Genomic DNA, 72,089 nt, shown 5'->3' with positions numbered 1-72,089 from the left:
TGCTGTGAGATGGTAGTACATACTGTACTCACACCAAGGTGTATATAATGTGCTGTGATATGGTAGTACATACTGTACTCACAGTGTATATAATGTACTGTGATGTGGTAGTGCATACTGTACTCACACCAAGGTGTATATAACATGCTGTGAGATGTTAGTACATACTGTACTCACACCAAGATGTATATAGTGTGCTGTGAGATGGTAGTACATACTGTACTCACACCAAGGTGTATATAAAGTGCTGTGAGATGTTAGTACATACTGTATTCACACCAAGAAGTATATAATGTGCTGTGAGGTGGTAATACATACTGTACTCACACCAAGGTGGATATAATTTGCTGTGAGATTGTAGTACATACTGTATTCATGGTGTATATTGTAACAGGAACGCCCGTACTTCAGTTTATCGGAGAGCATGAGGAACGACAAGGCGTGTACGGCCCATGCTAAGAGAGTAAGAGAGAAGGGTAGTGAAAGAAAAATTCATGATTAAGTGGATCCTTCAGTTTATTCAATAAATAGGCAAATAATTATGTCACCTTTTATAGCTGAATTGTAGATTTGTCCCTGAGGGCGTGAAGAGGACGTTGTCCCGCGGCGGCTGCGTCGGCGTTGTCTTCTGTCGTTGGTGTTTGTATTAGTGTTGATGACTCGAACCAGAGGCAGGAACGGGGAAATGTGGAGCTTCCACATTTGACGTCATGGGGTACTGGTGTGACACTTCCCTATGGCGAAGCACGCCGAAATAGTTCCCACAGCAGCAAGGATAAAGTTAGAGTCACAGTTCGTATTTGGAATAATACGCAAATGAAACAATCTAGAACCTTCCGAGGTGCGGTGATCAAGCACTTCATAAAGAAAATTAAATTTAACGAGTACAGTCTCTGCACTGTACTCCACCAGCATAATACATTTGTTGAAATAAATGACAGTCCAAATTCCCGTACGTCGTGATTTTCAGATTAACACTGGCACTTAAGATCATAATGCAACACAGTTCAACGGACAGACATAGCCTTTAAATGAAATTGAGGCTGGCTAGAAATACTACCGCTGCTTTCACACAGTCTTTGAACGAAATCAATGCTGGCACAGTTAATGCAAGAACACAGCCTTTAAATGAAATAAAGCTGACACAATTAATGCGAGAACACAGTTTTAAACGAATTCAAAGCCGGCACCGTTTATGTGAGAACACAGTCTTTAAATGAATTCAAGCTGGCGAGAACACAGTCTTTAAACGAATTCGAAGCTGGCACAGTTTATGTGAGAACACAGTCTTTAAATGAATTCAAGCTGGCGAGAACACAGTCTTTAAACGAATTCAAAGCTGACACAATTAATGCAAGAACACAGTCTTTAAACGAATTCAAAGCTGGCACAGTTTATGTGAGAACACAGTCTTTAAATGAATTCAAGCTGGCGAGAACACAGTCTTTAAACGAATTCGAAGCTGGCACAGTTTATGTGAGAACACAGTCTTTAAATGAATTCAAGCTGGCGAGAACACAGTCTTTAAACGAATTCAAAGCTGACACAATTAATGCAAGAACACAGTCTTTAAACGAATTCAAAGCTGGCACAGTTTATGTGAGAACACAGTCTTTAAATGAATTCAAGCTGGCGAGAACACAGTCTTTAAACGAATTCAAAGCTGACACAATTAATGCAAGAACACAGTCTTTAAACGAATTCAAATATACAGCCGGACCGAGAGACGAATTATGTCGCGACGTGCTTACTTGCACACACTCGCTGACTCACGGCTTACTGCCGACTCACTCCACTCTCTGCCTTCAGCACACTGCCGTCGCATACCGCACACTCTCTCTGCTTTACTGCAGGCTCTCTGCTTACATTCTGCCTTACCCCAGGCTGGCGACTCGCTTATATTTCGTTCATGCAGCAATGGAACACGAAGGAACCTTCTGCGTGACGTCGCTTGTCCTTGGCCGGTGTTCTGGAACGTCGCGAACTTGCTCGCAGTTCCCATTATGCCTGTGCGCTCGGCGCAAGTTTTAAAGGCTTACGGCCGGGTGTTAGCGAGCTTCTCTTAATAAAAGAATGAAACGTGAATGCTCGTAGGGTGTTACCGTTTCATCTCCCCCCCGGCTCGGGAAAAAGAAAATTGCTGGGCGATTTTCTTTTCGCTCATCTCTTTTAAAGTATTTCTTGAGATTGGCCGAGTTGAAGATTCCCTCAACGTCGCTATCTGCCCTTCCTACTTCGTAGGCACCATTATCTAGTGCGGTAAGTATCCTGAAGGGTCCTATGAACAAGGGACAAAATTTGGCGTAAATTCCCTGGTCAGGGTGTGAAACTGCAGGCTTGCGTATTAATACTAGGTCATCCACTTGTAAGGGTTGTCGAAACTTGTGATGTCGTAACTTCTTTTCTCGGATTTGAGCAGCATGTCGTAATTGCCGAAGTGCCTTAGTAATGCGAGCTTGTTGGCTCACTGCTGCGTCAGGTTGATCAGGCAAAACTCGATCCCAAGGTCTGTCAGGGGTGAGGCCTTTATGTACACTCAAAGGGATGTCCTGAATAGACTCATGCATGGTGGTATTGACGATCCTTTGCATAATGGGCAGAACTTCAACCCACTTCCAATGCTGTTGTCCACAATACAATCTACAGAATCTGGCAATTTCGCGCATAACCCGTTCGGCTGGGTTGGCTTCCGGGTGTCGGATGGAGTTCATGATATGCCTTATCCCAAGTTCTTCCAGTGCAACTTGGAATTCCATGGAGGTAAACTGACTTCCATGGTCTGTTAAGAGAAATTCCGGCTTGCCCATCTCGGGAATGATGTTTCGACGAATCCTGCGGAGAATGTTCCCGGTATTTGCCTTCTGAATTGGAAGCAACATAGTGTATTTAGAAAATGCATCTATGGTGACAACAATGTATCTGTTGGCACGTAACGCCTTGGGCAAAGGTCCACATAGGTCCATTGCGAAGATCTGGCCAGGTTTTTCAGGTATTAGAGGTCGTGGATATTCCCGGAGGAGCCTGTTATTGGGCTTGATCCTTTGACAAATATCACAAGTCCTAATGGTGTTACGGATGTCACGGCGTAAGTATTCCCAGGTAAACCTTTCTCTAATCAGGTTTAGGACCTTGTCCGTACCGGCGTGTCCAGAAATGGAATGGCAATGCCATATAATAGCAGTCCTTATTTGAGGAGGGGCATAAATACGATCTGTTGTTCTAGCGAGGTCGACGTACTTGTGAAGTAGGCCATCATGGTAGCAAAAATTTTGAGCTATCCTAGATATACGAGGATACTCGTCGTCGTCTTGAGGGATAAATCCTTTAAAAAAACCAATCAGCTCATGGTGTAGAGGATCTCTTCCTTGAGCTTGCGCTAGATACTTTAGTCGTCGCAAGAACTCTTCGTCTTCCTCATTCATGACTTCAATCGCATGGATCGAAACCTCATCTGTCGGATTCCGACTTAATGCGTCGGCTAGGATATTTTTCCTTCCGGGCCTGTGAACAACAGTGATATCAAATTGCTGTACAAACAGCGCCCATCGGGTTATCCGTTCGCTTGTAATGTCTGACTTGAGAATAAACGTCAGAGCTTGACGATCTGTGCAAATAATCACCGGATATCCAAAGATTATTTTCTTCCAGTAAACGAGAGAATGTACTGCGGCAAGGGCTTCTAACTCTGTTATCGTATAAGTCTTTTCATGGGGTCTCAACTTGCGGCTCATGAACGAGAGAAAGATGCGAACTTCAGGTTCCCTTGGATCAATTTGGAAAAGAGCTGCACCGATCCCTACGTGGCTGGCGTCACATTCAATATAAAAGGGTAGCTCGTAATTAGGATAGGCGAGTTGAACATTGTCTTTCAACATCTGTTTTGTCGCCACAAATGCTTTATCGCAGACATCAGTCCACTTCCACCTGTTGTTCTTCCTCAACAACTGCTGCAGGGGTGCTACCGTTTCAGTAAAATTAGGGCAATGCTGTGCGAAGAACTGGCAGAGGCCTAAGAATTGCCTGATGTGTTTCATTCTTGTGGGTTTAGGAAATTCTAGAATACATTGAATCTTAGCCGGATTGGGCTTGATCCCATTCCCTCCAATAAGATGGCCTAAAAACAAAACTTCAGTTTTGAAAAACTGGCTTTTCTTGGCGTTAATTTTAAAGTTCTTGGTCTGTAATTCCTCCAACACCTTATGAACATCTCGTACATGTTGTTCCAGGGACTCGGACGCGATGATGATATCGTCTACATAAATGGTGGTGATTGCCTTTACTTCATCGGAGAGTTGTTCCTCTAAGGCTCTGATAAGAACTGCACCAGAGTTCTTAATGCCAAAAGGGAGTCTATTAAAGGCATAAGTGACATTATCAAAGATGAATCCGGTAAATTTCCGACTATCTTCATCCAATAAAATGTGAAAATATGAAGAAGCCATGTCCATAGCAGAAAATACTTTCATGTTATGAAATCTCCTAATTACATCCCGGAGTAGGGGAGGGTGGTCATATTCTAACACAAGCCTATCGTTCAAAGCCCTCGCATCGAGGCATATGCGCAGATTACCATTTGGTTTTCTTACTATAGCCAGAGGATTAATGTAAGGTGTGACGCATTTTGATATGATTCCATCATTCTCCATCTGTTTAATGATGACCCGTGCTTCTTCCAAGTACTTCATGGGTATCGGATAAGGCCGTTTCTTATAAGGTGATGTGTCAGTAACATCTAAGTGGTGCTTGAAACCCTTAATGACTCCAGGTTTCTCAGAAAATACATCTGGAAACTTCTTAAAAAGCTCTTGGATTGCCTTTATTACTTTATCATCATCGTAATCTGGGCTTTCAGCTACATTGGCGTACAGCGTGAAGTTGTAGTGGTCCTCGTTAAACTCATCATCGATAATGGACGCCATCTGGTCCTCTACGGGTCCCACTTCCTCGGGTCGCCCCTCTTCGTGGACGCTTTCTTCGACAGGCGGAGCCTCGCTCATCTTGCCTTCTACTATGCCCACCGGGGTCTCACATTCCGGATTCTTCACGTCATTATAAGTAACCAACTGTAGCCCTACAGATTCGACGTGGAAAAATTTAATCACATTAGCGGGATAATCAATGATTCCCCCATGTTGAATGAGAAAGTCTGATCCAAGAATTAAGTCAAATTTCATTTGCGTCAAGATCAAAAATAGATGTTGGAACTTAACACCACCAATTTCTAACTCAAGAAACGCCTGGAATTTGCATTTAATAGCTTTGTCAGGAACTATGCCTTTAACCTTAACTTGAGCAACCGGCAAGATGGAGATGTAGGTCGTCTCCTGCGCCACATCTATTAATTTCTGCGAAATTAGTGAGGCTTGCGATCCCGAGTCTACTAGAGAGTGGACAATCATATTGCCTAACTTAATGATAATGATCGGTAAGCCGCGTTGTATCTGAGGCTGTCGTGGTGTTGAATCCTCATATAGTAAATCTGCATCCTCTAAATACCAATGGTTAATGAGTGCGCTACATACTACTTCTCCTCCCTCCGGGTTTTCAGGCAGTCTCTTTATTGCTTCGACAAAGTTTTTTTTTGTACCCGTAGCTCTTGGATCTATTTCCGTTCTCTCATTTCTTCTCTGTATCTCTGCCTGGTATTCCAAAGAAGCTGCTCCAGGTAAGCCCTCTTCCCTGTTCTTATTCCTTACATATTCCGTAGTCTCTCTCCAACGTTTCTCTAATTCTTCCCGCTGGGAGTTCCTATTATCATTGGGTTGATTAGCTGCCTGCCTCCATGAAGGTCCAGATTGAAACTTAGCCCTCCCTTCGTAGGGGCGATTCCTAGATCTTCTATGCCGAAACGGAATATCTCGGCGAGTTTCTCTTTCTTCTCGCGGTTCTGGATTTACTTGAACCGGAGTTTTCATTTCCGTAAAGTTGGTTGTAGTTTCTTTGGTTCGACCTGCTTTTGCTGCGCTCTGAGTGTGCGCAGTATCGAGTTTCCTCAGGACATCATCGAGCTGCTCCAAGTCCTGGACGTTTGCTGCCACCAATATTTCCTGAACATTTGGTGGAAATTGCAGCGTTATGACCTGAATAAGTTCTTGCTCCGGTAAAGGAGGGTCGAAAAACTGCATCTTTTTGAGCTGAGATATGAGATAATCTGAATATCGCGAGGAATTGACGGACGTGTTATACTTTCTAGAGTATAATTGAAGTTTTATCAGGTGCTGAGCCTCAGCACTCCAAAATCGTCTAAGTAAGGCTTCCTTAAATTCTTCGTAAGTGTTAATACTGAATTTAAAAGCGGTAAACCACATTAACGCCTTGCCTTCTAACAATCGAGATGCTATTCGTAAACGACGGTCGGTCTTAACGTGATTTTCTTGAAAGAATTCTTCGAGGTTGAGGAGAAACTCCTTAGCAGTATACACCTCTTTCCCCGAAAATTTGGCTGGTTTTTCCTCAGTTATTTTAAAAATTGTGGAAACATTCATGGATTCTCCACTAGTGTTGTGAAGGCTAGATGATGAAACATCCTGTTCGATTTGCGATACTTTGCTGTTGAGAGCTTCTATACCCCCTTGGAGTTCAAGTTTTAGGGTTTTAATTTTCCCCTGTACGGAATTCTCAATTTCCTTGACCTCCTTCTCTATGTCGGTCTTGACTTCTGCTACATCGCGACAGATACGAGTAATCTGCGTGTGAGCATTATCTAACTGAGTCTTGACACGTTTATCGGCCTCCTCTTGCTGACTTTTCAGAAGAGTAATTTCGTTTCCCAACTTCATGAAATTATTTTTAACAGATTCATGAAGTTTGTCTTGAATAGACGCGATTTTAGTTTGCGCAAGAGATAATTGAGCATAGGACTCTTGAAATTCTTCCTTTAAGCTTTCTACTTCTCTAAGGACTTCCTGAGAAGAAGACGGGAAAGCAAGTTTTAAGTCCTCCGCCACTTGTGATTTTATATCTTGCTTAATGGTTTCTAAGTCACGAGTTAATCTTTCATTTATTTCCGTAAACTTAGAATCCATTCTTTTGTTAGATTCTTTAAATCTTTTTTCAATTTCGGCACCTGCACTATTGAGCCTACGTTCCAAATTATTATTAACTTCCGCAAATTTTTGATCAACAGATTCTGTCAATTTTACAATGTTGGCATCATTAGCTTCCCTTAGTTGAGTGATACTACGATTAGTTGCTTCATTAGCCTCCCTAAGTTGACCTATACTAGCCTTAGTGGCTTCCAGGGTCGCGTTAGATTCTTTAAGTTGAGCTCCTAAAGTATTGTTAGATTCTTTAAGTTGAGCTCCTAAAGTGTTATTAGATTCAGCAATCCTACGCCCGAGATTAGTGTTACTTTCCGTAATCCTGTCATTTAGACTGATTTTTAAAGCCTCGATGGCAGCTAGTATATTTTCCATATTAATGTCGTTATTTTCACAAAATGCAGAAAATACAATCATTCACCTCATACGTAAAATCACCATTATTGTCCAATGGTAAAGTTCAAAATTTCACCAACACAAAATATCAAACACTTGTGCATAAAATTAAATATCACCATTATTGTCCAATGGTAAACTTCAAAATTTCACCAACATAAATATCAAAATTTATATAAGCCTGTGCATGAATATTATGCCTGAAATGTTTTACATAGCAAGAGAAAGAGAAAAATAATCACTTGTGCCATAAACTTGATCAGAGTTCTGTGCCAAAAGTTTAAAATTTCGTCAAAGTCATTGAATTGAACTTCGTAAAATTTTAACACATTCACTGAACTGGAATTAACGTACGTACTATGCACTTTTATTTGAATTGGTAAGTTAAGATATCACTGATTTCAAAGTTAATTTTTATCACTTTACTCTCTTTAATCTGGCCCCAACATCACGGGTGCCACTATTCACTACCTTCTCTCTGTAACAGGAACGCCCGTACTTCAGTTTATCGGAGAGCATGAGGAACGACAAGGCGTGTACGGCCCATGCTAAGAGGGTAAGAGAGAAGGGTAGTGAAAGAAAAATTCATGATTAAGTGGATCCTTCAGTTTATTCAATAAATAGGCAAATAATTATGTCACCTTTTATAGCTGAATTGTAGATTTGTCCCTGAGGGCGTGAAGAGGACGTTGTCCCGCGGCGGCTGCGTCGGCGTTGTCTTCTGTCGTTGGTGTTTGTATTAGTGTTGATGACTCGAACCAGAGGCAGGAACGGGGAAATGTGGAGCTTCCACATTTGACGTCATGGGGTACTGGTGTGACACTTCCCTATGGCGAAGCACGCCGAAATAGTTCCCACAGCAGCAAGGATAAAGTTAGAGTCACAGTTCGTATTTGGAATAATACGCAAATGAAACAATCTAGAACCTTCCGAGGTGCGGTGATCAAGCACTTCATAAAGAAAATTAAATTTAACGAGTACAGTCTCTCTACTGTACTCCACCAGCATAATACATTTGTTGAAATAAATGACAGTCCAAATTCCCGTACGTCGTGATTTTCAGATTAACACTGGCACTTAAGATCATAATGCAACACAGTTCAACGGACAGACATAGCCTTTAAATGAAATTGAGGCTGGCTAGAAATACTACCGCTGCTTTCACACAGTCTTTGAACGAAATCAATGCTGGCACAGTTAATGCAAGAACACAGTCTTTAAATGAAATAAAGCTGACACAATTAATGCGAGAACACAGTTTTAAACGAATTCAAAGCCGGCACCGTTTATGTGAGAACACAGTCTTTAAATGAATTCAAGCTGGCGAGAACACAGTCTTTAAACGAATTCGAAGCTGGCACAGTTTATGTGAGAACACAGTCTTTAAATGAATTCAAGCTGGCGAGAACACAGTCTTTAAACGAATTCAAAGCTGACACAATTAATGCAAGAACACAGTCTTTAAACGAATTCAAAGCTGGCACAGTTTATGTGAGAACACAGTCTTTAAATGAATTCAAGCTGGCGAGAACACAGTCTTTAAACGAATTCGAAGCTGGCACAGTTTATGTGAGAACACAGTCTTTAAATGAATTCAAGCTGGCGAGAACACAGTCTTTAAACGAATTCAAAGCTGACACAATTAATGCAAGAACACAGTCTTTAAACGAATTCAAAGCTGGCACAGTTTATGTGAGAACACAGTCTTTAAATGAATTCAAGCTGGCGAGAACACAGTCTTTAAACGAATTCAAAGCTGACACAATTAATGCAAGAACACAGTCTTTAAACGAATTCAAATATACAGCCGGACCGAGAGACGAATTATGTCGCGACGTGCTTACTTGCACACACTCGCTGACTCACGGCTTACTGCCGACTTACTCCACTCTCTGCCTTCAGCACACTGCCGTCGCATACCGCACACTCTCTCTGCTTTACTGCAGGCTCTCTGCTTACATTCTGCCTTACCCCAGGCTGGCGACTCGCTTATATTTCGTTCATGCAGCAATGGAACACGAAGGAACCTTCTGCGTGACGTCGCTTGTCCTTGGCCGGTGTTCTGGAACGTCGCGAACTTGCTCGCAGTTCCCATTATGCCTGTGCGCTCGGCGCAAGTTTTAAAGGCTTACGGCCGGGTGTTAGCGAGCTTCTCTTAATAAAAGAATGAAACGTGAATGCTCGTAGGGTGTTACCGTTTCAATATATTGTACTGTGAGATGGTAGTACATACTGTACTCATGGTGTATATGATGTACTGTGAGGTGGTAGTACATACTGTACACACAGTGTATATAATGTGCTGTGAGGTGGTAGTACATACTGTACACACAGTGTATATAGTGTGCTGTGAGATGGTAGTACATACTGTACTCACACCAAGGTGTATATAAAGTGCTGTGCGATGTTAGTACATACTGTATTCACACCAAGAAGTATATAATGTGCTGTGAGGTGGTAATACATACTGTACTCACACCAAGGTGGATATAATTTGCTGTGAGATTGTAGTACATACTGTATTCATGGTGTATATATTGTACTGTGAGATGGGAGTACATACTGTACTCATGGTGTATATGATGTACTGTGAGATGGGAGTACATACTGTACTCATGGTGTATATGATGTACTGTGAGGTGGTAGTACATACTGTACACACAGTGTATATAATGTACTGTGAGATGGTAATACATACTGTACTCACACCAAGATGTATATAGTGTGCTGTGAGATGGTAGTACATACTGTACTCACACCAAGGTGTATATAATGTGCTGTGAGATGGTAGTACATACTGTACTCACAGTGTATATAATGTACTGTGATATGGAATTGCATACTGTACTCACAGTGTATATAATGTGCTGTGAGCTGGTAGTACATAATGTACTCACAGTGTATATAATGTACTGTGATGTGGTAGTAAATATTTTACTCACAGGGTATATAATGTACAGTGAGGTGGTAGTACATACTGTACTCACAGTGTATATAATGTGGTGAGGTGGTGGTACATACTGTATTCACAGTGTATATAATGTGGTGAGGTGGTAGTGCATATTGTATTCACAGGGTATATAATGTGTGAGGTGGTAGTACATACTGTACTCACAGTGTATATAATGTGGTGAGGTGGTAGTACATACTGTACTCACAGTGTATATAATGTGGTGAGGTGGTAGTACATACTGTACTCATGGTGTATATAATGTGCTGTGAGGTGGTAGTACATACTGTACTCACAGTGTATATAATGTGCTGTGAGGTGGTAGTACATACTGTATTCACAGTGTATATAATGTACTGTGAGGTGGTAGTACATACTGTACTCATGGTGTATATAATGTACTCTAAGGTGGTAGTACATACTGTACTCACAGTGTATATAATGTGCTGTGAGGTGGTAGTACATACTGTACTCATGGTGTATATAATGTACTCTAAGGTGGTAGTACATACTGTACTCACAGTGTATATAATGTGCTGTGAGGTGGTAGTACATACTGTACTCACAGTGTATATAATGTACAGTGAGGTGGTAGTACATACTGTATTCACAGTGTATATAATACACTGTGAGATGGTAGTACATACTGTTTTCACACCAAGGTGTATATAATGTGCTGTGAGATTGTAGTACATACTGTATTCACAGTGTATATAATATACTGTGAGGTGGTAGTACATACTGTACTCACAGTGTATATCATGTGGTGAGGTGGTAGTACATACTGTACTCACAGTGTATGTAATGTGTTGAGGTGGTAGTATATACTGTACTCACAGTGTATATAATGTAATGAGGTGGTAATACATACTGTACTCACAGTGTATGTAATGTGTTGAGGTGGTAGTATATACTGTACTCAGAGTGTATATAATGTGGTGAGGTGGTACAATATATACTGTACTCACAGTGTATATAATATGGTGAGGTGGTAGTATATACTGTACTCACAGTGTATATAATGTGGTGAGGTGGTGGTATATACTGTACTCACAGTGTATATCATGTGTTGAGGTGGTAGTATATACTGTACTCACAGTGTATATAATGTGGTGAGGTGGTAGTACATACTGCATTCACACGAAGGTGTATATAATATACTGCGAGGTCGTAGTATATACTGTACTCACACCAAGGTGTATATAATGTACTGTGAGATTGTAGTACATACTGTATTCACGCCAGGGTGTATATAGTATACTGTGAGATGGTAGTACATACTGTATTCACACCAATGTGTATATAATGTGCTGTGAGATTGCAGTACATACTGTACACACACCAAGGTGTATATAATGTACTGTGAGATGGTAGTACATACTGTATTCACACCAAGGTGTATGCAATGAACTGTGAGATGGTAGTACATACTCTATTCACACCAAGGTGTATATAATGTGCTGTGAGATTGTAGTACATACTGTACTCACACGAAGGTGTATATACTTTGCTGTGAGATGGTAGAACATACTGTACTCACAGTGTATATAATGTGGCGAGATGGTTGTACATACTGTATTCATGGTGTATATAATGTGCTGTGAGTTTGTAGTGCATAGTGTGTTTACAGTGTATATAATATACTGTGAGGTGGTAGTACATACTGTCTTCACACCAGGGTGTATATAATGTGCTGTGAGTAGTTAGTACATACTGTATTCACACCACTGTGTATATAATGTGCTGTGAGATTGTAGTACATACTGTATTCATACCAAGGTGTGTGCAATGAACTGTGAGATGGTAGTATATGCTGTATTCACACCAAGGTGTATGCAATGAACTGTGAGATTGTAGTACATGCTGTATTCACACCAAGGTGTGTGCAATGTGCAGTGAGATTGTAGTGCATACTGTATTCATGTTGTATATAATGTGCTGTGAGATTGTAGTACATACTGTAATCATGGTGTATAATATGTGGTGTGAGATTGTAGTACATACTGTATTCACAGTATATATAATATACTGTGAGGTAGTAGTACATACTGTCTTCACACCAAGGTGTATGTAATGTGCTGTGAGATTGTTGTACTTACTGTACTCACACCAAGGTGTATATCATGTGCTGTGAAATGGTAGTACATACTGTATTCACACCAATGTGTATATAATATGCTGTGAGATTGTAGTACATACTGTATTCACACCAAGGTGTATGCAATGAACTGAGAGATGGTCGTACATACTGTATTCACACCAAGGTGTATATAATGTGCTGGAGATTGTAGTACACACTGTTTTCACACCAAGGTGTATATAATGTGCTGTGAGATGGTAGTACATACTGTATTCACACCAATGTGTATATAATGTGCTGTGAGATTGTGGTACATACTGTATTCACACCAAGATGTATATAATGTGCTGTAAGATTGTAGTACATACTGTATTCATGGTGCATATAATGTGCTGTGAGATTGTAGTACATACTGTATTCACAGTGTATATAATATACTGTGAGGTGGTAGTACATACTGTACTCACATTGTATATAATGTGCTGTGAGGAGGTAGTACATACTGTATTCACACCAAGGTTGATATAGTGTACTGTGAGATGGTAGTAGGTACTGTATTCACACCAATGTGTATATAATGTGCTGTGAGATTGTAGTACATACTGTATTCACACCAAGGTGTATATAATGTGCTGTGATGAGGTAGTACATACTGTATTCACACCAAGGTGTATATAATGTACTGTGAGATGGTAGTACATACTGTATTCACACCAAGAAGTATATAATGTGCTGTGAGGTGGTAATACATACTGTACTCACACCAAGGTGTATATAATGTGCTGTGAGATTGTAGTACATACTGTATTCACACCAAGGTGTATGCAATGAACTGTGAGATGGTAGTACATACTGTATTCACACCAAGGTGTATATAATGTGCTGTGAGATTGTAGTACATACTGTATTCATGGTGTATATAATGTGCTGTGAGATTGTAGTGCATACTGTATTCACAGTGTATGTAATATACTGTGAGGTGGTAGTACATACTGTACTCACAGTGTATGTAATGTGCTGTGACAAGGTAGTACATACTGTATTCACCGCAATGTGTATATAATGTGCTGTGAGATTGTAGTACATACTGTATTCACACCAAGGTGTATATAATGTACTGTGAGATGGTAGTACGTACTGTACGCATGGTGTATATAATGTGCTGTGTGATTGTAGTACATACTGTATTCTCAGTGTATATAATATACTGTGAGGTGGTAGTATATACTGTACTCACAGTGTATATGATGTGCTGTGAGGAGGTAGTACATACTGTATTCACTCCAAGGTGTATATAGTGTACTGTGAGGTGGTAGTACATACTGTATTCACACCAATGTGTATATAATGTGCTGTGAGATTGTAATACATACTGTATTCACACCAAGGTGTATATAATGTACTGTAAGATGGTAGTACATACTGAATTCACTCCAAGGTGTATGTAATGTACTGTGAGATGGTAGTACATACTGTATTCACCCCAAGGTGTATATAGTGTACTGTGAAATGGTAGTACATACTGTTTTCACGCCAAGGTGTGTATAGTGTACTGTGAGATGGTAGTACGTACTGTATTCACACAAGGTGTATATAGTGTAGTGTGAGGTGGTAGTACATACTGTATTCACGCCAAGGTGTATTTAGTGTACTGTGAGATGGTAGTACATACTGTATTCACGCCAAGGTGTATATAGTGTATTGTGAGATGGTAGTACATACTGTATTCACGCCAAGGTGTATATAGTATACTGTGAGATGGTAGTACATACTGTATTCACACCAAGGTGTATATATTGTACTTTGAAATGGTAGTACATACTGTATTCACGCCAAGGTGTATATAATGTACTGTGAGATGGTCGTACATACTGTACACGCCAATGTATATATAGTGTACTGTGAGATAGTAGTATATACTGTATTCACGCCAACGTTATATAGTGTACTGTGAGATGGTAGTACATACTGTATTCACGCCAATATGTATATAGTGTACTGTGAGATGGTAGTACATACTGTATGCACGCCAATGTGTATATAGTGTACTGTGAGATGGTAGTACATACTGTATTCACGCGAATGTGTGTATAGTGTACTGTGAGATGGTAGTACATATTGTGTTCACGCCAAGGTGTATATAATGTACTGTTAGATCGTAGTACATTCTGTATTCACGCCAAGGTGTATATAGTGTACTGTGAGGTGGTAGTACGTACTGTATTCACGCCAAAGTGTATTTAATGTACTGTGAGATGGTAGTACATACTGTATTCACGCAAGCGTGTATATCATTAGCCCGTACTGTTAGATACGCCGGCTTTAGTTCGCACTGTATGTATTCACTGTGTTAACGTAAGTTGAACTCTCTACTTGTGAATCAAAATGACCAGTTTCGAGTGAAACGTTCTGAGGATGAATGCAAATGAATCGGTTCACGGGATTCGATAGTTTATGAATGTATTTAGCTTGTCATGTTGAACTCATTTCATCGACCCTCGCTACCTTTTAACAAGTAGCTTGTTCCGAATTATCACGCCAATTCTTCTAACTTAGTCTTACTGGTCAGAGAAGTAGAATACTTTCAAACAGGATGTTAATATTTCCTAACGGTAAATAGGATTCAAATGTGCCGAAATCGAACGAAGGTGCTATCTTGAAGTGCGGCTGTCTGATAGTTTGGCGGTCGTCTGTGTGACGTAAAGAGTCATAGGTTATCGACGAGCCTTGGTACCTCATGCGCTTATCATGTAATTTTGAACTTCGTATCTGTTTGTTATTCCACGGCAGGAGAGTTCAACATTATCAGTAATGCATTCTGAAACAAAGAAGAAAGGAGAAGTGAGCTTGCATTCGGGAGATAGTGGGTTCGAACCCCACTGTTGGTAGTCCGAAGATGGTTTTACGCTGTTTCCTATTTTCGCACCCGGTAAATGTTCCTTAATTTAGGCGACGTCTGCTTCTTTTCCACTCCTATGGTTTTCCTATCCCGTCGGCACCATATGACATATCTGTGTCGGTGCGACATAAAAGAGTAAATAAAGGACACGCGGGCAGAACATGAGAAAGGATGTGCACTTGAAAATATACATATAGGGCCTTTAGAACCTATTCCCAAAAATTTCATGCCTTAAATTATTAGTTAACTAGCTGATGTACCCGTGCTACGCTACGGAATTCTACATTGTATACAGAATTCTAGGCTAGGTAGTGTACACGTTGTGAGCATAGCTCTTAACGTTACCCTAGAAACACGACGGGAGGTCACCAAACATCTTTTCTCATATGAAGCCTGAATGAATTTTCACTGTACCGCTAGACCCAATTTCATACCATCAGTCACAATTAGCTTGGGATGTTTTCATTATAATGCCTTTTTGTATTCTCAGAAAGACTGTCTTAGTGGTTTTCCCAACTGAAATGAACATACAATGACGCCAATAGGAATGGCGCGATTAAAAGCAATGCTTTCATATTACGAAATAGTCGTTCAAATGAAACACAACACATGTTGTCACTTATAACGAACAGGACTAAGCTGCCTATCTAACAGTCCTAAGTTCCAGACCTGGAATGACCAAACCGCAGACAGCCGTGATCCTTGAACACTCTTGGGGTTCCTTCGGCAGGGAGAGGGTCGAAAAATGGAGACTCCCAGGGCAAAAACTATGCCCTATTACTATTCTGTTTCCTAAGAGTACCCGATGAGTCGGAAAATATCAATTCACTACAATGGCAGCGGAAAAATCTATCTGACTTGAAGGCAAATTTTTCCTCCAAGCCAGAAGAGAAACCCCCTCTTCATGCTAGTTTGGAATAAATTGAATGTAGAATTTAATAACAGTGAAGAGAAAGAAGCTTTCCAAGAAACGGCTCTTTTCAGAGTTGAATTTTGAGTTATTTAGTGAATAGTGTAGTGCTATAATTTGGAAAAGGCCTAAATTGTTATTCTAGACCAGGCCATACTACTACTACTACTACTACTACTACTACTACTACTACTACTACTACTACTACTACTACTACTACTACACCACTAAGTGAGGCTCTGCCTTAAGTGCGCACACTTCTCATTCAAAACAGCGCGTCAGAGTAGGGATCGAATAGCTGAAATACTATGATGAACCAGTGTGTGTTACGTACCAGTTGTATCAGAAAATGTATGAACCAGAGCAATGGCATGCTAAAGAAGAAAGTTTTCTAACTCCCCGGCTATGTCCCGCCAATATTCAGTCAGGCTGTTATACTCGGTACGCAGCAGTAATCCTATCTATTGGAGTTGAGAGGGCAATGTAATGTTATTGTTGATCAATATTATGCACATTCGATATTACAGGCCTTCATATTTCGTTTTCTTCCGACTCTGAAATGCCACTCTTATCATAGTCGGTACGATCAAACTGAATAAAAGAAAAATGATCGGAAATTGTATTCTCTATAACTTTTTAATATAGTACTTGTCAATAGGACCAATAACATTGGTATTTAAAAATTACATTTTAGGCACCTTCCCCTAAACTACAATTTCATCCAGGATGAATAAAATTGTTTATAGCTTAGACTGTAGTTTCTTATTCCCCGACTCTATATACCGATCTTCATTAAATTCTGTTAACCCATTTTTCTCGTGGCTCGGCGTTGATATGGACTTAGCAAAAAAAATACAAATTCATGAATATCTGTGTTATCATAGCCGGTACGGTAAAAATGTATGACATAAATAGTCCGAAATTTAATTCTGTATAACTTCGGTTATGTAGTATTTATCGATACGACAACTAATAATATAAATATTTGAGAATTACATTTAGGCCTTCCCCTAAACGACCATTTCACTCAGCGTAAATAAAATTACTTATAGCTCAAATAATAGTGGCTCATTCTCCGACGTTGCGTACCAATTTTCAATGAAATAGGAGCACTAATAACGTAAATATTTAAAAATTAAATTTTAGGCCTTCCCCTAAACTACCATTTCACTTAGCGTGAATAAAATTATTCATAGGCTAGATTGTAGCGACATATTCCTCGACTTTGCATACCAATTTTTATTAAGATAGGACTACTAAAAACATGAATATTTGAAAATTAAATTTTAGGCCTTCCCCTAAACTACTCTTTCTATCAGCGTGAATACAATTATTTATGGCCTATATTGTAGCGACTTATTCTCCGACTTTGCATACCGAATTTCATTAAATTCTCTTTGGCCGTTTTCTAGTGATGCGTGTACAGACAGACAGACAGACAGACAGACAGACAGACAGACAGACAGACAGACAGACAGACAGACAGACAGACAGACAGACAGACAGACAGACAGACAGACAGACAGACAGACAGACAGACAGACAGACAGACAGACAGACAGACAGACAGACAGACAGACAGACAGACAGACAGACATTACGGAAATGTAAAAAGTGCATTTCCTGGTAACTGTGGACATGACCGATACCATTCTTTTCAAATTCTGAGCAATGTACAGACAAAACTCTTATTTTTTATATATATAGATTAATTAATCAATATAAAATTGATGATCTTGGAGAAGCCAGTTGTGTTAAGTATGTTCAGTAATGAGACAGGTGATCTGTATCTAGCAGGCTGTAGATACAGATGATCTGGTATGTACCATATTGTAGAATGTTCTGTAATGGGACTGATGATCTGGTATGTACCATATTGTAGAATGTACAGTAATGAGACTGATGATCTGGTATGTACCATATTGTAGAATGTTCTGTAATGGGACTGATGATCTGGTATCTAGCAGGCTGTAGATACAGATGATCTGGTATGTACCATATTGTAGAATGTCCCGTAATGAGACTGATGATCAGGTATGTACCATATTGTAGAATGTACAGTAATGAGACTGATGATCTGGTATGTAGCAGACTCTCTGTCGGTATTTCCGCGCTTCGCTTTTAGGACACACTATATACGGACATTTTTTGCACTTTCAACGCCACCAAGCAGCAACTGTCTGAACTTTGCACCTCCCTCACCAACAGCAGAGCTTACACGTTTCTTGCCCAGCACAGGACCACTTGGAAATTCATTGTTCGCGGGCAGCGTGTTGGGGAGGACTGTCGGAGAAAATGATTGGTACAGTTAAACGATGCTTAAGAAAAGTATTGGGAAAGTCAAAAGGCCTGGACACCACCTTGGTAGCAGTAGAGGCCACTAATACAGGGTGAACGTTGACGCCAGCTCACTTCATCACTGGGAAGAAGTTGACGACGATTCTAGGTGGACCAGAACCTATCCAGTTTGACAAAGGAGTTGCGAACGCGGCAGAAACTAGCGGATGACTTCTGGAGGCCATGGGATTGAAAGAACGCTGCGAACTTTCCACGAAGTCAGGCGACAGCTGAGGACTGGAGATGTAGCATTCCTACTGGAGGATGTTCGTCCACGTCACGCATGATAGGCCAGGTTGGGGAGGATGTCGGGGATCATCACGACTGCATGTGTTGTTGTGTAGACAGTAGGCCTGATGGCTGCAAGTATGTATACAATATCTGTGTTCGGTTATATCACGTATTTCCTCATAAACGTAACAATTCGATGGGTTATTTCTAAAGGTAAATATTTAGGGAAAGGTTTGGGCCCAACCAACGTGTACGTACCTTCAAGCGCTTAACTAGAGGTTCATTGTGACGTATTTAGGTGGATGGAATAATGGACAGGAATGTAAGCATTACGGGAGACTTTAACACTCCAGCAGTAATTAATGACCACAATGATTTAAACTCAACGAGACAAACCCGAGAACTAAAAATTTTCCTCCATTTACACGACTTGAATGTCTATAATTTCGTTCCTATGGGGAACTTTGGATTTAGTATTCACTAGACAGACAATAACGAATGCCACAGGTAAAAGGAACACTGATCCGCTTTTACCGGAGGACTCCCATCACCCCGCCCTAGAAGCAGAAGTGCAGGGTACTCTAAACCGTAGAAACTGCAAAAGAGAAGCTCAAAATACTTATCATTTAAAAAAAGCTAGTTTTAAACACTTGTACACAGAACTAAGAGATCTTACTTGCAAAGATCTGTACGAATGCACTGATGTAGACAAAGCAGTGGCCTGTCTTTATTCTAAAATTTACGCGGCACTACATGAGACTGTTTCTAAAAGCGGCTCGTAGAAAGGCATGACGTAAAACAAAAACTGAAAGAGGGAGAATATTACCGAAAACGGAAGCATCTTTCAGAATGGGCAATTTAAAACGTTAAGATCCGAAACTAATTGCTCACATAACGATTATGTGAAAACTGTAGAGCAGGATATCACTGATAACACCAAAACCTTTTGGACGTGGGTGAAGAATAAAAGAAAATCAACAATAATCGTAATAGCTAGGAATACGACTCTAAAGTACTAGAGAATGGCAGGAACAATACGGAAGGGCTTGCAACGTACTTTCAATCTCTATATTCCCAAGATAGAGCTCAATATAACATTCCAAACGTTCCATCGGGAACCACCGGCAATATCCATATTGGCAGCATAACTGCAGAGGATGTTGAACTAGCGTTAAGAAAACTGAAGCCAAAGTCTTCCGCGGGACCAGATCAGATGTTATAAAAGGTTGCAAAGATGTACTGAAATATCCTCTCCTCTTCATTTCTAACTTAATTCTCAAAACATCTGTATTTCCTTCAGTATGGAAACTGTCTCGAGTATGTCCTGTGTTTAAATCGAGTAATCCAATGTTAATGAAAAACTACCTATAGCTATAGCTAAGGTTTCTGAATTTATATTATATCATAGACTCGGTGTTTATACAAGACTTTCATTATCAGAACAGCAACATGGATTTATTTTAGGACGATCTACAGTAACAAATCTTGTAAATTTTACGCAATCAATATCCGCAGAAGTTGATAGAGGTGGTCAGATCGATTTACTGATTTCGGAAATGCCTTTGACAAAATTGACCATGGCATATTCCTAAAATAATAAAATATGCTTGGATTATCTTATCCACTACTATGTCTTTTCATCTCCTACCTAAGATAGCAAGCAGTATGAAATTTATCAAAGAAACTCAGTCACAGAATACCCTGTAAATTCAGGAATAGTCCAGGGATCTAATATGGGGCTAGTAGAGGAGCAATAGCGGTCCCACACCCAAGCGTCAGCATTTTTTGCTGAGTCAGTAGCAGAGGTCTAGTAGTGTAGCTATGCGGGTTCTGACCCGAGGTCATTGACCCCTAGCCCTCGAACCGGTAGTTGAAATAGCTCTAACCGGTGGGTGTGCACCACACTTTTGCAGTGCCTGATGTATGTCACTCTGACAGATGTATTATTCACAGAATATGCACATATAATATACCGAAACATTCAGCATGAACTGGACTACTTGAAATTGGTTTGCATTTACCCTCAATGTAATATTTTAAAATTTGCGCCCCTTTAAATGCCCCCTCAAAAAATTAATTACACATCAAATATAAATGGCTAATGGGTCCCAGGAATCAACCTGTGAAGAGTCCTTGTGATTCTGGGCAAATGGTAGTGAAATGCGTCCTGCAACAAAAATATATTGCGTTCTGCAAGAGAACCCAACTAGCCTCTTTCACTACAACTCCAGCACGTAACCTACACGAGGTTCCCCCTGTTAAGCTGAGCAACCCAGTGGAAGGTTGGGTAACCAATACCACCGGGAAGCTGGGTCAGTGAACCGATCAGTGCTGGGGGCTTCAAGGCTTACAACCTTGATTAGTTAAACAACACGTTATCTTCGGATAACCCCACTAAACGTTTTCGTAACTCTGGAAACATGGAGCAAACAACTAATTGGAAATGTACCCCAGGTGGTAACAAATCCACCCCCACTCACAGTGGGGAAAGCAGGCCATCGGATTCTGGGGAGCCTGCATCTTCATGTAAGAGGAAGAAACACATCAACTATCTGGCAACAATAAACATTAATTCTCTCCTACAAACGGGAAAACTGAAACATACATTGGACGTCCTAACGAAACACAACATCCTTATAACGGCTTTACAGGAGACAAGATTTACGGACGAAGGACCTTTTGAGTCACAAGGCTTCAGAATCTACAAGGGACAGCCAGATCAGAGAGCGATGAAGAATATGCCTCACCTTGGTACAGGCTTCATAGTCAACAACAAAATGATCAACTCTATTATCTCTTTCTCATCACCAAATGGGAGAATGTCCACTATAGCCTTCAGGAGTCTCAACAAAGCCTACACGATTGTTAACTTCCATGCATCTACCAATTATACTAATAAGAGTGATATTGAAAGTGTTGAATACTTTTAAGAAGAACGGGAAGAGACAATCGATAAGATTCCAGAACATCACGTGATCATCTTGATGGGGGAGCGGTAAGCAGCGCAGGTTTAAGAACATAGTCGGAGAATACCCGGCCCACAAGAGAACCAATTGTAATGGTGAGAGGCTGATCAATCTGTGTAAAAATCACAATCTTGTTCTTAAATCTACAGCAATCAGACACCTCCTCTGAAAAGCCAAGACCTGGAGATGTCCCAATCCCTTGCTATGAGAGTACCAGTTAGGTCATGTTGCCATCAGTAGAAGGATTAGCAAGGAAATAATGAACGTCAAGGTATTGAGAAGTGCCAATATTGATTCAGACCACTACCTACCTTTGGTCAAAGCAAATTTCATTCCACTCACGAAGTGCAGAGGTAACAATTACACCAGGTCCAGAATCCCAAAGTTTAATTCAGCCCAGTTGAAAGAGAACAACAACTTTACTAAGGTCCTAAGCAATAATCAGAATAAAACGGATTGGCCTAATCTACAGAAGGCACTGATAGATACAGCAACAGAAACCATCCTTGCAACCAGAAGGAGTAAACACCCATGGTAGACACCAACATGTGATAAGGCAATAGAGGAGAGAAGACAGGCATGGGCGAAATGGGACTGCAACAAAAACACGAAAAATCATACAGCTTTCCTAACAGTCAGAAAGAACACGGCCAAGACCATTAGAAATGCTAAGAGGCAATGTAACAACGACATCATAGATCAGACAGAGAACGACTTTCAAAGGAACAACACCAGTAACTTGTACAAAACTCTAAAATCTCAGACAAACGTTTACTCAGCCCTTACACTCCACCTTCGAGGACCAGACGGAGAAATGAAAATGAACAATGAAGATTGTACTTCCGCCCTTGCAAAATATTTTGATAGCCTCCTCAATGCAGAAGAACCAGAGGAAAAACTACAATTTCAACCTAAGAATGTTATTAAACCTGACTCCCTTCCTCCTAACAAAGAAGAAATCAAACAGATCATCTCTGAACTGAAATCTAACAGAGCACCAGGCGAAAATGGCATCATTGCAGAATTATGGAAACATGCAGACGAAGAGTCAATTGACAGTATCTACAGAATCATAACTGACATCTGGACAACAGAAACACTACCAAGGAATTGGTCTTCAGCTATCATCCACCCGCTGCACAAGAAAGGAGACAAGTTAGACCCTAACAACTATAGAGGAGTTTCTCTCCTATCAGTGACTTACAAAATCTTCTCCAAAGCATTGCTTAAAAGAGTGGAGGCACAATTAGATTCCTGCATAGGAGAGTACCAAACTGGATTTAGGAAGTCCAAATCATGCACAGAGCAGATTCTGAACCTCAAAACTATCTTTACCTACAAAAACCTCATCACCTCACCCTATGTAGCAATTTTCGTTGACTTCCAGAAGGCTTACGACTCGGTAGACAGACAGTCCCTCTTTGAGACGTTGGCTGAAATGGGACTAGATAAGAAGACTTTGAATCTTGTGAAGGCTACTCTCACGAACACCATGTCCAAAGTCAAATTCAGAGGGGTATTATCAAAAAGCTTCGATATCAAAGCAAGTGTTAGACAAAGAGATGGTTTGTCCCCTATCCTGTTTAACTGTCTGCTGGAGAAGTTCATTCGGGAATGGACGAACACACTCGCTGACAACTCTAGATTAAAAATCGGCTACAAAAAAGACAAGTTAACAGTTACTTGCTCAGCCTTCGCAGATGATCTCACACTCTTAGCTTCAAGTTTGGAAGAAGTTACGTACCAGCTATCCTCCCTAGAACGCATAGCAGCTAAACTAGAGCTAAAGATCGCTGTCAATAAAACAGAATTTCTGACCAACATCAGAGAAGCACCCAACTTCATTTCTTTGGGGGACAAAATAATACACAAGGCCAACTCATTCAAATATCTTGGAGAATGGATAACCCCAAATGTTAATGAGGACCTTGCAACGAAGAGTAGATGCACTAAATTAGAAAGAGCTTATCATCTTCGTAAGAACATATACAGGTCTAAATCCCTCTCCTTGAATCTTAAACTTACACACTACAACACCGTAGTAAGACCATCTGTACTGTACGCCTCAGAATGCCTAAACATGACCCGGAAAGGACAACTGAGAAAACTGGAACTGAAAGAGCGAAAGATCCTCAGAAGGATTATGGGTCCCATTAAAGAAGGAGATGGCTACAGAATCAGGTACAACAAGGAACTGTACAGTAAAATATAGAGTATTACAACAGCTATGAGGATGATAAAACTAATGTTGTATGGTCACGTAGTCGGGATGGACAGCCAGAGACTCACTTCAAGGATCTTCAACACTGTATCTAGAGGGAAAGCAACAAATGCCAAATGGACGAATTTAGTGCGGAAAGACCTACAGTACCTAAACATTGATCACATTGACATTTACAACCGAGATAAGTTCAGAAAGTTAGTCAAGACATCTGACTCTCTCCAGTCACTAACAACTAAACCACTGCGTCCAGGAGTAGGAGTGAAATGGACTCAAGAAAGAAAATACATCCATAGCGCTAGAATGAAAGAATACTGGGCTAAGAGGAAGAAAAGAGCTCACCAGAGTTAAGAACCACGTGGTCCATCGTAGGCCTAAACGAAGCAGAAGAAGAATTGGTTAATCAGTTTTTCTGAAAATTTTAAAAATTATTTTTTGTAGAGAAATTAATTATGATGATAGGCATGTAAATTTTAAGTGAATAGTGTTAATACTTTAGGAATTAATCAATAAAAAGTACGTTACTTGATAGAGCTCTAACCGGTGAGTGTTCATAACCTACCTCAAGTGGCACAACACTTATCCATTATGCTGCAGCAGGCCTTGAATTTACAGATGCATCAAATTATATTACAATATCTTCATCATTTAAATCCGAAAATGTAGCCATCGTGTGTGTGTAACACATAGCAAACAATGAAAGCAAGTCACAACAAAATCAACACGTGTCTCAAAGCTGTACGAATTGCGACCTTCATTTGTTTGAAAGATATCACACATCAGTGGATGTATTTAACACCGAAACATTCCATATTCTAAGGAGAAAACATGCGTGATGGATGCTGCCATCTAACGTAAATATTCGCAAATTCTTTTAGCTGTATTTACAGGTAAAGTAGACTTGACGAGTTATTGTCAGCGGCGGTTGAGATAGCGCCACATCAGCTACCGGTTCGAGGGCTAGTATAGTAGCTGTACAATGTCGATTTTGCGGATTTGCATAAGAGGGCAAGCCTAACCTCACAGACACCATCTGGGGTCTAACCTCAGTTTTACGGCTAGATGCCCATCCCAACGTGAATGGCACAAGATGGCGGCTATACACAGGCTCTTATGACACTAACACCTACAACCTGGTTCAGAGGTTACTGTGCAAGATGGCGGCTATACATAGGCTCTTATCAGACGGCCTAAGGGAACTTGCGCAAGATGGCAGCTATGCACGGGTCTAATGAAGTAAGCTCGCCCAGGGGCTACTGCAAAAGACGGCGGCTATACATAGACTCTTATGTAAAAAGCTGGTCTAGAGGAAACAAAGGATTTAAGGTGATGGCCTAGGGGCGATTGCGCAAGATGGCGGCTATAGACAGGCTCTTATGGAGAAAGCTAGCCTAGAGGCTACTGCGCAAGATGGGGCTATAGATAGACTCTTATGAAGAAAGCTGGTCTAGAGGAGACATTAGACTTAAGGAGACGGCCTAAGGGCGCTTGCGCAAGATGGCAGCTATACATAGACTCTTATGGAGAAAGCTGTTCTAGAAGAGACATAGGATTTAAGGAGACGGCCTAAGGGCGCTTGCGCAAGATGGCGGCTATACACAGACTCTTATGGAGAAAGGTGGTCTAGAAGAGACATAGGATTTAAGGAGACGGTGTTGGAGCGATTGCGCAAGATGGCGGCTATACACAGGCTCTTATGAAGAAAGTTAGCCCAGTGGCTACTGCGAAAGATGGCGGTTATACATAAGCTCTTATGGAGAAAGCTAGCTCAGGGGAGACATAGGATTTCAGGAGACGGCCTCGGGGCGATTGCGCAAGATGGCGGCTGCGTACAACTTCCTAGTGCTAAGGCCCCCGAGGCAAGATGGATGCTGTACATTAAAGAGATACAGCAGGAGCTAATGGCGATACATTGTTCATGTTACGGAGTTTCCGTGATACAGAGAGAGGTAAAAGAAGGTGCGGGCTGGAATGGGTCTATCTACGAGAGACAAAGATTAATTTAAAATTTTAAAATAAAGGTATATTTCTTTTCAGAAAATAACCAAATTCTTCACTTAGTAAAAGAACAGGATATCAGGTACAAGACTAGAAAACCCAAGGATAGGTAATTTACAAGTTTCCAAAGTCGCTACTTTTGCTACATCTCCCAAGACACAATTTTCCAGAGCACTTTGCTCCAACAGTAACAATTTACGACCTTCCAAAGGCACCACTCAATATTACACAAATACCAGAAAAGAGCTTACCTGCACTCCGAATTCAATCAAGGAGACTTACAGCCTACTGAAGGCAACTTGACAATCTCTGGCCTCTTTAGTACCATACTACTGGGCCTTCGTGAAATTACTGGCCCAAACTCAAAAATGTATGGAGGCGTACACTTGCGCTCCTTGAAAACCAAGTTTTAAAACTCTACTTGGGCTTATGGCCCGATGATGCAGAGGCTAATCCTACACTACTGAGTGGACTAGAAAGAAAAGTTAACTATGCATTGTAGGAAGAGAAACAGTTACAAAATCGTAGTCACCTCAAGATAAATTGAAGGGGAAGTCGAGAGGGTAACGCAATCTCTATCCCCGAATTACAGTTCAAGTCTTTATGAAATTTTACATGAGGCAGAAGTTTACATTTTAAACGGTTACATAGTGAAAGATCAGAACCTTACCCTCGGGTCAGTTTGCGGAGAAAGCTACAGAGATAGAAAACTGATGGCTATTACCTGGGCTGATGTTTTGCCCGCCTCCTGTCTTAACACACACTTTCAGAAATTCGACGATCAATAAGACAAGGTAACTTGAAAAAGACGCAGCTTTTATACCGGAGAGGAGGGTTCGAGAAGACTCTGGACTGAATCCGGACACACCCTCTTAGTTTTATTGGCAGATAAAATAGGTACAAGGTGCGTTTTATTGTCAGGAAAATAAATACAGAAAATTTCTGATTGGCCAGACTCCAAAGCTGGCTGGATGAGCAGGAAGTGTTGCAAACCTTGAAGTATCAAAATAAATTAAAGACAATTCAGTTGAGGAAACCTATAAACACAAAACTTCTTTAAATCACTAATTATTCCACCTTGCACCAGAGTGCATGACCACAGTGTTTCTAGAGACATCTATGGAGTAAAGTGCAAACTTCTTGATGTACACCAAAACAAAACAGAGAAATCCAGTCAGTTTATGAAACTTCAAAATAACATATTACTCAGTTATTCAGTAGTGACATCTTGTGATCAATGTCCGAACTTTATGCATTAGATAGTGTTCCTTAAGGCGCTTCTTTTAAACGTGTGGCGTTGAGGTGTATCTCCCAGTACAATTCTTATAGGCCTATCTCTACAGAGCTGCCGCAGGGGCTTACAATTTGTAACTTATGACCTATTAGTTTTATTACCTAACTTTTGTGAACTGAGGCAGACAATGCATAATCAGAACCATGAGATGTAGATAAACATATAATGTTGTTATAACCTAATTTTGTTGTCTGTTAGATGTGATAAAGTTCATTCAATGTAGGATTGGAAAATGCTGAACCGAAAAAATTCGTGCTACTCACACATGATAGGGAAAGGAACCCATGGGTCACGTCTTATCAGAAGGGCAAATGGACGAAAGAACTCTTCCTCCTCCTCCTCACCGCGTCCTCCTCCTTGGGATCAAGGGCTAATGGGCTAAAGGGCTAAAGGGCTAATGGCCTAATGGACTAATGGGTTAAAGGGATAAAGGGCTAAGGGGCAATGGGCTTAAGGTCTAATGGGCTAAAGCGCAAAAGGGCTTACATTTTTGTAGTATTTCGGGTGCATCTCCTCTCTTTATTCGGGCTTGAGACCGGCTCTACATCTAGAGGCGGAGTTAACACCCTAAGGAAGGGAGAATGTTGGAAAATAACCTGCACCAATATAGCTACTCAATCCACTATATACACATAAGGATGACTTGGGTGAGGGTGAGGGCTGGGAATGTAGGAAGGTGTTTAGGCTGTTGTACTGTCGAGTGAGAGCCTACAGGTAAGGTCTTCACTTTGAAGAGCTATTACTCAATAATATCTACACGACGTAATTCTTGCTCTATTTCAAAAATATCTGCTTTATGCTCTGTGTAACCAGCATCTTGATAGGCTCGTAGGAGTTGCAAACGTTTAACGAGTACGTTGGAGTCTTTACAGTATCTTACGTCTACATAGGGTAACGTAGGCTTGTTGTGAACTTTGAGCCTATATGCAGACAGTTGATGTGTAGGAACTTGTTTTCATGTAACACGTGCCTCTGCAGTAGCGTTTCCAGGTACAAACGTAACTTGTTTCGATAGCCAAGAAGCGTTGAAATCTTCTACTTCATCTTGCATCTCTTCTTGAGATGTTTGCGCTGCGACAGGACGTGTAGTAGGCTTAGAAAATGAAGTAAAATCATAAAGCTCTAATGGCAAAGAAATAATGAGCTCTTCCTTTTCTTCTTCTTCTCCTTTTCATTTATTATTATCACTATTATTATCAGCATCCTGATCATCATCATTATTATTATTATTATTATTATTATTATTATGAACATCATCATCTTGCTCCTCTTTATCTGGAAATGTGTGCTTAGTAACAGAACTTCCAGCAGGCCTAGACAACAAGGGAAAATTAAAAATCTTTCGCAGGGATGTACTTTCTAAAAATAAATCAGTGTTTGCTTGACTACGGTTGAGCTCTTTGTATTTTCTTCTCGATGAATCTACATTACTCGCGGCTTCTTGACGTTCAGCGTTTTCTTGAACACTTTTCTACAATGTTTGCATTGAAAAATTGTCCTACAAGATATGTCATGACGTCTCTTGTGATGGCATCGGGAAAATGTTTTTCCACACTCTTTGCAAATATGGCTAGAAATGGGGCTGTTCCATGACGGACTTTATCTTCTGCTAACAGATTCTTCTTTAAAAGATACAAGTTAAATCTACTAGACACTTGCTACTCTCTACTTCCACGATATGAACAACTCAACGATTAACAGTAAACTAACACGAAAGCGTATAACGTATCTTATACATCTTATGCAAGGTAGGTGTGGAGATTAGACGGGATATTGAAGAAGAGGGATGGAAGCGGCCGAGGCATGGTTCATATGAGCAATGTGTTGACAACATGGCAGCTGTCATCTTGACAGCTGTAAAATTCCGCGCCTTCTAAGGCGTTAAGATGGCTGCAGTGAGATTAGGCGCTGTTAAGATAGTAGCAGTGAGGTTAGCCATGTTCACTTGTTTAAATTCTGCGCCCACATGTTTAGGACATGTCACCTGTCAAAAAAAATGAGTGAAGGTCGGGAAGAGGCACAGATTGTAACACCACCTTCCGATAAAAGCCCTATAGTCAAGCACAATCCTGAAGCCGCCTTGGGGTTTCGGCACCAGAAAAAAAACCGCGATGAATACGTCGACTTAGAACGTCGAATAATACCGTTCTTCAGCATCTGATCGATGATCTCTTTAAGAGCCTTCATTTTGGGTGGAGACAGCCTGTAAGGTGGAAACCTAACCGGGATCGAATCCGTAACCTCAACCTTGTATTCAATAAGGCTAGTAACACCAAGAGTATCGGAAAATACATCAGAAACGACTGACACAATTTACGAACACTACCAGCTTGCTCCTCGGGTAGTTGTCTAAGGTCTAACAACATCTCATCCTGGGTAGGTGAAACAGATGAACATGACACAAAATTACATTTTAGCAAAGTAATTTTACAATTATTAGCAAACTTGAAGGTGCACAACTTGCTCTGAATGGATGGCAAGGATGAAACCTAAAATTTCGAAAGGAGAGGAATTAGCCGAAACGCATTGTACCGAAGACACACAATAATCAGGACACTTACAGACAGACTTTAATTTGGAATACCATTCAGCCGAAATAATAGAACAAACACTCCCAGAGTCTAATAGAGCGGTAACGGGTTCCCTATTCAATTCAATTTTAAGAAAAGGTACCGTTGCGGGGGTCTCCGCCGCGATCCTGAGGCATTCTTCAGGGCATTCAAATGATGGATTAGAAGAACCTTTATCCTTGCCGGAGCTTTCGGAGGGTGTGGGGAATTATCTAATTGATAGTACCTGTTCGCTACACAGCTAAGGAGATTGAGCCTCAATGGACGTTAACATACTCTTTGCTATCTGCTTAATATGGACTCCATGAAAGTAATAGTATAGTAGTCATGGTGATGTTGTAGCAGAGGGTGATTATTTTGTAAGAATAAATCAGCAACCTATGACATTTCAGTGTTCTTTTCTATGACATTTCAGTGTTCTTATGAAGTAAAACATTATAAAATGGTGCCGAAACCCGTTTGTGGAACGATCAGCGGCGAAAAAGACGCGGACGGACAACATTAAGCAGCATCACGTAACATTGCCGTATCAACAAGAAACCAGCTAACGCAAGTAAGATCTCTACTTACATTAAATTTCTTAAGCAACGGATATACATTTGAAGGAATATACGTAATTATGTACATTACGAACAGACTCACTTAAAGTGTTACGAAACATCAGTGTATGTTTCAAAGTGCGTCGCAAAAACAGTGAATATTACAAGTGTGTAAAGCCTCTGTTGACAGGATCAGCACTATACGAAACCAATGCTTAAGATTTAACCGTCGTAAAAACATAATACGGAAACCCGAACTGTTTACGAATGCCGTGTAACTTCAGGTTGCAGTAAAATACCAATTACATTACAGATATGGGTTAAATACTGTAACGTGCTACTGCCATAACCTCTACATCGACGTTCTACGAGTTTCTGCAAACTTCGTCGCATGTACATCTCTACATACTGTACAATTTTATGTTTCTACAAGACTATAATGCTGTTATTATTGTCTGCTCTGGTTATCAATTCTTCTTCCTATCATCGGAATTACCTTACTTTGCTCACCTGTCGTTACCCTCCGACTTTTCTCGACACACTGACCGCTGTCTTTCTGTCTGCCTCGCACCTACTACGTCATCTGCCACGTCACTTGATCTTTCTCGAATGAACTGGTCTTCGCTTCCGGGCGTGTATATATTGGACTGCTTGGCCCGTCTTCGGCAGACTGGCATCATCTTCTGTAAATAGTGTGTGTGTGTGTGTGTGGAGGGACTACGGACCTCGCACGGCTTGCCGTGTGTTGCGCCATTTTTTTCCCTACCAGCTGATGGAGTTATTCTGAAAGGACTTTGGTGAGCTAAACATATCATTTACTAAACTTGTTTTGGAAACTTTAATACTCGGCCTGTTTCGGCATGTTGAGTGATGGCATGCTATGAAAACGTTCAAGGCCTTGGTTTCGAGTCTAACTCCTTGCCACCTTCAAAACTGATTAAGATTAATTGATTTTTAGTGCTGAACACTTGGTGATGTGGACTGAGCCTAAACATCGTCAAACAGAAACTTTCACAACCTTAGACGATTCTGAAAAAAGTCTATTGGCAGATCAAACATTCTCCAGCATTACGCAGTCGGAGTTTCCTTTCTTTTCATCCTCACTTATCCTTATTGTACTGATCCTCCTTTTTACCCTACCCTTTTCTCTTTTATTAGGTGTGTATGCTTTTTATATTAGGGCGCCCTGGAGGCGTATTTGTTTTTTTGTGTGGCCAAATATTTCTTGATCTTCATGGTAAAAGTGTACTTGTTCCCTCCAAATTTGATCAGATAATAATATTAATAATTATCTTTTGAGGTGATTGTGTGTGTGACACCTCTCCTTTCAAAATAATAATAGTAATAATTGAGAAAACTGGTTTTGTGATCTAGTTCCATTATATGGTCGAGATTCACGCTGACACAGTGTTTCTATTGTAACGATTTTAGTAAAATTTTGTCCAAACTTATCTGTGGGTTAGTCCCCTTTCGAAAACGTTTCCTCTAAAACGGGGACCCGAGCTATTTTGACTTTGTAATCAATGCCTGGGATTTTTGCTCGGATTATATCTTCTTGGTTAACAAGGTGTATATTGTGATAAACTTTTTTCACCAATTTTATTGACCAAAAAAAAGAGTTGTTCTTTCAAAGGTTTTGAAACTCTACATAAGAAATATATCATCTGAGATGGTTGTCTGTATAACTTTGGAAAAACTGTTAAAGCACGGACCTTGCATGGCAGTTCCTTTTTAATCTCTTGCATATATATTGGTCAATTTTATTCTGTAGGTTTAATTTAATTATCCCTTGGATACTTTCCTACAATGTCCAGGGTATATTTGAGGATCTATTTTTTCCAAATATGTTAGTGTGTACTGTATTCTCGTTAAAGCTGCTGTTTCCAATACACTTGGTCATCTAAAATTCTTTTGTAACGTGGTGTTCTTTTTTGATTTTTGGTACCAACCACGGTAAACCTCTCCTACTATCCCTCCCCCAGTACTGCTTCCGCTCACTCTGCTCCTTTCTTGTTTGATGTGATCGACTCCTCGGTGCAGTGCTGCCTATGCACAGACATCGTTTGGTAGTTTTTTCTATCAACCGCGATGAAAAGACTAGTTTTGGAGGAAGTTCTCAAGATATCTTAACTATGTTGCACATAACGTCACATATGGTAGCAGACATTCCTTTCTTCCCCATTCTCATCATATTCCCTTGTTTAAATTGATACACTTTTTTGGTTTCTCCTTAGATCTTTTCGCATTTTGTTTTGGTTGTTTCTCGTAACACTATGGCTTGCTTTTCGGATAATTTTCTATTGGCGACGATAGCGTTTTATCTCCACCCCCAGTATATCATACTCGGTCTTTACCTGAGGTTTCCACTAATAACTTAATCTCCTTTTCTGATACCCCAACATTATCTTCCCGTGTTAATTCTCCCGATTTGCTCAGTGATTCAGAGGGCAAGCCCTCTTCATTACCTCAACTTCATTCTATGCCTCCCGATCCACATCTCTACCCCCTCCCCTTCACTACCTCAATACACGTCTGTTGATACCTCTCTCAATGTACAGATCATAAAACAATCTCTTGATCAAGTCCCTAAATTACAATCTACTGATCCTCGTAGTTTGACCTTGTGGCTCTTTTCTGCACGAAAATTTCTAAATATTGGGTTAGCTTCTTTTCCTCAGTTAATGGGATTACTGTCCCCTAAAACGACCGTTTTTTTTACTAAATTTTGGGTTGATAATATGTTAAGTTTTTCCAATTGGTATCAACTTCGGAATGCCATACACAACTATTTCTTACCTTACGAAATACGTTGCAAGCTGAGCCTTGAATTTATTCGTCGTCATCAACTTCCCACTGAACCTGCTCATGACTATCTTGATTCGATTACGACCTATAATGATATTTTAAACATTGCTCACTCGGTCAATGACTTAATTTCTATCGTCCAATTCTACGCTACTCCTTCCTTTCGGCAGCTTTTCGATGCCTTAAATCCTCCTACGTCCATGCTTCAGTTTTTTAATTTAGCTCAATCTCACGCCATTCATTCTCTGGGAGATATTTCTTATTACTCATCTATCCCCCCTCCTCTCCATTCTCGTCCTTTACCTTCTACATCCGTTTCTTCTGCTAATACTCCTTCTCCTATTATTTGCTTCCGTTGTAAAGGAAAGGGTCATATCGATACCTTAAAGCACACAAGTGCTATGTCCACTTTTTTGGGATATCGACATATCGATACTACCAGATTAGTCATGAGAAACGGCATTGAATGCACAGTTGTTCTTTGTCCATACCAAGTGGGAAATACGAGAAAAATCGAGAAACCTAAAATTACTATGTCACCCCCTGCCTTCTTTACAAGCGCACAGAAGTACTATGTCCTGATATCTTCCTTGTTGTCAGGTCTCATGTGCTCAATTGTGCTATGTCCGGACATAGTATCCGTGTGCATTTACTTTACGAAACAAGAATGGACGTAGATCACGTTCTTGATTCATTATTGGCCTTGGTACGTATTGTTTCGACGGTCCTGTACAGCAATTTGTGAGAGAGATTGCAATTGTTCTGGCTCTCATAATAGCTGTAGATGTTAATCGTGAATGAGTGACATGGTGTCAATATTGACTGTGAAGACTGCTTTTATAGTTGTTATACTATACGCTACTGCGGTAAGATATCATCTTATTAAACTCATTCTTTATCTATAAATACAATCAAAACCTCATATTTGTACTGAAGGCTGTATTCATGTATTTATTTTGCATATGATTAGAAATGAGAACAGGGGCAGATCAATTGTGCAGGTGATTGGATGAGTTGGAAGCTGAAAAGATGACGTTTTGTAGACCCTGCAAACTGGAAGAGAAACGTCAAAAAGGTAAATCGGCTGGCTGGCAAGAGTTACAGGGACGTCAATGGCCGAATTATTCCACCCAAGGCTGTGAAGCTGGATGAATTTGCATGTATGTTTAGATGCCTAATGAACATTACTCGAGAACACCAACAAACACTGTTCGACGAATATTATGGTTTAGAAAATAACGAACGCCAAAAGAGTATGTTGTACAACTATTTTAGTGAGCAACCTGTTCAACGGAAGAGGAAAAGGCAACCTGATTCGGAATTCAATAAAGAAGTCAGTAGGAAGTATACGTTGCCACATGCATCTGGAAATGCAGTTCGAGTATGTAAAGATTTTTTCTGAATACCTTTACTACTTCAAAGAGTGTGGTAAACGCGGCTTTGCAGTATAAGAGCCCTCACAGATCCTACTTAGGGCGAGGTCGGAGGGCTGGACGACCAGCTCCAAATGCGACTCTCGCCACGCTCGTGCTTTCCGAAAGTTCCTGCTCACTACTGTAAAAAGAAGAGCAATCGTCTCTACTTGGCACCGGACATAAAAATACGAACCTTACATTACCTGTACAGCAAGGATGCGAATCGCCCTCAGGTGTCAGAATCTGTATTCCGGGCGATTTTTAATAAGTTCGAACCACCCTTAGCCATTTTCACCCCAAAAAAGATCAATGATCGAAGTGCAACGAGGCAGAACGCACCAAGGCAACTACCACTAGCTTGGACTATTTGGAACACATCACTCGTAAGCTTCAAATACGATAAATGAAATGAGAAGATACCAAAACTGCGGCTGACAATCCAATGTTTGTGTGTGGAAGTTTTGACCTGCAAGCGATACTCCAAATATCCTTTACAGGGGACTGCCGAATTTACTATAAGATAAAACTCTCAGTTTTTAACTTTATAGCTTATGATTCATTCAAGAATGGAACCTGCTACGTGTGGGATGAGGCTCATGGTAGAAAAGGGAATGCAGAAATAGGCAGCTGCCTGCTGAGTTACATTAAGCAATTGCATCTGGAAGTTGAGAATTTATTCCTGTATGCTGATACATGTGGTGGGTAGAACAGGAACCAAATGTACTTTCTGCTTTGCTCTACGCAATGAATACCAAAATGCACTCTAACTTGAAAACCATAGAATTGAAATCTATGGAGATTTGCCATAGCTACCTTGAGGCTAACTCAATTCATGCCGCAATAGAGAAATGACGAAAACACAAAACTATTTACACTCCACACGATTATAAACTTGTAATAGAAATGGCCTCGGCCTTACACTGTCATTCAACTGTGCTACAACAGCGTGCACGACTTAGAACAGCTGACAAAACAAGTCATGAAGAATCGAACAAGTATGGCTTCACGTAAAGTGGTTTCGTTTCCAAGAAAATTGTTTGAAAATTCACTTCATGTATGGTGTGAAGGACGATTTCCACGAGCTTGTGATGAATCCATGTAAAATTGATTGGGCAAATATTTCTCTGAAAGTAAAATACAGTGCTCAGCTGCCCATTTGATTTGTTGAATCTGGTGAAGAATGGTGTAATCCCATCTGATTACAAGGGCTTCATCAAAAATTTGCCTTTTGCAAAGGGTGTCTGTGTTGAAGCTGTATGGACACCGACAGCGGGCAAGGATGATTAGAATGTACCAAGTGGTGGTTTTTCTGTTCTGTGTCTTTTTTACATCTGATATTCCATTGTACATTTTATTGTATTCAAAGTGCTAAAATGTCATAAATGTTTTTCCTTGCGGTTAAAAGATTGTATTTGTTGAAAAAATATCCTGTTTACGCCGTTGTGACACATAATAAAACTGTTAGTGCTATGTACAAAAATGGTATACTTGTTAGTGCTCAATTGTGCTATGTCCCAACTTAAGTGCAAAAACACATTAAAATAAGAAAATATTGAGAATTTTCACTTTAATTCTTTAGCATTACGGCTCAGATGCATTATGCTTCATAAAAAATCAGTGTAATAGCATATAGAAACAATGGATTATAATGAAATATCAATTTCAAGTTTTGTTTTGCGATTTCCCACAACTTGGTAAAAGTGGACATAGAACTAGTGTGCTTTAAGGTATCGATATATCTCGGAATTGTGCTACTCCCTATTCGGGAAACGTGGCTTACCCGCGTCATTAGACAGTAGGCGTAATAATGGGCAAAATCTGTCTGCTGTTGTTCAGTCCCCCTCTACTCTTATTTCAAATGTTCGATATTTGCCATCTGAATTTTCTTCTCAACTTGTTTTGACGGAAAGTTCGTCATTTGTACCTCCTACTTCTCATATTGTCTTGACTATTAATTATGTCCCCTCAGTCGCTCTTCTTGATTCAGGGGCTGCTGTTTCTTTAATCAGTTTATCTTTCTTTGAATCTCTGAAAAAGGTATTTTCTCACCTTCATTTTCTTCCTTCTACTGTCGGTTGTGTTTCGGCTTCTAATCACCCTATTGATGTTCTTGGTCATATTTCTCTCACGGTTAAAATTCAACATTTTTCTTGGCCGTTTACCTTTCTTGTTGTTTCGGAATTATCTTGTCCTCTTATTTTAGGCTATGATTTTTTTCCCACACTGGTCTTATTTTTGATTCCATGAAGTCTACGATTTCTTTTCATTTTTCTTCAACGGTTATTCCATTAATTAATATTGCTGATTATCCTTCTTCAACTTCATCCATGTCTCACAGTATCAATTCTATTCATTCTGATCAAATTGATTCTTTGTTAACTGAATTTTCTGATGTCATTACTCCTGTTCTTGGTACGGTCAAAAATTTCAAGGCTCATATTGACTTAATTGATTCTACTCCTGTTCGTTCATCCCCCTATTTTCTCAGCCCTCCTCGCATGAAAATTTTAAATCAATTAATTGATAAAATGCTTCAGGACAAAACCATAATTCCTTCTTCTTCTAATTATGCTTCCCCTGCCTTTATTGTCGATAAACCCGATGGATCTTCGAGATTTATCGTCAATTATCGTAAATTAAATGGGCGTATACTCTACGATTCCTATCCTATGCCCAAATTGCAGTCCGCGTTTCAACATTTTTCCAACGCCAAATATTACTCCATTTTCGATCTTAATTCTGCATACAATCAAATTCCCCTAGACGAAATTAGCTCCCGTTACACTGCCTTTATTACTCCTAATGGTCTTTTTCAGTTTAAGAAAGTTCCTTTCGGACTTAATTTAGGTTCTCAAATTATGCAACGCTTTGTTGATTCACTTTTTTCTGACATAAAATATCAATATTTGTTCCCATTTATTGACGATATTTTAATCTATTCCCCTGATCTTTCCACTCACCTACAGCATGTTCGTGAAGTATTAACGCGTTCTTCGTTCCGTGGGTTTAACGGTTAATCCTTCTAAAGTCTTAATTGCTCAAACTTCGATTAAGTTTTTAGGTCATATTCTCAGTTCTAACGGTGTTGCTGTCGATCCGGATAGGGTTTCTGCCATCCATAAAGTCCCACCTCCACAGAACTTAAAGCAGTTGCGTTCCTTTCTTGGTATGGTTGGATTTTATGGAAAATATATACCTAATTTTTCCCATATTTCCGAACCTCTTAACTTATTGAAACGCAAAGGCGTAAAGTTTCACTGGGGTGACTTACAGCAAAATGCCTTTTCCTGTTTAAAAACTAAAGTATCCCAAGCTCCTCTCTTACAAATTCCTGATTTTAACATTACATTTGAGCTTTCTACTCATGCTTCCGATGTCGCCATTGGCGCTGTCTTGCAACAAACTATACAGGGCGAAACCCGCCCTATTGCCTATTATAGTCGTTTACTATCACCTGTGGAACGTAAATATTCCGTTTATGAACGGGAAGCACTTGCTTTAATCCTTTCAATTGAACATTTTTCCGACTATCTCGATCATCGCGAGTTTATCGTCAGCACTGACAACCAAGCACTTTCTTGGTTACTTAATAATGCTCCGAAAATCGGACGTACTGGTCGCTGGTTGCTTCGTTTGTCACGTTTCAAATTTTCTTTGAAATTTATTTCTGGTTTTCAAAATTAGGTCGCTGATGCGTTGTCTCGCCTATTTGACGATCACCATCTTGCTGATTCCGAAATACACCACCTTCCGGTTGCTATGGTAAATTCTATTTCTTCTCTTACTGATTTTCCTTTGTCCTTTCAGTCCTGCCAAGACCATCAAAATCTCGATCCATACTGCCAACAATTGAAAAACGATATTTCTTCTCATGATTATTCTGGGCCTTTTCGCATTGTAAATCAACTCCTTGTCTTTAAACCTACTCCTCGGGCTACTCCTCGTCTGGTTCTCCCCTCCGCATTACGCCCCATGATATTTCAATATTTTCATGGATCCCCTACTGGTGGACATTTTGGAATGGCGAAATCTTATTCTCGCATTGCCTCTCCGTTTTATTGGCCCCAAATGCGAAAGGATGTTTTCTCTTGGGTCCGATCTTGCGACCTGTGCCAAAAGCATAAGCCCCAAAATCATCAACCTTTTGGGACATATGCTGCCTCTCCCTCTACTTACCCGGCCGAGAAATTCTATATCGACATTGTCGGTCCTTTGGTCAAATCTTCCAAATCAAACTCCTACATCTTTACTTTATTGGATGGTTTTTCCAAATTTCTTGTTGTACGCCCATTACGTAACATTTCTTCCCAGATTATCATTAATTTACTAACTAATCACGTTTTTCCTCTTATAGGCATTCCTAAAATTCTGGTCTCTGATAACGCGTCAATTTTTACTTCAAAAGTTTTTTATAATTTCTGTTTTTCTTATGGTATCAAAAAGGTCTGTACCTCACCCTATCACCCTCAGGCAAATGTTGTTGAACGTTACCACCGGAATCTTAAATCTTTTCTTTCCATTTTTCATTCCCAAGATCAAAAGTCATGGGATACTGAACTCCCTCACTTTTGTCTAGCTTTAAATGCTACTGTTAATGATTCTACCTCCTTTTCTCCCGCTAAACTCTTCTTGGGAAGAGATCTTCATGCGCCTCTATCTTTAAACTGGAACCTGCCCTCTTTATTGCTTACCCCTCCTCATTTACTCACTGACTCTCAACTTCGGGAAGCTCTTGGTAATTTAAATCAAGCCAGGGACCTTTACCGTAAAACATGTAATTCCCGTCTTCGTCCGCCTAAGTTCAAGCTTTTTGATCAGGTTTTGTTAAAAAACCATCCCATTAGTTCTACCCAACATCATATTTCGGCTAAGCTTTCCCCTTATGGATTGGCCCATACCGAATTCTTTCTTTCCCCTCTTTGGTTACTGCTCAATTGCAGTCTCTCTCCAACCCTCAGGATATTCGGCAGGCCCATTTTTCCGAACTTAAGAAATTTTCCTCCTGAACCTTCTTGCGTACTGAGGGAGAGTTCCTTTTTGTTTATTATCTGGTATTTGGATTTACCTTCTGTTTGCTTTGTTTGTTCTGGTCCACATCTCTGAAAATTTATTTTACTCTTTTTGGTTCACCCGGGCCTTTTTTTCCTCCATCCACACACACTTTTGATGTCAGACTCTCCCATGCCCCTTTCTTGTATTGTCCTTGCTTTTTATTTTCATGGGAAACTTCCTGTAATTTTTATATTTGGCCACTTAAAGTCTACTATGCATTGGTCCGGACCGCTTTCCATTGTTCCTACTTCCTTCTTCTTTCTTTTTCCCTTTCCCTTTCCTTTCTCTTTCTCTGTTTTCCTTGTTTTGCCTGCTTCTTTGTTTTCCATACATCTGTTGTTCCTTTTTTTCTTTCTTTTTTCCGATACTGCGTTTCTTCTGGTCGCCGATCATCGATTCCGGTGGAGAAGCTGCTCTTGGACATCCCTGCTGCTGCTGCTGCTGCTGCTGCTGCTACGCCTACCTGCTTTCGCCCATCCTTCGGATTCCGCCCGGTGGCAGGAATATGTAAGGTGCTACTGCCATAACCTCACCATCGACGTTCTACGAGTTTCTGCAAACTTCGTCGCATGTACATCTCTACATACTCTACAATTTTATGTTTCTACAAGACTATAATGCTATCATTATTGTCTGCTTTGGTTATCAATACTTCTTCCTATCATCGGAATTACCTTACTTTGCTCACCTGTCGTTACCCTCCGACTTTTCTCGACCCACTGACCGCTGTCTTTCTGTCTGCCTCGCACCTACTACGTCATCTGCCACGTCACTTGATCTTTCTCGAATGAACTAGTCTTCGCTTCCGGGCGTGTATATATTGGACTGCTTGGCCCGTCTTCGGCAGACTGGCATCATCTTCTGTAAATAGTGTGTGTGTGTGTGTGTGTGTGGAGGGACTACGGACCTCGCACGGCTTGCCGTGTGTTGCGCCATTTTTTTCCCTACCAGCTGATGGAGTTATTCTGAAAGGACTTTGGTGAGCTAAACATATCATTTACTAAACTTGTTTTGGAAACTTTAATACTCGGCCTGTTTCGGCATGTTGAGTGATGGCATGCTATGAAAACGTTCAAGGCCTTGGTTTCGAGTCTAACTCCTTGCCACCTTCAAAACTGATTAAGATTAATTGATTTTTAGTGCTGAACACTTGGTGATGTGGACTGAGCCTAAACATCGTCAAACAGAAACTTTCACAACCTTAGACGATTCTGAAAAAAGTCTATTGGCAGATCAAACATTCTCCAGCATTACGCAGTCGGAGTTTCCTTTCTTTTCATCCTCACTTATCCTTATTGTACTGATCCTCCTTTTTACCCTACCCTTTTCTCTTTTATTAGGTGTGTATGCTTTTTATATTAGGGCGCCCTGGAGGCGTATTTGTTTTTTTTGTGTGGCCAAATATTTCTTGATCTTCATGGTAAAAGTGTACTTGTTCCCTCCAAATTTGATCAGATAATAATATTAATAATTATCTTTTGAGGTGATTGTGTGTGTGACACCTCTCCTTTCAAAATAATAATAGTAATAATTGAGAAAACTGGTTTTGTGATCTAGTTCCATTATATGGTCGAGATTCACGCTGACACAGTGTTTCTATTGTAACGATTTTTGTAAAATTTTGTCCAAACTTATCTGTGGGTTAGTCCCCTTTCGAAAACGTTTCCTCTAAAACGGGGACCCGAGCTATTTTGTCTTTGTAATCAATGCCTGGGATTTTTGCTCGGACTATATCTTCTTGGTTAACAAGGTGTATATTGTGATAAACTTTTTTCACCAATTTTATTGACCAAAAAAAAAAAGAGTTGTTCTTTCAAAGGTTTTGAAACTCTACATAAGAAATATATCATCTGAGATGGTTATCTGTATAACTTTGGAAAAACTGTTAAAGCACGGACCTTGCATGGCAGTTCCTTTTTAATCTCTTGCATATATATTGGTCAATTTTATTCTGTAGGTTTAATTTAATTATCCCTTTGATACTTTCCTACAATGTCCAGGGTATATTTGAGGATCTATTTTTTCCAAATATGTTAGTGTGTACTGTATTCTCGTTAAAGCTGCTGTTTCCAATACACTTGGTCATCTAAAATTCTTTTGTAACGTGGTGTTCTTTTTTGATTTTTGGTACCAACCACGGTAAACCTCTCCTACTATCCCTCCCCCAGTACTGCTTCCGCTCACTCTGCTCCTTTCTTGTTTGATGTGATCGACTCCTCGGTGCAGTGTTGCCTATGCACAGACATCGTTTGGTAGTTTTTCTATCAACTGCGATGAAAAGACTAGTTTTGGAGGAAGTTCTCAAGATATCTTAACTATGTTGCACATAACGTCACAAGACAGGAATACGGTTATGACCATGTACGTAGTGTGTGTTATTTTCGTTAACGATATTCGTGTATAATTCAGTTCAGTGAAACATGGAAAATACGAATATTAACGCACCTACTGATCAGTTTGCAGTTTCAAATGCAAACATTTTACAGACTGAAAGACGCATTCGAACAGCAACCAGATCGTCGGAAACTAGACTTATTCAAAGACTACGAACAGCAATCTAAGATGGATATGATGACATCGAAATAGAAATATTAGCTTAAAGATTACACGAACTACTACTAGATTTGAGCGAAATTCAGAACACTAGTGCGTGATCCTGAAATTCAACTAAAAATCTTAGAAATGAAATGACGTCATTGGTGGAGTTTACTGAAAATTTAGAAATACCCCTAAGCAACATAGCCAGTGGGTGGGGCAAACTACTAAAATAGGGTGACCTAATTGGTGACGGCCCAGGGGGTTGAGAAGTTTCCGATACAGCATTATTCAAAAAGAAATGTGGAATTTGTTTGGGATGACCAGATTCTGTTTCCAATGTGGCTGATGTTAGTTGCGTTGCTACAGATTTTTTACTTTCTGCCATCTTGGAAGAATCTTCCTCACTCACAATGTTTATCACAGGGATCTGGTCGGTTTTGGGAGCAGCTGCCCCAGACAACAATTGATTGACTCTATTTGACATTTTTGATAGATGGTCAACTAAATTACTAGCCTCCTTAGAGTGATCTTCTTTTAATTTGAGAGACAATAGGTCCCTAACCCTATTATAAAAATGGAACAATCTAGCTTGTACTCTCTTAAACTGATTGGGAGATGGATCGCTTACTTCAACAAACTTACTACCCATGCTAGTTCAGTGGTATTGTCAGTGATAGTGAATAGAGCCTCATCAATTTCCTTTCTCCCCCAAATTGGGATACTGATAGGTAATTCTAAAGACTCTTTAAGTTTGGTGGTATCTGCCGCAACCGTGCCTCCAGATTGAACATTCCTAATAAGTAATTCATAAATTAGTTCCTTCTTGCGCAAGTACCCGGGATGGAGGATTTCGCGAGGGCCAGACATGATGATAGAAAATTTACAAATTTAGAAAAATTCCCAGCGACCGAGAAAATTCTTAGAGTTCAGTGCGGATTCTACGTTTAACCGTCAAAAGGGGCTTACTTTAGATCCATTCAACCAAGCTCTGGTACCACTTGTTATGGGGATACCCGTGGAGCAGAAAGAGGTTAAAGAAGGTGCTGGGATGAATGGATCCATCTACAATATCAAAGGTGAATTAAAACGTCAATTGAAGGTTATATTTTTTCAGAATTTCAAACTTTACAATTTGTCATAACAATGAAACATCAGGTACAATGACAATCTTGAAACAAGTCTAGGAAATGCAAGATTAGCGAACGTTAGAGATCCTGGGCTTCACGCCCCTCGCTTTACACTTCCTGAGCTCCTAGCTCAAATTTATAAAAGAGCAAAAATTTATTCAAGAGCAGAAATCCCCTAATTCAAAGAGCACTTGCTCCCAAAATTACAACATCTAGCCTTCAAGAGGCATTCGTTACTCTTACAACATTTTGGAAAAGAGCTAACAGGCTCTCAGTTTTTCAAGCCTACTCAAGACAACATCAACTAACAACCTCTGGCCTTTCAAGGCACCACTTACAAATTGAAAATAATTTATACAGGGGTATTTAATACCCAACATATGGGGCCTTCATATAAAAGAAACAGGCTAAATAACTGGCCCAAACACAAAAGGAATGGTGGCGTACACTGCGCTCCAAGATTGTGAAAACTTAAAAATCTAAAGGGCTCTAGGCCGATGAAACAGAGGCTATTCCCAACCAAACTACTGAGGTGACTCGTATAGAAATTACTTTAATACTTTACAGAAGGAAAAACAGTTACAAAATGTAGTCATCTCAAACCAAGATGAAGAGGAGTTCGAGAGGGTAATTCACTCTCTATCCTCGATTTATAATTAAAGGTTTTTTGAAGCCAAAAGAGAAGTTACATTTTAGAAAAGTAGGTTACATAGTAAAGATTCGGACCTTCCCTTGCGGAATAATTTACAGAGGTAGCATGAAAGAATTAAGTTATGTGGCCATTGCCTTGTAGATGTTCTAGCTGCCGACGAAAGCGCCCGCCCGCCTCCTGCTTAAACACACACACTCTCAGAGAGACGACGATCAATTGGCCAAGAGACGTGAAAAGCCCTCAGGGAAGGTTCGAGATCATTCAAGATTAATCAGGACACACCTTTTGACATTTATTGGCAATAAAAAGTGAACAAGAAATACGAGATTGGTTGAAAATTAATTACCAAAATTTATGATTGGTCCGATTCAAAACTGGCGGATAGAAAAGGAAGTATTGCCAACCCAAAGATAAATGAACATAGATCAGTTGTGGACAACCGAGAAATACAAAACTACTTTAAATTATAAGTTCTTTCACTTTGCACCAGAGTGCATGACCATAATTTTTAGTAGTGTCATCTGTAGAAAAATGTCCAAACTTCTTGATGAATGGCAAACAAAACAAGGAGAAATTCAGTCAGTTTAGGAAACTATACAACAAAACAATTACTTGATTCTTCAGTGGTGACATCTTCTGATAAAATGTTCTAAGTTTGTTCGATAGGGGAGTTTATTTAGGCGCTAATTTTGAATGCGCGGCGTTGAGGTGTACCTCACGGTACATTAATGATCACTGGAAAGGGAAAGGAGTATTTTTTATATTAAGTTGTTTGTTTTGATCAATGATTATTTCATGTCTTAGATTAATAAATATTTTCATCAATGTTACGTCGTTGTCTATCATCACTTATGATATTAATGTCCTTGTCATGTAACTAGACATTCGCCATCTTGGTTACCACACGTCCTCACTTCAGTAACGAGTTGGATTACACCTGCCTAATAAACAGTTAACATTCCCCAAGGTGTTAATTAGTTTAGGCGGACTGTTGAATAGCTTTGTGCTCCGTGGTCACCACGACTGGATGTTCGAGCTCGATTCCAGGAGACGGAGTGGAAATTGTTGAGCACATTAGTGGGAGTTCTGCAGTGGCACAGAATTTGAGGGGGATGGGGGTGGCAAGGCGCCTTCTGCCCCACCTTCCTGGAGTTCGAACCACCAAGTCCACAATTACAGGGTCACAAGTCCCAGTTCTGCTGTGAGAGTCCGGTGAGCTCGCGCTCCCCTTGGGACGTTGCTTGAGCAATGAGTTGACTGACAACTATGACAGCTGTCGTAAAGTCCGACGAGAGTTCGGTGAGCTCACTCTCCCCTTGGGACGTTGCTTGAGCAATGAGTTGACTGACAACTATGACAGCTGTCGTAAAGTCCGACGAGAGTCCGGTGAGCTCGCGCTCCCCTTGGGACGTTGCTTGAGCGGTGAGTTGACTGGCAGCTATGACAGCTGTCGTACAGTCCGACGAGAGTCCGGTGAGCTCACGCTCTCCCTGAGCCATGAGTTGACTGGCAGCTATGACAGCTGTCGTGCAGTCCGACGAGAGTCCGGTGAGCTCACGCTCTCCCTGAGCCATGAGTTGACTGGCAGCTATGACAGCTGTCGTGCAGTCCGACGAGAGTCCGGTGAGCTCACTCTCCCCTTGGGACGTTGATTGAGTGATGAGTTGACTGACAACTACGACAGCTGTCGTGCAGTCCGACGAGAGTCCGGTGTGCTCACTCTCCCTTGGGACGTTGCTTGAGCGATGAGTTGACTGACAGCTACGACAGCTATCGTAAAGTCCGACGAGAGTCTGGTGAGCTCGCGCTCCCCTTGGGACGTCGCTTGAGCGATGAGTTGACTGACAGCTACGACAGCTATCGTGCGCGGAATTTAAAATCGACGTGGTGTTGACGAGTTCTAACCACGTAGGCGTGGATTTTGAACTTCACTTGCTGACGCAGCATACCACGTGTCCGTAACGTCGCGACCACGTGCTCTTCTTTGTAAACAAAGCTACCTGCTTTTTTGACAGCTGTCATCTTGACGGACCCTAACCTCACTTTTAAAGACAATAGAGCATAGCTAACCTCACTGCTGATATCTTCACGACCGAGCTCGATAGCTGCAGTCGCTTAAGTGCGGCCAGTATCCAGTATTCGGGAGATAGTAGGTTCGCACCCCACTGTCGGCAGCCCTGAAGATGGTTTTCCGTGGTTTCCCATTTTCACACCAGGCCACAAGACCTATCTGTGTCGGTGCGACGTAAAGCCAATAGCGATATCTTCACGACGCTAAACCTCATTGCTGCCATCTTTAACCACGTGGGCGCGAAATTTTAAACAGCAGAACATCGCAAACTTCAGTGCTGCCATATTGACGGCACTAAACCTCATAGTTGCCACCTTGGTTATACGCTTTTGTGTTATTTTACTGTTAATCGTTAAGCTGTTCGCATCATCGAAGTAGAGTAACAAGTGTCTACTAGATTTAGAGAATCTGTTAGCAGAAGATAAAGTCCGTCATGGAAAAGCCTATTTCTAGTTATATTTGCAAAGAGTGTAGAAGAGCATTTTCCCGAAGCTATCACAAGAGACGTCATGAGATATCATGTAGGACAATTTTTCAATGCAAACATTGTAGAAGAGAGTTCAAGAACGCATACAACGCTCAACGTCATGAAGCCGCGTGTAATGTAGCTTCATCGAGAAGAAAATACAAAGAGCTCAACCGTAGTCAAGCGAACACTGATTTATTTTTAAAAAGTACACCTCTGCGAGAGATTTTTAATTCTCCCTTGTTGTCTAGGCCTGCTATAAGTTCTGTTACTAAGCACACACTTCAAGACAAAGAGAAGCAAGATCATAATTATGGTAGTAATGATAACGATGTTGATCAAAACAGTAGTAAAGTAGAAGAAGAAGAAAAAGAAGATCTCAATGTTTCATTGCCATTAGAGCTTGATGATTTTACTTCATTTTCTAACCACGTAGGCGTGGATTTTGAACTTCACGTGCTGACGCAGCATACCACGTTCTGTAGCCGTGCAAACATCTCAAGAAGAGATGCAAGATGAAGAAGAAAATTTCAACGCTTCATTGCTATCGAAAGAAGTTAAGTTTGTACCTGGAAACGCTACTGGTGAAGCACGTATTACATCAAAACAAATCTCTACACATCAACTGTCTGCATATAGGCTCAAAGTTCACAACAAGCCTCTGTTACCCTGTGTAGACATAAGATACTGTAAAGACCCCAACGAACTCGTAAAACGTTTGCAACTGCTAAGAGCTTATCAAGATGCTGGTTACACAGAGTATAAGGCAGATATTTTTAAAATAGAGCAAGAATTACGTCGTGTAGGTATTATTAAGTAACAGCTCTCTCTCGACAGTTCCCGCAAAATCCATCTCCTAGGATAAAGGTATCCTCTGCTATGTAGTAATCATTTTATCCGCAGTCATTAAGAAGAAGTATGTCGGATGGAGATATACAACATTAGAAATTCTATGTGTGCGTGCTGAGTGCATAAGAGTGTGATTGTATCAACAGAGAGATTAATCTTATAATGTTTTAACACTAATAGCCAACATGTTTCGTCTTGTTCTACGATCAATTCTAGTGTGTGCTAATTGTAACTTGTCTTCACGTATAGCACAATAGCAATAAAAGTTTTCTGTTTAATAGTCAACATGTTTTGTCATACATACAGCATGTCGATTCTATATTTTTACAATTGAAGGGTTGGGTGCAGGAACCAGGCAGCTCCATTTTTGCTAACTTTCCAGGAGCAAAAAGAAACTATAAAATAATTATGAATGGTGGTATAAATAATTATTTCTGTGAGTTCATTAATTATGACCTCCTTGATACATTTAGTCTGTATTGTAGCTGAATTTTCAATTTTCTTGTCTTTTATAGCAATAAATTAATTTTGGAGCCACCTGGTTCTTGCATAGAAAATGTTTAATTCATTGATTTCTGTGTTTTTAGTTACCGAAAACTGTATTTTCGCAAAATAAATGGCAGTATTTCTATATGCAAACACTTTATAATAAGTCACAGACATTTTAAAAACCTTGAATATTAAGTGTATCCACTATTACTGTATGACAGTTGATGTTAATCGCTTCCGGATGAGGTGTTCACATTATTTTATCTTGACCGGCTGGTTATGTTGTTGTAATACCACTTGTCAGTGGGAGGTACATAGCGTTCGGCCAGTGCCATTACATCCCGAAATTTTGCTTCCTTGATGTGCTGGATTTCTGGATACAGTTTCTGACTTGCGTGAGGAAACCTTGGAGTACTGTTCTTTTTCAAGAGAGGAAACTCTTGTAGAGAAAATCCTGATGCATTCATTGAACATTTAACAGTTCCACAAAATTCTTCACTATCAATAAACAACCGATATTTTTAAATGGAGAACTTCTCCTTACCTACAACACTAACATTCTTCTTGAAGGATTCTTCAAAAGTACCGTTATAGTCTAGAAAGCTGTCTCTCTCAATTTTTTGACAACAAATTTTGAGCTTGACCCTCTTACGAGGTTCGCATAGTCATTAGGAACATTTTTCCGTTTTTCTTTTTCTACTATTCCGAAGCTTCGGTCACATGGAAGAAAGCTGTGAACAGGCACTGGAAAGCGTAGTATTACTTTACTTAAGCTTAAATGTCCATGATACACTAGTGTAAAGCACAACTGAATGAATATCTGATTCTTGTTTCGAGCACCGCAATTATCGCAAAAGAGATAAAGTGTTTTCACTCCAGGAGAAATCATGAATACAGGATACAACTTCGTTAGGTGCCTTCCTTCCAGACATTTTGTCAAATAGGTAAAAATAAATTTTTCCTTTTTTGCGGAATGTATACAGAATGAATATAGCCATAACTGCCGTTTGTAAAATACATCTTGAGAGGGTACCAGAGGTAGTGGGAAATTTTGTTGAAAATCAAAAGCCAAAATATCTACAGTTATGTTAGTTTTGGCAAGCTGTGTTTTTCCTTCAAATCACTGTAGAAAGAGTCTGCTGTAGCCTTAAGTATTCACTCTGCCTTAACGAGTCTATTTTTTCTTCTTCACAGGATGCCACTTTCAATAAATTCTCTGTTTTATTACATTTCTGGCAGGTGTGTGATCTAGGATGTCCAAAACTCATATTAAAATATTCCAAGAAAATCTTCCTGTAGCTTTCATATGATACTACTGGCTTTAGGGAACACTCTTCAGCATTCTTGCTGGTTGAAGGATTAGGTTCCACTGTGTCATTTGAATGGTTTTGATCCTTATCAATAAACAAACGGTACATCTTGCTGATACCAAATTCTGAAGGGAGGTAGTATCTATTTTGATTATCATTTCGGCCATAATGTGATGAACGACGTTGGAATACTCATAATGTGCTTCTTTATACTTTCAATACACTCTTCTGACAACTTGTTAGCTCTATTGCCATGGCGACCTCTGTTATCTTTTGGCGCGGTAACATTGTCAGTCAATACCATGCAGAGACACAAATGCCCTTTTTTCAGACTCTGTTTTCATTTGCTCCATCCCTCATTTTATATAGATACATATGTGACCTCGGGATTTTACACGGCGGAGCTGCACATCCTTTACGGATGTGAGGCCACTAGGATAACAGTCTTGCTTTTCTTCATCGTCCAGCTCGTTGAAGTGATATTAAATTTATCGAAGCATTTATGTGGACCTGCTACTCTAGCTGCTAATGTCTTAAGTAAGTTTCCCCTTTCGCACGTTTTAATTTGTTGATATTTCGCTTCCAGTTCTCAGGTCAGAATTTTACGTTTACCTTTTGTCATACCTGTACCAACGTGTGATGGAATATCACTAGATTCATTTGGAACAGACACTGGTATGTTATCATCACCATGCATAACCTCACTTCTAGAATCGTCTGTATCTGAATATATGTTATCGCTGTCAGGAACATATTCATCACTTGAACGTTCACGCGGTGACGATATACCACTAATGTTTGTATTGTTAGAACACTAAAATACTGTTAAAATAAAAAACATACACAGAAACAATAACAGTAATAACTAACGAATAGCCATGAAGTCAGAAAACCTTGTTACTCAGCAGTAGCGGCACCAGTGACGATGCAGTGAACTAAAATCGATAGAAGAACCAGGTGGCTCTTGGAGCTGCCTTGTTCTTACATTAAAATTATGATGAATGCTATCTCCATGTGGCTCCTTTTTCTTTGTATCGCCAATGGAAGTCATTGGATCTGCGTGGTTCTTGCATAGAAATGTGCGCCTATTTGTTTACATTCAATATATATGAAAATGTCCATTTTGACGAAAAGTGGAGCTGCCTGGTTCTTGCATCCAACCCTTCAATTGCATTCTGTAACTAGATTGGACCTGTTTTGTCTTGTCGAATACAGCATTTGCTTATCCTACAATATTTTTGCATGCTGAAAAAGTATTACCTTCTCCTCCTGCCACGTTCTCCTCAATCGAGAATCTTACGCGACGAGGACAACGCTACATAATGTAATGTAACGTTTAATTGAGGAAAGCATCTGTCTGCAAGAGGAAGGGTGGAGCTAACCTCAGTAACTGTAAGAAAGAGACCTTTCGCCCTTTTACCAGGAGGAAGAGCTCTTTTTCTACTAAGAGGAGCCCTTATGCTAGAAAGAGTAGCCCTTTAGCCCTACAGATAAGGAGGAAGTGTCCTTTTTTGCGCTTTTGCTAGGAGGAGGTACCCTTTTGCCAAGGAGCTCTTTTGCCCTTTTGGCAGGAAGAGTATCCCCTTTGCCCTTTTGCCCTACAGATGAGGAAGAAGCGTTCTTATTGTCCATTTGCCATTTTGCTAGGAAGAGGTGCCCTTTCACCCTTTTGCTAGGAGGAAGTGCCATTTTGCCAAGGAGCCCTTTTGCCCTTTTGTCCTACAGATGAGGAGAAAGTGTTCTTTTTGCCCATTTTCCCTTTTGCTAGGAGGAGGTACCCTTTTTCCCTTTTGCTATACAGATGAGGAGGAGGAGGAGGAGGAGGAGGAGGAAGGTGGCTGTTTCCTTTCCGAGGAGGAAGAGGCCATAAGATCCTATGTATAGCCACCACCTTGTGCAGTAGCCTCTGGGCTAGCTTTCTCCATAAGAGCCTCTGTATAGCCGCAATCTTGCGCAAGCGCCCTTAAGCCGTCTCCTAAGAGCAGCTGCTGTCTTGCACAGTAACCTCTGACCCACGTTCTAGGATTTAGCCTCATAAGAGCCTGTGTATAGCCGCCATCTTACGCAGTAGCCTCTAAGCTAGCTTTCTCCATATAAGCCTGTGTATAGCCACCATCTTGCGCAAGCGTCCATGGCCATCATCTTTCTCCATAAGAGCCCATGTATAGTCGCCAGCTTGTGCAATCACCTATAGCCGTCTCATAAGAGCAGCCGCCATCTTGTGTAGTAGCCCCTAAGCTAGCTTTCTCCATATAAGCCTGTGTACAGCCGCCACCTTGTGCAATTAGATAGCCGCCATCTTGCGCAAGCGCGCTCTAGGGTGTCTCATAAGATCTTCTGTATAGCATCTATCTCGCCCAAGCGCCCTTAAGCCGTCTCATAAAAGCCTATGTATAGCCGCCATCTTGCGCAAGCGCCTTTAAGCCGTCTCATAAGAGCAGTCACCATCTTGTGCAATTAGATAGCCGCCATCTCGCGCAAGCATCCCTAGGGAGTCTCATAAGTGCCTATGTATAGCCCCCATCTTGTAGAATTAGATAGCCGCCATCTTGCGCAAGCGTCTCTAGGGGTTTCATAAGAGCCTATGTATAGCCCCCATCTTGTAGAATTACATAGCCGCCATGTACCATTTCATTGCCCTAAATATAAAATTTTTATAAAAAAAAATAACAGGGAATTGAAATCGTCATTTGCCGAGAATAGCGGTAAAGTTCCGTAAATCGTGCAGCAGAAAGTTCGAAGTAATGAAATACAGACTAATGGAATCCATGTGGCCGCTAACATAAGGGAAAGTATACAGGCAAACAGAATCCTGGGAACCGTGATATAAGAAAAGTTCACTATAAACCAACAGTAGGAACATTCTAAGATCGTAAAAAGGAAGAATATACACAGAAGATTTCAAGAAGCTACTGTATAAAGAAATAGCAGATTTTAGAGAGAAGATACTAAAATTATCGGAAGAATTAACAAAAATACGAAGTCCAAATGCTATATTTCTTGTAAAGATATAGGGTCATAGGCAAATTACACTGCATGATATTAAGAAGACGACTGAACGGAAAGCAGGGTTGAACTGAGGATCGATGAAAGTTTATTGAAGTAGATTTCTATGAAAATGATATCTTGAAGCATTTTAACATTAACCTGACAGTATTTAAGCCACCATTCGTGTCGTTAAAACTGCAATAGTTGAATTTACGTCATCATATTCTCCTCATAAGAACCTAAAGAATATAAGAAGGCTTTATAACTATGGAGACCGTGGAATTAATGTTATATTTGTCTATGTTTTTCATGCATGTACGTGAAAACGCTGTGATGGCCTGCTAGATGGAGATGGGATTGGCGACAGACGGGAACCGAACCGGCCTTGCCCGACAACACAAGTCCAGCGATCAAGACTCGGAGATGCCGCAGATATAAACCAGAGATGATCGCCACATAAGAGGACGAAATTACAGCAGTCCCAGCCCAAAACACAGGCAGAATAAGATAAGTTTAAAAGCTGTATTTTTCAAAAGTAGATATTTGTGTAGTTGATGTAAGGAATGGATCGATGTATCTTCGAGAGATGACTTGTAAAGATAGTTTTATCGCGAACGTACTGATAGTGCTGTTCAGATGAAGGTGTTTGGTAATCTTCTAAAGCAGATAAGAACTTCCATATGTAGGAAATGTCGCATTCGCCAATGAAGCACAATAATAACGTCTTGCCAGTCGATTTTCAAAGAGTTATGCCATAATCAAGCCGTTGAAATGTACTTGGAGTAAGTAAATACCGGTAATGCATATCGAATCGTAGGTTACCAAGATCATCATTAATACCATCTTATTGCCAAACGTGAGTAAATATGGGTTATATTTATATTTTGACAAATCAAGTGCATATTGTCAGAAATAGATGTTGTCGATCCATAATATTGTAATTTCATTGGGATATGGAATTATTCAAATCGAGCGTTACATTGAATAGATCAAATGAAGTTTATGTATGCGGTGATGTAAGGATATGATGGAAATATGAGATAGGGAGTGCGAATAATAAATAATAGATATCCTTGAATATTTGTTTGGGGAATGATAATAAATGGAAGGTCGTTTGAGGAAAGAATCTCACGTATAAGTAATTAATGAGAGTGTATGTAACGTAGTGTAGAATTAAGGTTTTATTTAATGCTTAAAGCGACGTAACCTCCAATAATCTATATGTGACGTATTGACAAATTGAAGATGGGTTTACAGGATGTTAATGAAGTATGGTCATCGGAAATTAATCTCAATTAACCTACAACTCAGGCTATTATGGCATCCTCAAAGAAAATTTCTACATCCTATTTGATATTTAAGTTGATTTAAGCTGAAACACTAGATTAGTGTCGGCAGGTATGAAATTAGTGTCATCGTAATGTTAGCTAATCACTATTAATGGCTTAGGAACTGTCATCTAAGGTATTCCTTGACTTATTGCAAACATATAATTGAATTTATTAAGCGATGCGACATAGTATAACCTTGAATGCAAAGGTGTTGAGTCTATCTTGAAGATTTTACAGGTTTCATAGGAATATTTTGATCACATCTAGTCATGAATAATGATATATATGTGTGTGTGTTTATATATATATTAACGTAGGTAGCTATTACGAGCTACAATCATGAAACATTTCTTATTCTGCGTGTGTTTTCTGAAAGATAAAGTTAGTTGAAGAGCCCAGACAGATAATTAAGCTTACTTACCAATAGTTAAAAAAACAGAAAAAAATATTCTCGGACTCTTAAGTTTGAAACTTTGTAAAATATCAATAACCGAAACTGGATGTATGTCAGAACTCGACATTTTGCTGGAGCTTAACAGTAGAATCTAATATTTCACGAGAATTTGACTTTATTCGTAACAGAGTTTCACTTTTATTTTACTCTTGTTGTGTCATTTACACAATTTCAAGCTAATTCATTAATCTAATTAATTTCTAAATGTCAATATAAAGAACTATACAATTATATTTTTTAATAGGAGAATGAGAATATGAAGATAGATTGTAATTCATAATAAGTCAGGATGAATTCATCGAACAATCTTAATCCATGAAAAATTTTAGGAGAAGATTTATTTGGTAGGATGAGACCATAGGCAATAATGAGGTAGTTTTTGATTAATGATCATGGACTTCAAGGACGATTTCAAGATTTTTTGTTTGGATGAAATACCAATGTACATAAAAATATTTAGAAAACATTTAGCTCATCTGAAAATATGATATAATTTTGAATAAATATTAATAATTTAGAATTTAAGTGATTTTATATTATTTATAGATTATAAGATTAATTTAAGGTAATATCTTACCTGATGGTGGTAATTAATTGAGTTTGAAACCGAGTCTTCATGACCAAATATTCCAATCGATGTTCGCATATAATGAAAGGTAGAGAGGGTAATCCCAGTCGGATTCACGGTAAAAAAAGCTGATGTAACTTATTCCCTGAGATATTGTTTGAACATTGAATTTTCTTGATTGCTGAGGAGGACCGAAATGTGAGTTAGGCACTCTAGCACGGCTCTAGATAAATAGTCACCCATAAGAACGGTGCAAGAAAAAAATTGTTACCCACTCGTAGAGCTCGAAAGGAGAAAGACGCCGCGGGACTAAGCGTTCGATTCAGGAAAAAGGTAGTCGCCCACTCATGGCAAGAAAATTTTTCCCTAGTTCGGCTGAAGAAAAATTGGCGTCCATCGTTGGAGCAAGACTGAGTATACCCGACGTGGATACAAAAATAAATGTTGGGCGTAACGACAACAAAAAGTCGATGCCTAACAGTACAGCAGGACTGAGAGATTGGAGAATGCCCAACAGTGAGGCAAGTCGTAGGAAGAGGATAACATGACCAAGAGAAGGAATAAATAAGAAATTTTGATACGTAATTTTGAAATGAAACTGCGATGAATGCCAAGATAGCTAAAATTTGACACTCATGATTGAGGTCAAGAGAGGAAAAGGAGAGTAGAAGAACAAAAATTATGTAATACTACGGTATAGAAGAGTGAGAAAAGGAGGACAAATCAACAGTCAAGAGAGAAGTCCTGCAGATGCATATAGAAACAAAAGAAGAAATAGATAATAATAAATATTAATTAAAGTTGCAATAATAATTTGAGTAATTGATAGGCTAAGATAATTAATAGTATTATTTTAGATTATGGTATGATTTAATATTAAGATAGATATAGTTAATTAGACATTAATTTAAGAAATACCGAGAATATTTTTTATGAAGGGCTGGGACAATATGATAGTCGGTTTATTGGTGAATGTCTGGTCGTCAATCCCAAATTGGATTGAAGTATTGATATAAGTATTGTAATTATAATCTGTACATATATTGAGAAATTGGAACTTTAGCGAAACTTTATAGTTCAAATATTAAAATGTCCAATATAAATCAACTTCGCTCACAATTCGAGGAGTATCAGAAGGAGCAGCAAGAGAGATTACAAGAAAAGGATGAGGAGATAGAGAAGATAACCGAGGACTTAGAAAAGGCAAAAGAAGAGCAGAAAGGAATAATAGAAATATTGAAAGAGATGAGCAGAAAACAAGAAGAAAAACAAGAAGAAATGATCAGAAAACAAGAGGAGAGACAGCAGGAAATGATTAAGAAGCAAGAGGAGATACAGAAGAAGCGGTTGGAAGAATTATTTGGAAGATTTCGAGAAGAGTACCAACAGAAACAAGAAGAGCTGCAGCGAAACCAGATGGAAGAAATGAGAAAAATCGGAAGAGAGGTTTTCGAAATAAAAACTGGGTTAACCAATCTTCGAACCGAGATGATTGAGACAATGGAAGGTAAGAATAAAGAGATCTACGAAGAAGTTAATAGAATCAGAGGAGAGTTGACAGAAAGTAAAAATTGTATTCAAAGTTTGAAAGAGGATGAGATCAAGAGATTGACGGACAATATGGAATCAATAAGGATTGCCTCACAAGAAAAATGGAATCAATACGAATAAAAGATAGAAAGGATAAACGAAAATGTACAAACGACAAACAAGACAATGGAAGTGAACTTTATTATAGCACGTGAACAGATTGGAGATAAAATGGGGTCATAAAAGAAGAAATGGAGAAAAACAAAAATGAAACCGAAGAGAGGGTGATTAGGACTGAACAAGGATTGGATCAGATGAGGAAGGAGATCCAAAATATTAAAAATGAAATCCAGATAACAAAATCGGTAATATCCAAGCAACCGAATGAACAGAGGATGGTGGAAGTGCATATTAATGAGAGAGAGGGAACACCGACTGTATCTGAAGAAACAGACCAGAGCAATAAAGACATTATAATAGGAAGTAACGGCAATGGACTTCCAGCTATCATAAATATTATTAAAACTTACGATGACCGACCTAGACATTTCAACAATACCGCAGCCATGTCACCAAAGAGATTTCTGCGTGAAATTGAGGAGTATTTCCGAGAAAACAGGATACCAGATGAGAAAAAGCTCAGGGTAGTCGAGAAACACCTAGACGCCACCCCAAACCTTTGGTATCAGGCTTTCAAATATCCTTTTCACGATTATGAAGAGTTCAAATTAGCCTTTCTAAAACGATTTTGGAATCCTGAGATTCAACAGAATCTCAGATTAGAGTTGTATTCAAAGAGATACTCATCAACAGCACAAACTCGATACAGCGAGTATTTTTCATACCAGTTCCATAGATTTCAAGATCTGGACTCAGCGCCCAGTGAACTGGAGGCGATAAAAACTATACAAAAACAATTCCCTCCAGAGATCCAAAGGCTACTTGCGGCTGCAAATGTAGAGTCGGCAATAGAAATGGAGAGTATACTCAGGCAACTCGATATGACATCAAGTCTTTCAACGAATAGAATAAATAGAAGCCCGAACAATGAAGAAGTAATAAATGTATTGACTCGGGAAAACGACAAGAGGAAATCCTTTACCGAAAGGAGAGAAAATGATAGGGATCCTAGAAGAAGAGAACGGAAAGAAGATGAGGAAAGGATGAGGGAAGAGAGCCGATGCAGGTGCAGGCAGGAGTGTCACGAGGTCGGAAGGCAAGATGGAAACGGAAGATTTGTGCCATATCATCGACCATATAACCAATACAGGAATAGTGGTGATAGAGGCAATTATAGAAGGAGACCTATGTATCGAGGAAGACAGATTAACAATTATGACGGAAGAGAAAACAGAAATAGGCAATACATTCAGGATCTGAGGAGAGAGACCCAAGAGAAGAAGAAATGGGAAGACACAATCAAGGATCGGAACATAAACGGAGACTTAGAAGGAGCCGAGAGCTTGGAATTACAAGAGTATAAAGGAAAAAAAGATGAACAAAAGCTAAACCCGGAAGCCCAGGCATATGAGTTGGATACCCGGAACAAACAAACCGCCAATTTTAGATTAGGGAAAGAAGTAAATAGTACAAGGGATAAGTTGAATTACCAAATTGAAAACTGGCGTATTTTACAAATTGAATCTTGGGATGTAGATCCAGATGAATTATTGGAAGATATGCAAAAAGATAATATTGATAACAGAGCACGCTTACCCATTATTATTGTGCGGGTAAACGTTCTGAAGACGCACTGCTTAGTTGACTCTGGAGCGAGCATAAGTGTCATGTCGAAAATACTGTTTGATGAAATCAATCAAAAGGATAAATTACCTGTAATACCAGTTGCGCAAACTAAAATACGAGGAATAATACCGGACAAAACAGTTGAGTGCAAATTACAAACATACTTGAAGATAAAATTTGGCAGAATGATATTCGAACATCCGTTCATAATAATGAATAGAATAAAATATAACATCATTCTTGGGATTGATTTTAAGGTAGCCACAGGAATGACTATTGATTTGAGAAAACAGGAAATAAGATTACCCGTTATCGAGGTTGATGGCGAGAGAACAAAAGAAAGAATCAAACTGAATGAAGAAACACAGGATTCAGAACATATGAAAATGGAGGGATTAGAAATATTAAGACAGGCGGAAGAATATACGGCACAAAGGAGGCTGAGTGAATCTGAAGAAGAAGAAGAGGAGATAATACAAAGTTTAGAAAAGATTTTGAGTGTTGAAGATGAAAGGGAAGAACCAAGTATATGGAAAAAGATTGCTGAAACCAAACTGAATGCTAAGGAAAACAGAAGTTGAATGCAATTTTAGAAAGGTATTCTGAGATCTTTAAGGACAAACCTGGCCAGATACCAAATTTGAAATAGAAACTTGTAGTGAATGATTGGTCACCATATAAGGGAAAAATTGTACGACGTCCCTGAAAAATATTTTCAAGACGTAAGGAAACTTATCCAAGAAATGGTAGATGATGGAATAATCATTAAGACAACAACACCATATTTAAATCCAATTGTAATTGTGAAGAAAAGTAACGGGAGTCTGAGAATATGTCTCGACGCTAGAAAATTGAATGAAAAGCTAATACCGGAATATAATCAAGTCCCGAAAATCAAAGAAATAGTGAAGAAATTCAAGAACATGAAATATTTTACAAACTTAGATTTCACATCATCATTCCACCATATAATATTAGAAGAAAAATCAAGATTCTTAACTGGATTTTTGTTTGATAATGAAACTTACGCATACTGCAGATTGCCATTTGGATTAAAAATAGTTGCGCGGTATTAATAAGAGCTCTGGACAGGAATTTATTACCTGAGATCAAAGATTACGTAACCTGCTACGTGGATGATTTGGTTTTTGCAAGCGAAACTTTTGATGACCACTGTATCAAACTCAACAAGCTGTTAGAAAATCTAGAAAATACTGGTTTTAAAGTTAATTTAGCCAAATCAAGATTTTGCCAAAAGCAAACACTGTTTGTAGGACACGTTATCGATGGTGAAGGAATAAAACCGAATCCTATAAAGATCAAAGCGATATGTGAATTTCCTCGTCCGACAAGAATTAAGCAAGTCAGGCATTTTTTAGGAATGACCCAGTTTTTCGCAAATCATTGTAAGGGATACACGGATACAGCAGCACCATTACAAGAATTATTAAAAGCGAATAACAAATGGAAATGGAATGATAAGACTGAGCAGGCATTTCTTGCAATGAAAAGTTTACTGGCTCATAGTATCAAACTGGGATATCCAGATTACACCAAAGAATTCGTCATTCAAACTGACGCTTCCAACATTAGAATAGGTGCTTGTCTATATCAAGAGGAAACGGACGAAATAAGGAAACGAACTTACTTGGCATTTGCCAGCCGTAAACTGCGAAAACACGAACTAAATTACACTACCACCGAGCAAGAACTATTGGCTATTGTGTACGCAGTGCAACAGTGGAAAAAAATTATATACGGATTCCCCATAACAATTCGGACCGACCATAAAGCCTTGGTATTCGGACTCAAAGCGGCGATGACAAGTGAGAGGATCACACGCTGGATCTTATTTACCCAGCAGTTTCAAATTAGAGTGGAACATTGTAGTGGGATAAATAACATCTTAGCTGATGCTCTAAGTAGGAATCCTGTAGAAAAAGAGGAAGTAGTCCAACAGATTGAACTGGTACAGCAGGACGAAGAATTTCTAGAAAAATTAAGGAATATTACCCTCTTGCAAAGATCAGATGAGAAACTAGCAAAAGAAGTCATAAGAATAGAGCATAATAATCCAGAAGATAACGGGCAAGCAAATAGAATGGGTCAATATGTACTAAAGGATGGGATGTTAATGAGTTATATCAGCAAGCGTAATATAAAATTAAGGATAGTAGTACCGCAGGCATTGCAAAAGGAAATGGTTTGGCACACTCATAGGATAACAGGACACGGAGGAGTGGACAAAGTAACAAAAACGATATTAGAAAGATTCACATGGAAAGGGATGAGAAAAACAATCAGGAATATCATTAGGACTTGCGACAATTGTCAGAGAACGAAACACAATTCATTCTTAACTAAGCACAAACCAATTGCCATATTACCGACAGCACCAAGAGAAATTTTGCAATAGACATTTTTGGTAAACTACCATCAGCCCCTAAAGGACGTAAACATATAGTTGTCACCATGGACATATTTTCAAAATTTGTAACATTGCAGCCAATTCAAAGAGCCACAACCAAGCAGGTACTCAGAGCAATAAATAAAGGCGTAATACCTAAAATGGGAAAGCCGAAGAAAATGCTAACGGATAGAGGCACCCAATTTACATCGGCTGAATTTCAAGAAGCGATGCATGAGATGCAAATTAAGCACATATTATGCTCAGTTAGGCATCCATCAGCCAATCCTGTGGAACGGTGTATGAGAGAGATAGCAAAATTTTGCAGAATATATTGTTCTGAGAGTCATTGGAAGTGGATTGACATTTTAAACATAATTGAAGAAAGTGTTAACAATACTGTCCATGAATCGACCGACCAGATACCTAGTGTTGTGCATTTAAATCAATATCCGAAGAGGTCATGGGATACAATATTTCGAGAGAATGACGAACAAAGACCTAGTAGCGGAGAAATCAACCAGATGGTAAACGAAAGAATGAGGAGACAGGCTGATAGGCGACAGAAAAGAGTCCAAAATAAAAGATTTCACCCACCTTTCAAGAGTAATGATATGGTGCTGATAAGAAAATCACCTAGCTCAAATGCATCAGAACGCATATTTTCCAAATTTGTCCATTTATTCGACGGCCCATACATCATAAAGAAGATATTAGATAACAACGCCTACATTATAGAAAACTTGACAGGTACATATAGAAACACACATAATGCCGTCAACATGAAATTGTACCATGAACAAGACCAGGAATAGAGCCTAAAATATGATGTTAAAAAATTAAGAAAATGAGAGAATAATACAAATAGGTCAATGAAAAGTTCCATTTGTATGGAAAATTGGAATGAAAATAAATAAACTGCAAGCAGTACATTTATTTACCCATAGCAGGGGAGAAAAATGTACCATTTCATTGCCCTAAATATAAAATTTTTATAAAAAAATAACAGGGAATTGAAATCGTCATTTTGCCGAGAATAGCGGTAAAGTTCCGTAAATCGTGCGGCAGAAAGTTCGAAGTAATGAAATACAGACTAATGGAATCCATGTGGCCGCTAACATAAGGGAAAGTATACAGGCAAAAGGAATCCAGGTAACCGTGATATAAGAAAAGTTCACTTTAAACCAACAGTAGGAACATTCGAAGATCGTAAAAAGAAAGAATATACACAGAAGATTTCAAGAAGCTACTGTATAAAGAAATAGCAGATTTTAGAGAGAAGATACTAAAATTATCGGAAGAATTAACAAAAATACGAAGTCCAAATGCTATATTTCTTGTAAAGATATAGGGTCATAGGCAAATTACACTGCATGATATTAAGAAGACGACTGAACGGAAAGCAGGGTTGAACTGAGGATCGATGAAAGTTTATTGAAGTAGATTTCTATGAAAATGATATCTTGAAGCATTTTAACATTAACCTGACAGTATTTAAGCCACCATTCGTGTCGTTAAAACTGCAATAGTTGAATTTACGTCATCATATTCTCCTCATAAGAACCTAAAGAATATAAGAAGGCTTTATAACTATGGAGACCGTGGAATTAATGTTATATTTGTCTATGTTTTTCATGCATGTACGTGAAAACGCTGTGATGGCCTGCTAGATGGAGATGGGATTGGCGACAGACGGGAACCGAACCGGCCTTGCCCGACAACACAAGTCCAGCGATCAAGACTCGGAGATGCCGCAGATATAAACCAGAGATGATCGCCACATAAGAGGACGAAATTACAGCAGTCCCAGCCCAAAACACAGGCAGAATAAGATAAGTTTAAAAGCTGTATTTTTCAAAAGTAGATATTTGTGTAGTTGATGTAAGGAATGGATCGATGTATCTTCGAGAGATGACTTATAAAGATAGTTTTATCGCGAACGTACTGATAGTGCTGTTCAGATGAAGGTGTTTGGTAATCTTCTAAAGCAGATAAGAACTTCCATATGTAGGAAATGTCGCATTCGCCAATGAAGCACAATAATAACGTCTTGCCAGTCGATTTTCAAAGAGTTATGCCATAATCAAGCCGTTGAAATGTACTTGGAGTAAGTAAATACCGGTAATGCATATCGAATCGTAGGTTACCAAGATCATCATTAATACCAACTTATTGCCAAACGTGAGTAAATATGGGTTATATTTATATTTTGACAAATCAAGTGCATATTGTCAGAAATAGATGTTGTCGATCCATAATATTGTAATTTCATTGGGATATGGAATTATTCAAATCGAGCGTTACATTGAATAGATCAAATGAAGTTTATGTATGCGGTGATGTAAGGATATGATGGAAATATGAGATAGGGAGTGCGAATAATAAATAATAGATATCCTTGAATATTTGTTTGGGGAATGATAATAAATGGAAGGTCGTTTGAGGAAAGAATCTCACGTATAAGTAATTAATGAGAGTGTATGTAACGTAGTGTAGAATTAAGGTTTTATTTAATGCTTAAAGCGACGTAACCTCCAATAATCTATATGTAACGTATTGGCAAATTGAAGATGGGTTTACAGGATGTTAATGAAGTATGGTCATCGGAAATTAATCTCAATTAACCTACAACTCAGGCTATTATGGCATCCTCAAAGAAAATTTCTACATCCTATTTGATATTTAAGTTGATTTAAGCTGAAACACTAGATTAGTGTCGGCAGGTATGAAATTAGTGTCATCGTAATGTTAGCTAATCACTATAATTGGCTTAGGAACTGTCATCTAGGGTATTCCTTGACTTATTGCAAACATATAATTGAATTTATTAAGCGATGCGACATAGTATAACCTTGAATGCAAAGGTGTTGAGTCTATCTTGAAGATTTTATAGGTTTCATAGGAATATTTTGATCACATCTAGTCATGAATAATGATATATATGTGTGTGTGTTTATATATATATTAACGTAGGTAGCTATTACGAGCTACAATCATGAAACATTTCTTATTCTGCGTGTGTTTTCTGAAAGATAAAGTTAGTTGAAGAGCCCAGACAGATAATTAAGCTTACTTACCAATAGTTAAAAAAACAGAAAAAAATATTCTCGGATTCTTAAGTTTGAAACTTTGTAAAATATCAATAACCGAAACTGAATGTATGTCAGAACTCGACATTTTGCTGGAGCTTAACAGTAGAATCTTATATTTCACGAGAATTTGACTTTATTCGTAACAGAGTTTCACTTTTATTTTACTCTTGTTGTGTCATTTACACAATTTCAAGCTAATTAATCTAATTAATTTCTAAATGTCAATATAAAGAACTATACAATTATAATTTTTTTAATAAGAGAATGAGAATATGAAGATAGATTGTAATTCATAATAAGTCAGGATGAATTCATCGAACAATCTTAATCCATGAAAAATTTTAGGAGAAGATTTATTTGGTAGGATGAGACCATAGGCAATAATGAGGTAGTTTTTGATTAATGATCATGGACTTCAAGGACGATTTCAAGATTTTTTGTTTGGATGAAATACCAATGTACATACAAAATATTTAGAAAACATTTAGCTCATCTGAAAATATGATATAATTTTGAATAAATATTAATAATTTAGAATTTAAGTGATTTTATATTATTTATAGATTATAAGATTATTTTAAGGTAATATCTTACCTGATGATGGTAATTAATTGAGTTTGAAACCGAGTCTTCATGACCAAATATTCCAATCGATGTTCGCATATAATGAAAGGTAGAGAGGGTAATCCCAGTCGGATTCACGGTAAAAAATGCTGATATAACTTATTCCCTGAGATATTGTTTGAACATTGAATTTTCTTGATTGCTGAGGAGGACCGAAAGGTGAGTTGGGCACTGTAGCACGGCTCTAGATAAATAGTCACCCATAAGAACGGTGCAAGAAAAAATTGTTACCCACTCGTAGAGCTCGAAAGGAGAAAGACGCCGCGGGACTAAGCGTTCGATTCAGGAAAAAGGTAGTCGCCCACTCATGGCAAGAAAATTTTCCCCTAGTTCGGCTCAGCCATCTTGCGCAAGCGTCTCTAGGGGTCTCATAAGAGCCTATGTATAGCCCCCATCTTGTAGAATTAGATAGCCGCATCTTGCGCAAGCGTCTCTATGGGTCTCATAAGAGCCTATGTATAGTCGCTTTCTTGTGCAATAGATTGCCGCCATCTTGGGCAATTGGCTTCGGGAAGGGCATCCGGCAGTAAAATTGAGGTTAGGCTCCTCCATGAGGTTAGACTGGCTATAAAGGTAAGGTTAAGCCCCTCCAAGATAGCGTCTGTAAAGATAAGCTCACTCTCTTAGGCATCAGGAAGGACATCTGGCCGTAAAACTGAGGTTGAACCCATTCTTGAGGTTAGGCTTGCTCTCTTACGCGTCAACAGTTAGGTTATGCCCCTCCAAGATGGCGGATGTAAGGTTAAGCTCGCTCTCTTAGGCGTCAGGAAGGGCATCCTGTTGTAAAACCGAGGTTAGGCCCCTTCTTGAGGTTAAGCTTGCTCTCTTACGCGTCAAAAGTAAGGTTAAGTCCCTCCAAGATGGCGGATGTGAGGTTAAGCATGCAGTCAGTGTGGTGGAGAACTCTCCCGAGAGCCTGAGGGGGAGGTGGCGGCCGAACCTGTGACTTATACTACTATAGGACATTTACTCAGGAAATGCACCGTAAACTGGGCTTACTTGTGGCTCTCCGGTGACGTTTGAGGGAATCGAATCAGTTCGTTCTGTGTTTACGGCAGTGCAAAGTAATCACGGCTTGGCGTATTTATAAAGCAAATTCTACTTTTATTTTTGCTTGAGATTCTTTTTGATAGCTTCGTCCATAAGACATTCCTTCGTGAACAAGTTCCATTTTTCTCTTTACTTGTGAGAACACCGTACACAAGACTCGTTCAAAAATGTATTTGAGAAGCAAATACTATCATTGTTCTTTTTGTGAATAGTCACTATATGCCAGGAGTCTCATACGCACTTAAGGGGAACATGGTACGTGCAGTTCATCCAACGACTATAAGGAAGAGAAGTATAGGCATAGCAAGAGAAGTGGACAATGTGACGCCGAACTCAAAGAAGCTGAGAAGCTGCGATGAATAGTGTTTGCCTTTCCAAATTTTGAACAACGGGAGAAGATCGAGTCTCACGACTCTAAGCGATTGTCTTTGGCCCGTTTTGATGCACATGACGAAACTCAAACAGGGAACTGCACATGTCTAAATTGAAACGGTATATCCAAAGGGATGACTTGAATCCCAGGAATGAACACTACTTCGTCCGCGGCATATCCAATCGTGATACTGGCTTCAGTAATGTTCGGAATCAGTTTCTTCACTGAGAGTCGTGTTCCGTTCCAGAGGGAAGGAGAACTCATATTCCGGAGAAGTATAATTTGTGCCATAATCGTCCGCTCCAAGATGTTCGAGGGTACTCCAGTTGACTCAAAGTTGTTAAGAAGCTCTATCGTATAGTTGACAGCCTCATCTTTATTACATGTCGTGTAAATGTGTAGAACACCGGATAATTCTTGTAAACGTTGCTTGTTGATGTCGTTGACAGCTTCATTTCTTGGAGCAAGAATTGCTCTTTTACACAGCCATGCTGATTGGTGAAATGCTGTCTCTAATGTTTCAATGAGAAATTAACACGTGTAAAGAAATATAGAAGTGCCTTTTAAATTGTGCTATAATTTTGAATTTTCTTCTTGCTGTAGCTTCTTAGGTCTAATGTTTTCCGTTGCCTTCTGAGAGTACCTGCGCAACAAATAGAAGATAGAAGGCGTACCCCCCGCCTGCCCTAGCTACGTACTCGTACCAGCTTTACCACTACCTTGTAGTCATCAGATCCCGACAGTATTTCCCTCGAGAGACATGGCGGACCGCATGTTGTTAGGTTTGTGAGACCTAGGAACTGGACTTGGCGCGGTTTTACGACCGAATGTCCTTCATGACACCAGCACTGTGTAGAATTGCGTGTTTCTTCAGCGGTTGGTAGCGTACTGTGCTGTGTGTAATTCGCAGATACAAAACAGAACCCTATAACCCCATGACACAACAGCCCCGAAGGGCCATGGCCTACGAAGCGACCGCAGCTCAACTCGAAGGCCTGCAGGTTACGAGGTGTCGTGTGGTCAGCACGATGGATCCTCTCGGCCGTTATTCTCGGCTTTCTAGACCTTGGCGGCAATTACATCATCAGACAGCTCCTCAGGTGTAATCACGTAGGCTGAGTGGACCTCGAACCAGCCCTCAGATACCGGTAAAACTCCCTGACCTGGCCGGGAATCGAACCGGGGGCCTCCAGGTAAGACGCAGGCACGCGGGGCCAGCTACTGAACCCTGTGAACTAAATAATAGTACTATCGATTTTATGTCCCGATAATACTTTTACAAGTTTTCGGAGACGCCGAGATGGCGTAATTTTGTCTCGCAGCAGTTGTTTAACGTGCCTGGCCACATTGACTACTGTCAGCTCAAAACATTTCAGATGTCTGTGTCGTAGATTTCGCTGGGTATCGCGTACACCCCCGCCCCCACACACACGCACACTTGTTTCTATTATTATTTACAGTTCTTAATATTTGATGAAATATCGTTAATATAAAGGAAAAAGAGAAGAACTATGTCTCAACCTGCCGCACGAGTATTTCTTTCTACGATGTAAATATACTGACCACGATTTGACAGAAAATATTTTATCGACGTTATTACATTGGATGAAAAGTCTATCGAGAAGCAGCCTATGTCACAGTCGACAGCACATGCAGTATCATTAAGAGGTGGAGAAAACAGTGGAAAAGCCGGAAGGGGTATCCAAGGTTTCTCGGGAAATAAGAAAGGAGATCAGCAGTTACAAATTTATTATATAAATGATATAGAAATAACAACAATAATTAAGAAAATTTTAACAATAATTAACATTGTAACATTATATTTCATCACTTGGCCTTGAGCGAAAGATTGCCACCGGCTGTGTGAATAAAAAGTAAATAAGTAAGACTGTTGTCTTACAACAGCTGTGAAAATCAGAGTACAATATCTGAATGCTTAAATTACCTTGAAGGCTGGTTAAAAAACCAGACCGATTAAGTTGAATAATTATGAGCAATTAATAAGATTAAAGCTATCAAAATAACAAAGTTAAATGTAGGAAATTTGACGAGAAATTTACACTGTAGCAGGACAGTTCTGGAATTGAATTTTGGCACACAATTCTCCGCCGGGGAGTAGTGAGTTCAAAGAAAAAAAGAACCTTTAGTTCAGTAACTCCATTAATCATTTAAGAGCCGCAGTTAATAAATTCGTAGACGATCCAGCCGACATCTGGATAAAATGTGTCTATGGACACAATGAGCTAAAACAGTCATGAAAATAATTCAGTAGATCCTGGAGCAAGAACCAGACCCTAAGCTGGTGTTGTTTTCATGTTCAAATGTAAGGTACGAGGCCGACAGGGCCACGTCAGTGCGGTTAGCAGGCTGGCAGTCATACTTGGAGCGAACCAGACCTATGCAAGAAAGCGAGGTATATGACCTCTAATTGACTGCAGCAAGGAGGACACGCTGAAGAAAAGTAGCTAGTCCATATGCGAAGTAAATATGCTTCTTAGAAATACAGCATAATAGCTGCTGCAGAACACCAGCGGCGATTCCGGCCAAATCCGGAATGATAAGGCGAAGCATACAGGCAGGCATGTCGCTTAAATAGCACCAAGGAAAATTCCAGATGCGACGCAACATAGTACTGCAAAACTAACATAAGTAATTTACAAACTGTGCATGGAAAACTTAACAAAAAATAACTAAATAGTAAGAAAAAGGGAACCCAGAAAGAATATCTTTAAAAGTTTACAGTTAATAAATATAATCAGTACAAAATACAAATAACGAAAGGAACCAATGAAAGGACAAGAAAGCGCGGAAGGATACACTTTCGGTACCAATCAAAAGAAAAGTTGCCAGTGACGTAAACAGTCATGTTAAAATGCTGCAACCAATCAAAAACCCAAGAAGGAATGACGTAGGGCAGCGCAAAAGTGAAAGAAAATATACGAACAGAGTTCGTTAAGCTTGTAACATGAGTGCACGTCGAAGGAAACTTGTAATCAATTAACGAAATGTAGCCAGATCGAAAAAAAGTAATTAAGGTAAGAACAGCATGTAACATAAATTTAGAGAAATGGGAAAGGTACCGAAAACAGCGAAAGTTATCAACTAATGGTACGTTCATGAACGCATGAACCAAGAGGTGTTGTGGTTAGGGCGTCGTAATCTGCTTGTGAACTAATTATTCTCCCAGAAATGTTGACAGAACAGAAAATATGCTTACAGCTCGTAAATCCTCAAGTAAAGCAGGACTGTTGTTTTTTGCGATGGCTACATGCCAGTCATAAGGGATGTAATGAGTTAAGATAGGATGTATAGTGTTCAACACGTTAAAAATAATGCCAACACAGCCACTAGACGCGAGCTTGAGTGACAAATATAGTTGTTCACTATTTGGTTTCTGATCACATTTCATTTAATTCACATATTGTTCCTACTTTGTTCTTCTATCGGACTCGGTCTTGTTGCTGTGGCTACTCAGCTGCTCAATATCTGTGCTTCCAGGAGCCTTAACTGAGAGTAGTATAATAAGCGATTCTGCGGCCTCCTCCCGCGGGAAATTTGAATTCTGGCGGGAAATTTGAATATGTAAACAAAGCCACGTGCTTTTTGACAGCTGTCATCGACAACAACGCATCGCTAACCTCACTGCTGCCATCTTGACGGGCCTAAACCTCAGTGGTACCAACTTAAACTAACTAGCGCGAGATAAACAAAGCCACGTGTTTTTGACAGCCACGTGCTTTTTGACAGACAACAACGCATCGCTAACCTCAGTACTGCCATCTTGACGGGCCTAAACCTCAGTGGTACCAACTTAACCTAACTAGCGCGAGCTAAACAAAGCCACGTGTTTTTTGACAGCCACGTGCTTTTTGACAGACAACAACGCATCGCTAACCTCAGTACTGCCATCTTGACGGGCTTAAACCTCTGTGGTACCAACTTAACCTAACTAGCGCGAGATAAACAAAGCCACGTGCTTTTTGACAGCCACGTGCTTTTTGACAGCTGTCATCCGCCATCTTTAAACTACAGAGCACCGTGCTGCCCTCTTTATCGCAGTAGCTGCAAATTCGTCTCCTGTCATCGGCAGTGCTGCCATCTTGGCGGGCCTAAACCTTAGTGCTACCAACTTAACATCACTAGCGCGAGATAAACAAAGCCACGTGTTTTTTGACAGCCACGTGCTTTTTGACAGACAACAACGCATCGCTAACCTCAGTACTGCCATCTTGACGGGCTTAAACCTCTGTGGTACCAACTTAACCTAACTAGCGCGAGATAAACAAAGCCACGTGCTTTTTGACAGCCACGTGCTTTTTGACAGCTGTCATCCGCCATCTTTAAACTACAGAGCACCGTGCTGTCCTCTTTATCGCAGTAGCTGCAAATTCGTCACCTGTCATCGGCAGTGCTGCCATCTTGGCGGGCCTAAACCTTAGTGCTACCAACTTAACATCACTAGCGCGAGATAAACAAATCCACGTGCTTTTTTGACAGCTGTCGAATTTGTAAACAAATCCACCTGCTTTTTTGACAGCTGTCATCCGCCATCTTTAAACTACAGAGCCCCGTGCTGCCCTCTTTATCGCAGTAGCTGTAAATTCGCCACATGTCATCCGCAGTGCTGCCATCTTGGCGGACCTAAACCTTAGTGCTACAAACTTAACCTCACTAGCGCGAGATAAACAAATCCACGTGCTTTTTTGACAGCTGTCATCCGCCATCTTTAATCTATAGAACACAGTGCTGCCCTCTTTAGCTACTTACCTTTGAAATGTGGTGGCGGATAATTTGAAAAATGCTTTTTGACAGCAGCCATCTTTGAGCACCGTGTTGCACTCTTTAGCTAGATACCTGTGGTGGCAGACATTTCTACGTGACAGCAGCCATCTTTGAGCACAGTGCTGCCCTCTTCGTGGTGGCGGGAAATTCCTCGTGCTCTTGTTTGGAAACAAACTCTCGTGCGTTTTTCTGACAGCTGTCATCCGCCATCTTGCGTCACAAACCTGAGTGCTGCACTCTTTAGCTAGATACCTTTGAAATGTGGTGGCGGCAATTTGAAAAATTCTATGTGCTCTTGTTTGGAAACAAAGCCACGTGCTTTTTGGACAGCTGTCATCCGCCATCGTTAATCAATAGAGCACTGTGCTGCTATCATGCGGGCAATTTCGTCAGCTGTCATCCGCCATCTTTAATCCACAGAGCACCGTGCTGCCCTCTTTATGACATGTAGCAGCGGGCAATTTGAAAAGTTCTGTTAGTTGTCATTCGCCATCTTTAATCAAGAGAGCACCGTGCTGCCATCTTTAGCTAGATACCTTTGAAATGAGGTGGCGGCAAATTGAAAAATTCCACGTGCACTTGTTTAGTAAACAAACTCACGCGCTTTTTGTCAGCTGTCATCCGCCATCTTACATCGCAAACCTCAGTGCTACACTCTTTAGGTACATACCTTTGAAATATGGTGGCGGATAATTTAAAAAGAAAAATTCTATGGCAGCCATCTCTCGACGCTAATTGCACAAGATCGTGGCTATACATTACTCCTTAAGGGTGCTTACGCAAGATGGCCGCTATACATAGGTTCTTATGAGACGAACTTGGGATGGTTGCGCAAGATGGTGGTTGCTCTTATGAGGTGGCTTAAGGGTCCTTGCACAAGATGACTAGAGACGCCCTAAGGATGCTTGCACAAGATGGCGGACGCAAGATGGCGGCTATACACGACTCCTTATGAGACGCCTTAAGGGTGCTTGCGCAAGATGGCTGCTGCTCTTATGAAGAAAGCTAGCTTAGAGGCTAACGTGTCATGCTAGTTCGATTCATTAAATTTTGGGGCTTAAATGCAAAATGTTAAATATCTCGAAAACGGTGCATCGTAGAGCAAAACGGACAAAATTTTTTTGCCCAATACCTCGGTTCGCAGTACGAGGAACAAGAAAAACATAGTCTAATGATGAGATCAACGGTTCGGTTCCTACTTAGGCCCTTTGGCATTCGCTCTGTTTTAGTTTGTATTGAAGCAAGTCTTCGTAACATGATCAGGTCTAGCTATGGTAGAGAGTATAACGTGCCGTGCAGGTTCGATTCATTAAATTTGGGGCTTAAATGCAAAATGTTAAATATCTCGAAAACGGTGCATCGTAGAGCAAAACGGATAAAATTTTTCCACCTGATACCTAGGTTTGCAGTATCAGGAACATGATAAAAACATAGTCTAATGATGAGATCGACGGTTCGATCCCTACTTAGGCCCTTTGGCATTGGCAGCTATCTAATTCTACAAGATGGCGGCTATACATAGCTTCTTATGAGGCAGCTTAAGGGCGCTTGCACAAGATGGCTGCTGCTCTTATGAGACGCCCTAAGGGTGCTTGCACAAGGTAGCAGCGACAAGACGGCGACTATACACAGCTCCTTATGATACGGCCTAGAGGTGCTCACACAAGATGGTGGCTGCTCTGATGAAGAAAGCTAGCTTTGCATCGTGCAGGTATCTTTACAGCACTAAACCTCATACCTTTGAAATGTGGTGGCGGGTAATTTGAAAAATTCTACGTGCTTTTTCTTAACAGCAGCTATCTTTAAACAATAGCGGCTATACATAAGCTGTTAAGGCCTCCTCTTATGTCAAGGCATAGCTCTATCGAACAAGTTTAAACCTGCATCGGGATAGCTAGAGTAAGCACGTGCTGCAGTGATGACGTCATTATGCATGTTT

The sequence above is a fragment of the Anabrus simplex genome, chromosome 11 (genome assembly GCF_040414725.1).
Source record: "Anabrus simplex isolate iqAnaSimp1 chromosome 11, ASM4041472v1, whole genome shotgun sequence".
Classification (NCBI taxonomy): domain Eukaryota; kingdom Metazoa; phylum Arthropoda; class Insecta; order Orthoptera; family Tettigoniidae; genus Anabrus; species Anabrus simplex.
Note: the sequence above shows the minus strand (reverse complement) of the source record.